Here is a 70,718-nt window from a genome sequence, read left to right on the forward strand (position 1 = left end):
CAGTAGGCTCGCCTGGGGTTCACTGGCCAGAAAATTTGGTCTATTCATCAAGCTCCAGGCCAACGAGAGACCCTGTCTCAAAACACCCAAGATGGGGAATGACATATACAGTTGACCTCTAGCCTCTATATGTACAGACGAACGCAAGTGTGAGCACACACAGACCATGAGCCAGATAAAACGGAGCACGTAGTAAGTCAACCATATTCGAGGAGAGAAGGGGGTCAGTGGCCTCCCCAGCACTTCTCCTATTCTGGGAGCTGGCTTTCTGGCGCAGCACAGAGCTAGCTGAACGACCATGCCGCAGGTGAAGGCGTAATTGCTCCTTACTTTCCCTGGCTCCTCCAGTGTTAAATTAGCTTTATGTCAATACCACATCAGCAGCTGGGATGAATTATTGAAGCTCATTCACTGCAATGGGCCCAGGCTCCATTCGCTTTATGGGATGGAGGGGGATGTGAGCATATTATTTTTGTCTGTCTAGCTGCGGTCAGTACATGTTCAGTCTGTCGCTAATACGAAGGGACTCAGGCCTGATGTGCAGATCACGCCAGACTTTATTTTCCATCAGAGCATTAGAGATGGGGATAGTGGGAGGGCTGAGGCCCTGGGTGGGACAGAGGAGGAGAGGAACCCCAGTGCTGACCACTTGCCCAGGGACTCTTCACGATGTCGTCCCAAAGACCTGTTCCTCCACACAGAAACACATACCAGCAGCACATGCATGTGCATGTGTACATTCAGAGCTTTAGTAAACCACACTCACTAGAGGCCCCGGGGGGAAATATAGAGGGGGGGGTCACACACTTTAAAATAATGATTTTCCAAAAGATTACAAATTTTAAAGGCTTCTTCCCTCCCCCACCTCAACAGCGATGCTTGTGTAGAAGTGCCAGCTAGTTAGTTAGTGCTCTGAGCTTGGCAGAGGTGGACGACCTGGAATGTACAGTAAAACCTGACTGTTGGAGGCTTCTGTATTGTGGGGGTGGGGGTCTGTTGCCCTCTTCTGTTCTTCATTCAGGCTCTGGTGTGTTCCTGAATTTCAACGTATGTTTCAATTGCTTGGTCCAGATGCCAATATAGCTCTGTGTAAACCCATGCACACCTGCACTGATGTTTACTGTTGAAAAGAGACACCCACGGTCCTGCTCTCTTACACACACACACACACACACACACACACACACACACACACACACACACACACCATTTCCAGAGATAGACCTTCTAACCACATGATTTGGCTGGAAATCTGACAAGAAGGTCTCCTGATCCTATCGGCGAGTCACATGCCTTTGTACATCCCACCATTAAATATTCATTCTTTTGGGAGTCCCAGGCTGAGAATCAAATACCCCCAGACAAGACAACACACCATAAAATGATCATCTAACATTTTGGCAAGAACTCCCCTCTGCCCAGGGAACTTCCTTCTCCTTGTCTGGCCGATTCTTAGTCATTCTTCAGGTCTGGTCCTGTTTGTGCCTCCCTGGTGGGGGAGGGCAAGTTGTCCCATTGTCCACTCTCAATATTCTCTGTCCTCCTCCCTGGATGAAGCCATTATAATTGTGATTAAATACATGGTTGTGTGGCTCTAATTTGTTGTAGCTCTTATTCATGTGCCTTGACTAGGTCAGGGGCTGTCTAGCATAATGCTTGCTACAGAGTAGACATTCAATAAACCTAGATGAAGTTGGAGGAGTTGGGAAAAGGAGAATAGAGAAAGAGAGAGGACACGAAAGGTCTGAGGTGGTGACTCTAAACCGTGCTGATCTTACACATCTTACTATCACATACACACACCTCTCCTCACTACCAGGGTGTTGCCATGCCATCCTCCACAGGACAGGCTAAAAGCACAGGGAACTGAACTAGGGATGAAAAAGGAAGACTATTCAGAGAGAGGAAACAGGCTCTAAGAGGCGTCTTCACCTGACCTGGGTCCCGACTTTTCCAGAAAGTGAGTAAGCATGCACAGAATAAACCTCAGATAAAGAATGTCCTTCTGCAGGTGTTTCCCAGTGATTAATAGAAGAGTTGTTTGTTAGCCATTGCACACAATACTAGCAGACACTCTATCAAAAGTTCAGTATGTGTCAGGGACTGGCCAAGTGTTTTGTATCTGTCACATATCGTTATCCAGCCAATCCCTTTAACCACCTTATGAGATAAGGACACAATTATGCCCATTTTATAGGTGGAAGAATAAGCCCAGAGAGAAAAAAATAATTGGCCTAAGGTCATACAATGAAGAAATGACAGAGCCGTTACAGCAGAACCGTGAAGCCAGGCATTTTGTTTTGTTTTATTTTTTGAGACAGGATTTCTCTGTGTAGCCCTGGCTGTCCTGGAACTCACTCTGTAGACCAGGCTGGCCTCAAGTTCAGAGATCTGCCTGCCTCTGCCTCCTGAGTGCTGGGATTAAAGGCGTGTGTCATCACCACCCAGCTAGACCAAGCTTTTAGTCCCAGCATATGCTGTCTGCCTTAAGCTCCTTAGGAGCCGGACAGCCAGGCCACCCCTTGTCCTTACTTTCTCATATTCATTCAACAGACACACTCATACGGATGCCATTTAATGGACTCGTGACACATTTGGAATGTCTGCAGATGCCATTGTTTCCTTACAACCCCAAGGTCCTGAATCCTGATTCCTGGACTTGAGATGATGCCCAAACATCTGTTACATCAGAAGGAACCAGATGCCAACAGCAGGGAGGCATTAGCTCCATGGTGTTTTCCAGCAAAACATCCCTAGACCCCCCAGCCTTCCTGCTTGAAAGATGAGACTTTGAAAGCACTTTGGGTTTTTTCCTTTACACCTCTCTGGGCAATCCTGGGCCTTGTTTCAAAAGAATGGTCATGAAGTAGGTGGCAGGTAGACTGCAGAGAGCCACACAGACTCACAGCAGTGTGAGAGAGAAGTTGTCTCTTCCCTGGGGTCTGTGCTCAGGCCTGAGATTGTTGTATACAACTAGCTCCTTGTGGGGGGTGAGATGGTCATACCTTTGACTTTTAAGGCCACAGTCTTGTCTGCTCCTTTCTCTCCCCAGGACACCGACTTTTGCTTCAATTTCCCAGACATTCTCAGAGCCTGATCTCTTTAGCTTCAAGTTAGAACCGGGGCCAATTTGAGATGATTACAGTTCTAGATTTGTGCGGTTGAAACTTGGTCTAAGAGAGATACTTTCTTTCACCTTGCCCCTGTCCTCATCCTAAGACTTCCTTCTCTGGAGTGTGTGTGTGTGTGTGTGTGTGTGTGTGTGTGTGTGTGTGTGTGTGTGTGTAGATTAAGCTTGGTATCTTAAGCAAAAAATAACAACACCGAAATAGGTCCCCAGATTTCTTTCTACTAAAACGTAGAAGACAAATTTGGGACTGGTCTTGAACTCACTTAGGCAAACCTGGATCTCAGAGTCCTTCAACTTAAGCATCCGAGTCACTGAAATCACACACAGGCTCCTGCCTCTGTGCTATGCTCCTGATGTTTTTTCCAATTCGAAGCTTAGAGATCTGGTCTACCTTCCTCTGACCTCTTTAACAGTGGTACACTTCTGTCATCAGATGGCAGGGAGACAGAAGTCTCTGTCTTCTCCGGCTCTCTGTTTTCACTACACATCAGTTATTTATGGTATGGGCACACATGCAGGCCACCATGTGAGTTCTGAAAATCAAACTCACACCATCCACATGCTCTTACCCACTGAGCCGTCTCCCTGGCCCTTCACTGATAAGTAGAACCCTAGAGATGCAGCATTCTCTTGTAAGAGCTATTCTAGCTTGTGAATCTCTACTTCCTAATTCCTGGAAAGCAAGTTTCTGATAAAGTGTTTTTTAAATCAATAGTTCCACGGCCGTGGCCTTTTGATTTCTTACCTTGCCAGTCATGGCAAACATACTAGCTCTCCCAGTGCAGCTTCTGGGAGTCCATTCTACAAGTGCTTTCGATTATTTTGGAATCATTAGTTCCCTAAATTAACTCCCTCCAGTTTAAAATACCTAGACTGGTTTCCATTTCCTTGCTGAACTCAACCCTCACATCGTTATAAAGTGAGACAAACGGAAATAAAACAAACAACATTCAGTGTTGGAGAAGAAATGTCTTTTAAATCCATTGCTTAGGCCTATGGCTCAGATTGCTATAACTAAAGAGGGAGGGACTGACAGAGGAAAACCATACACAGTTACTTAGTGATTCATTGAACACAGGAGCCTTTATGTGGAGATAAAGACCCAAAGGAACAGGGAAACCAGGCTGGAGAGATGGCTCAGCTGTTAAGAGCAGTCACTGCTGATCCAGAGGTCCTGATTTCAATTCCCAGCTACCACATGGTGGCTTACAACCATCTGTAATGGGATCTGATGCCCTCTTCTGGTGTGTCTGAAGACAGCGACAGTGTACTCCTATAAACAAAATAAATAAATCTTAAAAAAAAAAGAAAGAAACAGGGAAACCTGTTTAATAAAATTAAATTTAAATAATTTAAATGTACACTTTATTAGGGCTGGCCATGTAGCTCAGTGAAACTAACTTTAACTCAAACAAACTGTGGCCTACAAAACCAAAAACAGCTCCCATAAACAGCTTCTCCTACTAACATAGTGTAAGCTTTCATGGTCAGAGAAAACTAAGACAACTGAACTCAAATTATATGAACTAAATGTATGCAGTTTGGGCCAGAAAAATGGCTCAGTGGGTAAACGTGCCTGCTGCCAAATTTGATGATTTGAGTTTATTCTCTCAGAACCCACATAGCGGAAGGAAAGAACTGATTCTCCCAAGTTGTCCTCTGACTTCCATATGTACCCTGCGTGTGCGCGCGCGTGCGCACGCACGCACACACACACACACACCATATACACACAGAGACACAGAGACACAGAGAGACAGACAGAGACACAGAGACACAGAGACACAGACAGAGACAAAGAGACAGAGACAGAGAAAGAAAGACAGAGAGAGAAAGGATAGAACAGAATACATTTTTTAAAGGAGTTTTAAGCTGGCCACAATGGCACACGCTTTTAATCCCAGCACTCAGAAGGCAGAGGTACTCAGCCTGGGCTACAGAGGGAGTTTCAGGACAAAGAAACCCTATCTAGACAAAAAACTAACTAACTAAATATGAGCATTTTAATCTCCGTTATATCTCAATAAAGGTGATTAATATGAGAACAATACGTTCCTAGAAGACAGAGGCAGGGAAAGAGAAGATAGGCAGGTAGCCAAAGAAACATACACATTTCAGAGATTTATGACTCCTATAGGAGATACGCAGACAAATAAGCTTATAGTTCAGATGTTAGCAGCTAAAAGTCTACTATACATTTGCTGTTGAATATATAATACAATACAGACACACACATATACAGACGAACCATGACTTAGAGTTCTCAATTCCTTTGAAAATTCAACCTCTACCCCTCTACCCCCTTTTACTTTGATGGCCTCAGTGACAGGAGGAATGGCAGAGAAGACAAAAGAGACATGCATGTTAAGAATCCAGGTGACAGCTGAATGTAAACCCAGCAGACAGGCATGCAGATTTCTAAGTTCAAGGCTAGCCTGGTTTACGTAGTGAATTCTAGGACAGCTAGAGCTACACGGAGAAAGCCTGTCTTGAAAAGAAAGAAAGAAAGAAAGAAAGAAAGAAAGAAAGAAAGAAAGGAAGGAAGAAAGAAAGAGAAAAAAAGAAAAAAGAATCCACATAACATTAAGAGAAATCGAGAAGGAAGGATGGAATGGGATGGGAATCATGATGTCATGGCAGGAAGTAGACAGGATGCAATGGGAGTCAGGACACCACAGGAGTGACATTAAGCCAAAATGAGGCAAGGAGGAGGATAAAGAGGTATTTAAGGGACAGATAGATTGCTTCATGTCTGTTGCATAGTGTCTGGAAAATAGAAGGCATTTTGTAAACACTTACTGAACCAAAGCACAAGCTCAGGGAGTCTCCAAGAGCAGGTGACACAATGTGAGGTATACCATCAACATTTATGGGGTTTTGCCATAAGTCAAACATTCTGCCAAACATTTTAAATCTTCACCAACATTCCATGAGTCCATTTAATAGATGAAGAAACTGAGGCTCAGACAGGTTAAGTAACTTAATTACATGGGCAGTAAGTGACAGAGACTAGTTAAGTTCTTACTGGTTCACTGTATGACCCTTTAGAGTCAAAGGTCAGCCTTGCTTCTCACTTCACTTAGTGCCTTAAACACCCCAAAGTCTAGAGGTGTCCTCAAAAGTCATGGTCCTGAAAAAGGGATTAAGAGAAGAGATGGGGTGCCTTCCCCTACTGAGGACCATATTAAAGCTTCTTCTTCAACAACAGAAAGAAAAACAATTTGAAACTTAATCATCTCCCAGAATTATGATCCCTCCCCTCAGCGGGGAGCACATTAACAGAACTGAGAAATGATAATTCAGCAGCCCCCCAACCCAGCAGGGATGGAAAGAGGAGGGGAAGGAGGAGAGAGGGAGGAAAACAGGCACAGACAGAAAGATGGGGGAGGGGAGGCAAGGCCTGAGCTCGGAGGGTCTTTTTCCTGCTCCGGTCTGAAACAGGGTTTGGGGGAGCAGTCTAGTAACACTCAATTCTTCCATTGTGCTCAGACTGAGTAGAGGGTATGTTGCTTCCCATATCAGTTCTAAGTACCGAGGGATCCCCACACCCAAAGCATCCAAGCCAACCTAGGAGAGATGTAGTCTGCGGTCTTAGCTTAGTCTAGGAAGGGCTTGCTCTGGGCGCCCTTGTCTAATGGCACCTAAGCGAATTAGCAGCCTTTCAAACCTGAAGTGCTGGACAGCTCCCGACTTGTGCACTGATCTCCCCGAGTACAGAGAGGTGGGGCCAGACTCCTCCCGCCCCTTCTCTGACACTGCAGTAGTCCCCACCCTCAAGGGATGCGCGAAGGCTTCTGGGAACTACTGGGGACCCAACTTGGGGTCACGAAAGGGTCCCGACTGAGATCTGGTGGGGACCTTGAGACTGGAGCTACCCTGCCCCCCCGCGGGGGGTGGGTGGGGGTGGTACGGGCAACTTCTCCAGACGCATTCCTTCCTTCTGAGTCCAGACCCCCTCAGTCCCCATACAACATCCCCCTCCCGCGGGGGTGGGGGTGGGGGACAATGGTGCCTTCAGCCCCCAGACATGAATGGGGCCTTTGAGAGCTGCACGACATGGGGTCAGCAGAGGCCACCGGGTCCCCCCGGGCGGCCCAGCCTTCTGATTCCGGGAGTCACTGGGGTAGAGAGGGTGAGGAGCTGTTGGGGGAGCGAAGGTGTCCCATGGTTCCTGTCTTAGACAGGTCCTGGGAAGAAAGTCATTCTTAATCAGGGAGTTTCTGGTAAACAAGGACTTTAAAGAGGTAAAGGGGGAATCCCCTTTCTCTGTGCCAGGAGAAGACAGTTTCTGTGGTCCCATTTCAGGAGGCAGCAAGGCAAACTACATACAAGTAGAATCTAGCAGGCATTTCCCACCTCTTCTCTCCCCTCCCAAATCAAGGTACCACTCTAGATGGAGCAGAACCCCATCTTCTCTCAGTACCCATCCTTCATCTGGGGCTGCCCTTGAGGCTTGGTCCCTCTTTCCTTCTGTCTCCCCTCCCACTCCTGCGCTGCACAACCTACCAGGTTTCTATGGAAACGGGCTAGGAAGGCTCTGCCAGGAGGCCAAGGCCACCACTGCTCTTGAAGGGAGGGGAGAAAAGAAATTGAAAGTGCAGATCAGGAGACAAGTTCTAACCGTTCCCAGAGGGAATGCAGATGTGTGAGGAGTGAGGCTTTCTGGGGAGGAGGTGGGGGGACGGGAACAGACAGAGATGTAACTGAATGATTGAGGGGTTCCTTCTTATTCCCCCAGTTCCCAGTGCTCCAGACATTTAGACAAGCTTCCTCAGAGGGAACATTAGTGGGCAATAAAGGAAGGGAGGCCCATAATACCAGGAGTTCTGACCCTTCCTCTCTTGCATGAGGCTCTCTTCCTTTTAGAACATGCCCATCTGAGGGGACGTCTCCAGGGAGCTACGAAATGGGAGAGGAAATAAGAGTAGACTGAGAATATCTGGAATGTTCACGAGCCTCCTCCCTCAGGCAGGCCATGGTAGAGACCCAGGACTGCCAGGTTCTTTTATGGCCTCCTAACTGACTCAGGCAACTCGCTGAGGAGGTGGGGGGTGGGAGGGCTAGTTTGGCGGAAGCAGTTTTCTCTCCTCAGTCCATCCCATCAGGATGAGAGTGGAAAGGAAAGGGGAGATGGCTAAGGGGAGCTAGGAGCAGAAGGGGAGGAATAATTCTAAGACTGGTGAGGGGAGGGGTAGGCAAGGGGAGGGGTGGGATAGGGGAGGGGTAGGTCGAGGTTCTTAGAACTTTCTCCTCATACTCTAGCCTCATGAAAAATTTGTCTCTTGACCATGGACTACTAAAAAAAAAATCTCAGAGTCCTAGGAAAGTATGCTGTAAGATCTCTTGGGAAGCAGGCTCCCAGATTACCAGAAGATTCATAAAGCTTCTCTAGAGAAGAAGAGGAGTGGAAGGGCTCCCCTGGGAACCCAGGATTTCCAGGATCTTACCTATCAACTCTTCCTTGGCCGTAGCCCCGTGTATAGCCATCCTGGTGTTTGCTTATTTTGGTTATTTTTTGATCAGATATTTTGGCACTATGCACACTGCCTCCTGTTGCCATGGCAGCCATGACAGGGGCTGAGGCACCGTGAGAAAAATACCAAAATTAATGAGTGAGCGAAAGTGCAGTGGAGAGAAAAACAAGGTTAAAAAAAGAGTTAAAACAGTAATGAGAACAGGCTCCTGGGCTCCACGGCAGAGCAGCTGCTGAGGCCTCCCCAGAACAGCTGGAACAGCCCGACCCTAGGGTCCTGGCATCTCCCAGACCTCTGGACAGGACTCCCCTGCCCTCCCCTGCCCAGCCCATCACAGACCCAGCAATAGCCACGGGAGAACCATTCTGAGCAGATCAGTTCCCATCTCCAGTAGCGAGCTGTATCCCAGAACAGCAACTCAGGGAACACCTTCCCATCTCCTAGGCAACAGAGTCAGCTACAGCCCCCACACAACAGTGGTCCAGCTATATTACCAAGAAATGGCGTCCTAGCTACACCGGAGCTTTAGCTGCAGTTGTAACTGCATCCCTGTGAAAGCCTTGCACACAAGAACAGTCCAGCCTCAATCCCAGGCAATAGCATCCTAGCCAATCCTCAATATGCTGTCATCAACGGCTATAGCTTCAGGACCAATAGCATGCTAGCTACAATCCTATATACAACAGTAGCTCTGCTCTCATCCTAGGTAACAGCCTGCTTCTCAGGTACAGGCTCCTAGCAACAGCTCTTTATCTCCTTTAAGACCTACACAGTAGATTCAGCAACAGCCCTAACTACATCAAATTAATACAGAACTGCTCAGCTATATCCAGTCTCAAGTGTACCAGCCACGCATCTTCAGCTTCCAATGGTTTTCAGTTATAGCACTCTTTCAATGCACACACACACACACACACACACACACACACACACACACTACTTCACAATAGTTTCTTGGGTCATCTGATCAACTGGTGACAGTCTAGGCACACTAGCATCACAGCAACCTGAGTCAACAGCCTTTCTATTACTTTTAGGTTCTACTGCATCCCAGTCCTCTAAGCTACAGCCCATCCCAGGTAAACACACGCCAGCCAGCATTGCAGCCATTTTCATACCCAGCATCACCCAGGCTCCATTCTCTGGACACAGTCCCAGATGGACTCTCAGTCACTGTCAGTTTGAGGAGCCTCCCCCAATGCTTCACTTGCCAACCGGTCCTCCTCCCAGTTTGGTACAGAGCCAAGAGCCTGGCTTCTCTTCTTCAGATGCTACCCCCTCTACTCCCCGACTATCCTCCTCGAAGTCTCAGCTCTCTTGCCTGCCTTCCTGGGGCGGGGTGTGGGGGTGTGGAGCAAGCCCCAATACTCATACCTACATTGTCCCAACCCAGGTCCCCACAGAGACAGCCTGGCAGCTGGAGTAGGAAGGGATACAGCAAGGAAGAATAATAAGCATACCCTACTATTGCTGCCTTGGCCCAGTTCTATTCCAACCAGTTGGTGCAGGATTTTGGGTTGATGGTGGTGGAGCAGGGAGGATGGAGGGGAACATCTGGGAGATTAGCATTTCCTGCCCAGCTCTGCGGCTGCTGGTCCTGCTCAGCCCTGAGCAAAGGAGGAGAACAGAGGAGCCTTTGAATGGCTCCCAGCAAGCAGCCTGGGAGGGTTTGCTGCAGTGGGCAGCAGGCACATGCTGGGGGCAGGGAGGCTGGGGCAGCTCCTCTGTGGAAGATTTCTTCTCTCCGGCCCACTGATTTGCTTTTTGGTACTGTGTTCAGTGGTGAGGCAGTGTGAGCTTTGCAAGAAGCAGGGAGAAGCCACTTAAAGGACAGGCCCTTTCTGCATCTCCTGTTGAGCGCCCCAATTGGGTTCCTGGGGCTGAGGGGGAGCAGAAGGTCCAGATCAGAAAGTGGGTGAGTGGGGGTGGGGGTGCACTGGAAGATCTCTGACAGTTCTCCGTTTCTCCTTCAGCAAGTTACAGATCTCACTCGTACCTTGAAGAATGTCCCATATAAAAAGGCCCAGAGGCTAGGAAGAGGAGAAAGCAAAAGAAAGAAACAGAGATAGAAGAAAGGTGGAGATGGGAAAATGAGGGAGGGACAGGGGTGTGGGTGTCCAGAAGTAATGGCAGAGACCTAGAGAACAATCGTCTCACACGCAGACACTTTCCATACACAGAACCTGGCCTTGCTACAGCTAACCTTCCTCATTCGTCTGACCTGAAACATGGAGCCTTGGCTTATAAAGCGGAACTAGGCAGGAGGTCCTACTGAATTGGGGCACTTGGCAGCCTGGGTACCAAAACCTGAGCGAGAGGGAGTGCCCACGCTGCTCAAGCACCTCAAGATGGCGCCAGAGAGCCAGAGCTGAGCGCAAGAAACCAAGTATTGGAGTGTGAGACACTGCCTGTGACACGGTGTGTGACTCGCCGAGTGTGTGGCAGGGAGCTTGTGGCACGGTGAGGGCGTGTGACACAAGTCGTGACACTGAGCGGCTTCACGGGGTAGATATCCATTTGACTATATGAAGTGTGTTAAGTCACTGCCTGAAGCGCGTGGCAGAAGCTCTACACTGCCCAGAGGGCAGGTGATCAGGGGACTTCAACAGACTGACATTAGGAGCGTCATTTCATCCTCGCACTTGATTTTCTTCCTAGTCCTCACTGTAGAGCTCCAAGATCCCATCCCCTAGCCCTTTCCACAGTTCCTTTTACAATCTCACCCATATTACAGCTCCGGCCGGAGGGGGATGGGCGGACTTCCCCGGGGCGCAAAGAGAAGGGAGGGCCACTCCGGAGTCTGCTCCGGAGTCTGAGTGGGAAGAGGGTGGGCCTGGAGGGGCAGCTCCCCTGAGAAGATGCTGGAAAGGAAAGAACCAGAAGAGACATTTCCCGTGCCTTGACTTCCCGGGCGGCAGAGTAGGGGACAGGTGTTTGAGGCAGGAGAGAGCAATTCCGAAGGGTGCTAGATGGAGGCTTGGGTGGGATGAGTATAAGGTGAAGAGCGGCAAAGGAAGCCAGTGCAGTCGGCCTTAGGCAAGTGGCCGGGTTGGGGGGAGGGCGTAAGAGGGGGGGTGCTGTTTTGGGGGCGCGGTGGTCAGGGTCCCCTCCCAGCGGGACCAGAGCGATCCGGGCTCCACCTCCCGGCCGAAAGGGGGGTGGCGGGAGGAGGGCGGGCAGGCCGGGAGGGAGGGGGAGGGAGGGGGCGGGCCGGCTGTGCGCTCCGCTCTCTGCTGGCTCCGCCGCCGTCGCCGCCGCCGCTGCCGCCTCACACACTAGCGGAGCGGGAGCGCGGTGAGGACGCGAAGCCGCCGGGCTGCTACGCCCACAGCCAGCCGGAGCCGGAGCCTGAACCGCAGCGCCAGCCCCAGCCGTGCAGAGCCGCAGCCCGCGCCGGGGCCGGCGGCGGCTCACGGACAGCGGGGCGGGCGACCGGTGCTGCCCCGAGGCGGGTAAGGAGCTGGCGGCGGCGGCTCGGGGCCCAGAGCGGCCATGGCCGGCGGGAGCTGAGGGAGGGGCGCTCGGTGGAGCGAGGAGACCGGGGCCCAGTCGATGCCCAGCGCACCGGGACTGAGGCGGAGGCCGCTGGGACACCGAGTGGGGGGTTGCGGCCGGGGCTCCCTAGCCTCCAAGGTCCACTGCAAGAAGCGGAGAGAAGGGAGGGGGTGCCGAGTTGGACCCCAGCCCCGGCGTCCGCACCCGGGCGCGCTCCAAGCCTCGGGGATGAGAGACTCCTGGAGCGCGCGGAATGGAGAAGGTTTCGGGGAAGCGCAAGGCCCTCAGCTCAGCCGGGGGCTGCCGGAGGACTAGGGAAGCTAGGAACATTATCCACGACACACACACTTGTTGGGCGATTTGCTCAGCTCACTCAGGCGCTTCCAGCTCGTCGCGGACACCTGGAAGAGCCACATCACAGACACATACACACATACATTGATCCGTACATATGTGAGCACAGACATACCTCCCGCACACCAGCGCCCACTGGGGCACAGTCACCAGCTCAGAATCTGCTTCAGCGCCTGCACGATCAGCAGCGGGGACACACAACCCGTGGCCATAGATAGCTACAGCACAATCGGGTATGATATTGAGCAATGCCGGACACACAAACACAACCTCGTGCCTTCCTGTACGAATATAACTGCCTCGGTTCGCCAGATGAACGCTGAACCTAGTTCCCTACACATACCGCTGAAGGAACACACCCTAACATAAATGGGTGCCCACTCCTTGGCCAGGACATAGGTATACAGCACAGGTCTTGCTTGCCCCTCTACTGCACCCACACATACACAACCCAGTGTCTCATAACACGCTTAGATAGCACACTCCCTAGCAGAGAGGTACCTACAGCAGCGCCTCACAAGCAGAATTCACTGCTTCAAGCATCTTAACACTGGTTGTCACACACACCTTACACCAACAGTGTCACATTACACTCTGCAGCGCGCGCGCACACGCACACACACACACACACACACATACACACGCGCGCGCACACACACACACACACCACACTCCACTCTCCCTGGCCAGATTCCCTCGGGAGAAGCCTCCAGGCTCTCCTAGAGAGCACCCAGAGCCCTGTCACCTCAATCGGGACTTTGTTATTGTAAATATCGGCACAACCGGAGGCCCCGGGCCGGCCAGACCGGCTTCTCGGCGACACCTCCCCCCACTTCCACTCCGGGGCCTGACCAGCTGGGTATTCCGGGAACAAGCTGGACCTGACAGGCCGCGCCGTGCCGCCACCCTGGAGCTGTGTGGCCCTAGATCCCTTTGCACAATACTAGAGGTGTTTGAGACCTTTTTCGGGCCGTTTAGCTGCTTTCTCCGAGCTACCTGGGTCCCTAGCACACCTAGGTCCCGCACACCTGCGTGCCCCTCTACTGGGGCCCGGTCGCAGGCCAGTTCGGTGTACCGACAAAGCCTCGGGGCCAGAATGGAGACCGCAGCATGCGCAGAAGAAAAACTGGTAGGCGAATAGGACTCTCGTTCCTTCCTCCGGCCACTCTCCGGTAGTTGAGGCTTCTAGCCTCAGTTTCCCCAACAGTGAGGGTAACTATTCCTTCAGCAGGAAAAACGAGTGACGCTGAGGCCATCGAGGACTGAGTGCAGGGCAAGTACCCCGTTTCTGCCGCCTTGAGAGGATCGGTTTTATGAGAATGTCCCCGCCCGGCCAGGCTCGCGGCTTTGTGATTCCGGCGCCGGCTTCCTCCCTGCCCCCCTCCCGGCGCCCGCTGCGCTGCTCCCGCCGGCGCCGGCTTGTGGGGGACCTAGGCGGAGGCCGGAGATGCGGGAGAGGAGGGATTCCCCGCGGCGGTCCTGAAGGCGAGGGACGCAAGTGACCGCCTGGCCTAAGAGAGTTCTTACTATACTGCGCCTCACCTAGTCTCACCTTGGGCTCCAGGAGGCCAGGCGTCACCCTGGTGGGGGCGGGGATGGCGACCAAAACCTTAGGAGCGGCCGCCGTCCCCCACTACACACAAACACACACGCACACACTAGGCGTCCTCTGGGAGGAGGCGCTCGGGCGTGCTTGGGTGTGTACGGAGAGCGGTCACTGACCGAGAAGGTGAGGACTAGGGCTGCTCCTGCTGGTTAAACCCAGGACTTAGAGCTGGAAGGTGCCGTGCTTCTTCCAGCACCTGCTCTCGGTCTCTTGGACTTGTACAACCCAGAAGGTATTTGTGGCAGCCTTAGAGGTCTAATGTGTGAGAGCGCCTGGGTGCTACTTTCTTGAGTAGGGGGCTCCGCGGCGGTGTTGGAACCTGTAATAACCAGACGAGGGTAGAGGATGCGTTCCAGGAGAGAATCTGTGAAACCTCAGAAAGGACGAAAAACAGGGATGGGGGAACAGGCCGGGGCTCTGGAGCAGCCTCATCTAGTCGTCTCCTTTTCTTCTCCAGTCTCTAGTTCCATATTAGAAAGCACTGGCTGGAAAGGAGTATTTCGCAGCTCTGGGTACTTCTGCAGAGAGCTGGGCAAGAGACCCTGTGTGCAGTGAGGCCTGCATGGGTGGGGAGGAGCTAAGAGGGATTGGGGTTCCGGTTCTGATGTGGGGTGAGAGGTGGCCCTGCCAGGAACAAAGGTAGCTGGTGTTGCAGAGATGGATTTTGTGAAACAATGTATTGAGCAGATACTGTTTCCCAGTGCCCACTGTGGGTGCAGTAGTAGAACACACACTATCTATTCTTTCATAGGCTAGCATATTCGTTCATTGATTCATTGAGCCAGAGAGCACCTACTATGTGCCCGGTGGTGGAGTGAAATGCTCTGTCACAGGGTTGGAAGACTTAAATACCTAATCCGTCTTGCAGTGTATCTGATCTCATTTAGTTCTCCCAAATAACTTCAAGAGGCAGATTTTTTTTTAATGTATTACATTTATTTATCTAGTTTGTCTGTGTGCACACATACATTTGGAGGTCAGAAAATGACTTTCAGTGGTCAGTTTTCTCCTTCTACTCTGTAGGTCCCGTGAATTAAACTGCCGTCATTAAAAGGGCTTGGGGACAAGCCCTTTTATCCACTGAGCCATCCTGCTTGCCCAAGAGGCAGGATCTCCCTCCCTCCCCCACAACACCCCATTTTATGTTCTTTTTTTTTCCCCCCGGAGCTGGGGACTGAACTCAGGGCCTTGCGCTTCCTAGGCAAGCGCTCTACCACTGAGCTAAATCCCCAACCCCACACCCCATTTTATAATATGGAAATAAGGACACACAACTGGGAAGTGTTGGGGTGAGGGTTTGAACTCAGCAATCTGGTTCAAGAATGCAGGTGCCTGGAAGCCTGCAGAGGCTAATAGCCGGTTCTGGAAGATAGGGAAGAAGAACAGTACTGCTCGCTGTGGGAAGCCCCTGAGCAGCTCCACCCCATGCGGCTCGCCTTGCTTACCCTCCCACCCAGGCTCTCAGATGGTCCCTTTGTACTTTGGTGTTTTGAGCTTGCAGTACCAGAGACTGTTGTGTAATGGTGCTGGAGCAGGTGTGGGGGTCAGGGGCTTCAGAGCTGACCTACTCACTGAACAGTGAAAGCTCTTCACATCCAACAAGAAGTGAACCTTGGTCCCAAAGTGGTGTGGAAATGAAGGTTCCAAGTGAACCCTCACCTGTCCTCATACCTCATGTGTCTCAGATGGGGTTTCCTTCTACCTTTCAGGACTCTTGTCCCCTTGTCCCTCACTCCCACACTTCTGATGGTTTTTTTGTCTCCTCAATCCTTTCTCTACTTAGGGCCTGTCTTGTCAGGGTCTTGGGCACCTCTGTCACTAGGTGGAGAGGCACCCTCGCCTAGGAAGGCAGCTCAGGCAGATAAGGTACTAATCGCTTCAAAGGCCACCGCCTGAGACTAATGACTCCCTACACTAACCGCCTGGGACAAAGTTCAGTAGTGTTGGGGGTAGGGATGTGGAAAGGCCTCTTTACTGCTTCTCCCAGCCCTTCCTGGCAGGCCACATGACTCTACAACTGCTAGTGGCTGGGAGCTTGGGTTCCCTCCTGGTCAGGCCAGGTTGGCAAGCCAGGGTTGAGTGAGCGGTAATCAATGTAGGGAATGCCATACTTCAGCTTCAGCTTTCTGTTGAGTCTTTCCAGATGCAGTCTTTAAGATGGGAAGAGATGTTCTTTCATAGATCTCGTCCTTTCATACCGTTTTCGACCTAGAGTGTTTAACATAGTTTTGTGTCTGGATGGGGCATGGTGGGCACTCCATTTGAATAGAGGAAGGGTTCACCATAGTTGAGGGGTTTTTGAGGGGCTGGGGGGTGTATGAGAGACCAATGACCGGGACTGTACTGACAGGTCTGATAACATGGGCAGATGGACAGCCTCAGAACAGGGTGATGAAAGAGGAGCTCAGGAGACAGGCAGAGGCAGATGAATCTCTGAGTTAAGGATAGCCTGATCTACAGATTGAGTTCCAGGACAACCAGGGCTACACAGAGAAACCTTATCTTGAAAAACAGAAAAAAAGATTTGGAGACGTACTATAATAATAAATAATATCAATTTCAAATGACTGAGAGAATTCACTAAAATGTTTAGCAGTGCACCAGTAGAACCTTAATTTGTTGGTGGTGACGGATGTGATGATCTATAGTTTGCATAGCTAAGGCTCTTTTTCAACTAGTGTCTCTCACGGTTGTTTTCCCAGACCTTTGTATTACAATTGCCTAGGGGTTCTCCAGATCCCACCTTCCAATCAAAATTCCTAAGGGTAGGGCCAGATAATCCTTATTTTGGAAGAATTCCCCAAGTACTTCAAGGACCTAAACCCTCCTTAACCCCTGTCCCCATTCTGGGCAACCCTCTCTTTCCACTCCATCCCCAGAACTTCCTTAGATTGTGCCTTACCCAGTGAAAAGCCTCACTGGAGGCAAAGTAAAGTCTTAAAAGGGAAGTGGGCCTGGGAGGACTGAGGGTTTTGTGAGGGTTGGGATTCCAAGATAGGAAGAGAGATTCAAGTGAGAGGCATGGTGCTTAGCTATCAAGTTGGCCAAAAATCAAATCACCTGGCTTTGTCAGACCACTGACCCTTCAATTTGCCCCCAGATTTTGTGAACAGACACGTTTCTAGAAAAATCTTGCTTGATGATGTTGCTCCAAGGCAATGTGGCCTCCGAAACACAAACTCTTCTTGATCAGGGGGTAGGGAACATAAAAGAGGAAGGTTTTAGACAGTCTTCTGGAGATACATGAAAGATCGTGATATTCCTCCGTCTTTAAAGAGAGTGAACCGTGGCTGAGAAGAGGCATGAACACTTCTTGTCTGGTGAAGGTCTCACAGGTTCAGGAAGGGGTCTACATTTGTGGAAAGCTCCCCAAGGAAGGCAACGTGCTTGAGTTGTGTAGGGAATCTGTACATTTGGTGAAGGTTTGCTGAACATTTACTACAGAGTTGACTCTGAATGGAGATTTGCATTTTAATCCCAATAGATTCCTAGGGAATTGGCAAGTAGGCAAGTGAGAGAGCTGTTGACCAAGGCCATCGAGATCTAAATCCAGGCAACTAAAATAATCCCCACTACACAAGAATGGTTTACTTCAGGCCTACTGTGTGTCAGGTCTAATGATAGATGACACAATAAACAATTAGATGGTTATAATTGTAATCTCAGCTCTCAAGAGGCATCAATTTAAGGCCAGCCTAGACTACATGTCCTGAATTCCAGGACAGCCTGGGTTACAGTGTATGAGACCCTGCCTCAGGAAATGCTCTCCCCTCATAGTCCTGTAGGAAAGATTAACATTCGCCAATTTTCCAAATAATCCAGTAACTACAAATGTGCTAAGTGCTTTGAAAGGAAAGACCATTTGTTGAGTGTTTACGTTGTTACAAACATTTAGCCCACATGAATTCAAACCCACTGGGAAATATATGGTATCGTCTCCATTTGACAGAAGGAAAAAACTGAGGCTTTGAATTATTTGCTCCAGGAAGTAGGCATCTGGGGCTGAAGTCACACACCCAGCTGGGGTTGAAGTCACACCCCAGGTTCTCTGTCTTACATGTGCCAAATGGGTACACAGAGGTAACCCAGCAAACTGACAGTAACTGAGCTAGAACCGGTGTTACAGCAGATGGCCCAACTTCAGTGCTGTGCTCCAGTGTTCAGGACACAGCCTGGCACATTTTAAGTGACCACTATGGTTTGCTGAGTAGGCGCGTGAGAACCTAGCATATACCTAGTTTTACCAAGCACCGAGGCAGTGAGAGCGCGGGATGAGTGAGTATGTGAACTATTGCAACTTTGGAAGGAATGTCTGGTGTATTACTGGGGAGACAGAGAACACAAGAATAGGTGCCCAATACTGTAGCTGAACAAACAGGGCCGGGCGGTGTCCGGGGCAGCCCAGTGATTCATTGCCTTAGGATCGGAATAGACAATAAGTGGCTATGAGTTGGAGGAGGAGAGGTCACTGTGGGGTGGAGAGGCTTAGGAAGGCATTGTAGGGTTGCAGGAGGAGGCAGAACCTGTCTTCAGTGGGGTGGGCATGATCAGTGTCAGGCCTGGGATAGAAATTAGAGGGGAGGGGACAAATGGAACATGAGGCCTCCTCCCTCCCTGCAGAAATGCTAGGCAGAGACTTGGGATTTGAATAGAGGAAGGGTTCACCATGGTTGAGGGCTTTTTTGGGGGGTGTGGGGGTGTGTGACAGACCAATGACCGGGACTGTACTGACAGGTCTGATAACATGGGCAGATGGACAGCCTCAGAACAGGGTGATGAAAGAGAAGCTATTGTAATGGTGGTGCAACTTGTAGGCTAGAGCGTTCACAGCACAGCCCTTCCTGGAAGGCTCTGAGGGTGGCAGAGGAGGGTGTGACATACACTGGACTAGTTAGCGGCGGGGAAGGGGAAGGTTCTGGATGTCTGCAGGGGTAAGGGTCAAGCTGGAGCCAAAGCGAGGTGTGACACTGCACATCTGTAATCCCAGCATTCCGAAAGCCGAGTCAGGAGTTCAAGGATAGCCTAGGATACCTAGTGAGACTGTCTAAAAAAAGACAAGGTCTGAGCATGTGGCTCAGTGGTAGACCATTTGTTGAGCATGCGCAGTACCCTGTGCTCAATTCTCAGTGCTGGGGGAAAAAATAAAATAAACCAGGAGGCAGATGATCATCTGGAGAGCAGAGGGGGTGGACCAGGGAGGCTCTGATTGTGTCATTGAAGCTCTGGCCCAGTTAGACCTGCTGAGCTCTCTGTTGCTGAGGACGGACTAGGGCAGCTCCCAATGCCAATTTGAGGGTCAGTCACTCCTAACCCCAATCTTGACCTCCATACCTTCCACACACCTGCCCATTGGCAGCAGGCAGCACGAGTGCTGGGAACCTGTGTGTGTGTGTGTGTGTGTGTGTGTGTGTGTGTGTGTGTGTGTGTGTGTGTGTGTGTGACATTTGTGGGGAAGTCAGGGAGGACTAACACCTATTCAACTGTAGTAATTTCTTTTTTAACAATTCTTTTTATTATATTTATTTGAGGTGGGGGAGTGCATGTCACAGAATACATTTGGGGGAGGGGTCAGAGGATAATTTACAGGAACCAGTTCTCTCCTGATGTGGGTCCTAGGGACTGAACACAGGTCTTCAGACTTGGTGGCAGGTACCATTACCCACTGAACTATCTCCCTGGCCCTGCTGCTAGCCATTTTCAAAAGATATTGGCATTCCATTGTGGACTGGGGGGACACTGGGTATTGTGGATACTTTTTGTCAAAAACGGAGAATTTGGGATATAATACCTCATACACAAGAAAGAGAGATGAAATACTCTTCCTCAGCCAGCATGGGTGGGAAGTACGAACAAGTAGTCAGGGGCAAGGCTTCCAGTGAGGGTGCTGGGGGGCTGTCTCTCAGGGTCCAGGGTGTCTGAGAGGTGAATGTTGCTGCTTTTGTACTACAGATGTGGGGTGGAGTGCTCCAACCGGAGATGGCCCAGGCCTAACCCTTCCACTTGCTTTTGCTCCTTGTCTCAGTATCAGGGTAATTACCATGGGTGACTAAGGCAAGATGCTGGTGAGAAGGAGGCGTTGTGCAAAGCTGAGAGCTGAAAGCGGATGGGGGGCGGTACCCAGGGAACGTCAGCTGGGTAAGGGCGTGCCATGGGCAGGAGCTGCTGAGGACCTGCCTGTCGCATTATCAGCTTCTCCAGCTGGTTCATACACAGCTGCTGCACCCCACTGTGGGTGAGGCGCTGGGCTCTGGAATTACAGTTCTCCTTATGGGAGAATGGTGTATCGGTCCGAGAGGGAGAGTGGGGGGTGGCTCTGGCAGCCTGCGGAGTCGGTCTCTTCCTCGTAGCTGATAGTCTCTCTACTTTGTGTCCTCTTGTAGTTCTCCTGATTCTGGAGCCTGCCAGGATGGGGCCTCTGAGGCCCAGCCCAGGGCCTGGGGGGCAGCGGTTGCTGCTGCCCCCCTTACTGCTGGCACTGCTGCTCCTATTGGCTCCATCTGCCAGCCATACCACCCAGGTAGTATACAAGGTGCCAGAGGAACAGCCGCCCAACACACTCATTGGGAGCCTTGCCGCTGACTACGGTTTGCCAGATGTGGGTCATCTGTACAAACTAGAGGTAGGTGCTCCATATCTTCGAGTGGATGGCAAGACTGGAGACATTTTCACCACAGAGACCTCCATTGATCGAGAGGGGCTTCGTGAATGCCAGAACCAGATCTCCGGGAGTCCCTGTATCCTGGAGTTTGAGGTGTCAATCACGGACCTTGTGCAGAACGGCAGCCCCCGGCTGCTAGAGGGCCAGATAGAGGTGCAAGACATCAATGACAACACGCCGAACTTTGCCTCACCAGTCATCACCCTGGCTATCCCTGAGAACACCAACATCGGCTCACTCTTCCCCATCCCACTGGCCACAGACCGTGACGCTGGCCCCAATGGCGTAGCATCCTATGAGCTGCAGGCTGGGCCTGAGGCCCAGGAGCTATTTGGACTGCAGGTAGCTGAGGACCAGGAGGAGAAGCAGCCACAGCTCATTGTCATGGGCAACCTGGACCGCGAACGGTGGGACTCCTATGACCTCACCATCAAGGTACAGGATGGTGGCAGTCCTCCACGTGCCAGCAGCGCCCTGCTTCGTGTCACTGTGCTTGATACAAATGACAACGCTCCCAAGTTTGAACGGCCAACCTACGAAGCCGAGCTGTCTGAGAACAGTCCCATTGGCCACTCGGTCATCCAGGTGAGAGGCCCACTCCATTTACCTGTCGGGGTGAGCCACCTTTAGAGATGGGATTCCCCAAAGGCAGGTAGAAGGTTCCTTTGCTTTGGGAAAAAACAAAACAGAACGCTGTGGGGCTTGCCTTTCCTTCTCCCCAGCCCCAGCCAAAGCTGAATTTCTCACCAGCTTCCTCTCCTCCACTTCAACAAGTGGTATTTTGTTCCACTGTCAAGCTAGGTAGATGACAGTGACAGAGCATTTCAAGAGCCTCATACCTCCCGTCAGTCACAACTTAGGGGAACTTCTGGGAAGTGAAATTTGCTCCAAGCTCAGGGAGTGCTTTCTCCTTAACTCAGACTGGATCAAGGAGCGCATCTTTGACCCAGTAGATCCTCTCCTGAGAGTAGCCATCCTCCTATCCAGTGGCAGGTCCCCTTTTGCTTCAGCTGAAGGTACCTCATGGTGCCCCTGCCCAACAAAGTCCTGAGATTGTGTCAGCCAGGAGGCTCCTTACTTTTGACAAATCTCATAGATTGTTTGTACACTTGCCTCCTTCCCCAGCAATGGGGTGTCATTGGTATGTGGTGTTTAAGATGGTTAGAAGGGCCAGTAACACTTTGAAAGTTCTCAGCACCCTTCTTCATGGGAACTGCCCCAGGGGTTGGGCAGCAGCTCGGTGGGGCTGCGGCCTGGGAGGAAGCAGAGAAGCAGCGTCCCTGCAGACAGGTGGGTGTATCTCCCGCTGTCATCTCAGCCCTTGGCCTCCTGCCAGCCCCATCTTCTTTCTCCTTCCCCATGGGCTGAAGCTATCTCTCTCTGTCCATGAAGTGAGCAAACCAAAGAGAGTTCAGCCGGACTGGACACCGTTACCCAACCTGAGAGACCCTTCATTCTGGGTGCAGGAGCCAAAGTGAGTGGGTGGCAGTTTTTATCTTTTCTAGAGGATGGTGGACGAGAATATAGAAACGAGGCTGAGAAAGGATAGATAGACAGCCATTCAGAATGGTGATTAATAATAGCTTAGGTGCCAGGCGCTGTTCTAAATGCACTATGTGTATTATGTAATCTAATCCCTATAGTACAAGGTAAGTGAACATTATCCCCATTCTATAGACAGGAAGCTGAGCCCATGGAGCTTTCTAAACATGTCTGAGGTCAGAGCCCACCTTAACCCATGCCCAATAGTCTGTCCTATATCCTCTCTGTGAGATGACACAGGAAGTACAGAGTCTTAGAGGTTGGCAGTACTGAGGAGTGGATAGGCAGTGGAAAGAGGCAGAGTTAGGCAGCCAGAGCGGAGTTAGGGGTCACAGACAAGCAAAGGAGGGGAAGGAGGGAGCTAAGAACTGAGGTGACCAGTCTAGAGACAGGAGGCCAAGGGAGAGCTGTCCGTTACTGCCAGGAACTGCCTACCCAGTGGGCTTGGGTAGGGAAGAAGCTGGAGGTTTGCCTTCAAAGGTGGCTCGCACCTTCAATCCCAGCACGTGGGAGGCAGAGGCAGGAGGATCTCTGAGTTTGAGGCCAGCCTGCTCTACACAGTGAGTTCCAGGACAGCCAGAGCCACACAGAGAAACCCTGTTTGGGGTTTGGGAAGGTTCAGAGGGACACCAGGGTGGCTGGGAGCCCTTGACCAGGAGCCTCCTCTGAAGAAAAGCCTTGACAGGAATGGAGGAGTTCCCTTCCTAAGGAGAAGGACAGAAGTCCAACACTGGCACGAGGGCCTCTGGGTATAGTGCTCAGTACTGTAATTGGATCTCTTAGAAACAGATGCCTGGGTAAATGAATGAATGGAGGATTGACAGACAGATCAAAAGAAAAGAGGAATTACTTAAGACCACACCATGGTCTAGGCAGTACTAGGTATTTCTTTATTATCCCATTTAACCTTCATCATAATCTTATGAAACATGTTCTATTATTCTTCCCCATTTTATATATTTGTAGAGTGAGGCTTGGGAAGATTAAATAATTGGCTCAAAGCCATGTAATTAATTGGAAAGTAGTAGAGCTGGGATTTGAACTCAAGGCTTTCATTTTGCTCCTTAGAGGCTCTGCCAAGTTATGCTTACTCTTCCTTCACACCCTCCCCCCCCACACACACACACTCATTGCATTCTGCATTCTGTTTGGATGTAAATACTTCCAACTCCTCACTGGTGGTACCTCATGGCCATTCCCACCTGGCTGCTGTTGCCCCATCACCACCCATGTTTGTATAGACTTGGTCCCAGTGCAGGGCGGCATTGGTGTGGGAGGGTGTGCCCACTGCAAAGGGACAAGCAGTTCATTGTTTGGTGCTGGAAGCCCAGCCCGCTGCCAGCAGGCTCTGTGGCCTGCACCAACCCCTCCCTTCTGGCCTCAGGCTCAGGCCGGATTCCTCCACTGGTGCCTTGCCAGCAGCAGACAACAGTTAAGGAGCTGCAGAAACAGGTTTCCCCAGTTTGACAGCAGTGGCTGGGTTGGGCCTGCTGGGCTCTTTCTGACCCGTATCTCTACCTGGCTGCTTTCAATAGAAATCCCCTCACCTGGGGCCTCTAGCTGGGCATGGGGGTCTTCATCGATGCACTCACACACATGAACAAACACACCTTCTGGAACTCAAATAAACTCTCACAGCTTACGGTCACATGCCTGTGTGTATGTATGTATGTCACGTGCCTGCATACAAGGTATGCACATAAGTGTATGCGTGCTCTCCATCTCCACTGCTCAAACCCTTATCCTTTCTGTGGGGGAGGGACAGTTCATTTATCTGAAGTGCTTGTCAGCTGCTCACCTCTGTGCTTCTTAGGTGGACTGTTCAAATGAAGAGTAGAATATAATTCTGCCCAGCCCTGGTGATACAGCGTCACTAAGAAGGATTTGCAAGCCACATCTGGGCTCTTAAGGAAAATAGGTTACCAGTGTCTACCGTAGTGCAAGCCTAGGGGAAGGACTGTACTGAGTGCCGCTTATGGAAAGGGTGCTAAGTTCGCATCACTGATGTGCTTGTGGGGAGGACATTAGCAGCATGTGCATCTTAGCTTACTGACCCGGCCCTGTTTCCCGTAGGTGAAAGCTAATGACTCGGACCAAGGTGCCAATGCGGAGATTGACTACACGTTCCACCAGGCACCCGAAGTTGTCAGGCGTCTTTTGCGACTAGACAGAAACACTGGACTTATCACCGTCCAGGGCCCTGTGGATCGTGAGGATCTAAGCACTCTGCGTTTCTCGGTGCTCGCCAAGGACCGAGGTGCCAACCCCAAGAGTGCCCGTGCCCAGGTAGTTGTGACTGTGAAAGACATGAACGACAATGCCCCGACCATTGAGATCCGAGGCATAGGGCTGGTGACTCATCAAGATGGAATGGCTAACATATCAGAGGATGTGGCAGAGGAGACCGCCGTGGCCTTGGTACAGGTGTCTGATCGAGATGAGGGAGAGAATGCAGCTGTCACCTGTGTAGTAGCAGGTGATGTGCCCTTCCAGCTACGCCAGGCCAGCGAGACAGGCAGCGACAGCAAGAAAAAGTATTTCCTGCAGACCACCACCCCTCTCGACTATGAGAAAGTCAAAGACTACACCATTGAGATCGTGGCGGTGGACTCCGGCAACCCTCCACTCTCTAGCACCAACTCCCTCAAGGTGCAGGTGGTAGACGTCAATGACAATGCCCCCGTCTTCACCCAGAGCATCACTGAAGTTGCCTTCCCAGAAAACAACAAGCCTGGTGAAGTGGTAGCCGAGGTCACGGCCAGCGACGCCGACTCTGGCTCTAACGCAGAGCTGGTGTATTCTCTGGAACCTGAACCAGCTGCCCAGGGGCTCTTCACTATCTCACCCGAGAACGGAGAGATCAGGGTAAAGACATCGCTGGATCGGGAACAGAGAGACAGCTATGAGCTGAAGGTGGTGGCAGCCGACAGGGGCAGTCCCAGCCTTCAGGGCACAGCCACGGTCCTTGTCAACGTGCTTGACTGTAATGACAATGACCCCAAATTTATGCTGAGTGGCTACAACTTCTCAGTGATGGAGAACATGCCAGCACTGAGTCCAGTGGGTATGGTGACTGTCATCGACGGAGACAAGGGGGAGAATGCCCGGGTGCAGCTCTCAGTCGAGCAGGACAATGGTGACTTTGTTATCCAGAATGGCACAGGCACCATCTTATCCAGTTTGAGCTTCGATCGGGAACAACAGAGTACCTATACCTTCCAACTGAAGGCCGTGGATGGTGGTGTCCCACCTCGTTCGGCCTATGTCGGTGTCACCATCAATGTGTTGGATGAGAATGACAATGCACCCTTTATCACCGCCCCCTCCAACACTTCTCACCGGCTGCTGACCCCACAGACACGTCTCGGCGAGACAGTCAGCCAGGTGACAGCGGAGGATATTGACTCTGGTATCAATGCTGAGCTGACCTATAGCATCGCTGGCGGCAACCCTTACGGACTCTTCCAGATTGGATCACATTCAGGTGCCATCACGCTGGAGAAGGAGATTGAACGGCGCCACCATGGGTTACACCGCCTTGTGGTGAAGGTCAGCGACCGTGGCAAGCCCCCTCGCTATGGTACAGCCTTGGTCCACCTTTACGTCAACGAGACCTTAGCCAACCGCACGCTGCTAGAGACCCTCCTTGTCCATAGCCTGGACACGCCCCTGGATATTGACATCGCCGGGGATCCAGAATATGAGCGTTCCAAGCAACGTGGCAACATTCTCTTTGGTGTTGTAGCCGGCGTGGTGGCCGTCGCCTTACTCATCGCCCTGGCAGTACTCGTGCGCTACTGCCGGCAGCGGGAGGCCAAGAGTGGCTACCAGGCTGGTAAGAAGGAGACTAAGGACCTATACGCCCCCAAGCCTAGCGGCAAAGCTGCTAAGGGAAGCAAGAGCAAGGGGAAGAAAAGCAAGTCGCCGAAACCTGTGAAGCCCGTGGAGGATGAGGATGACACTGGGCTACAAAAGTCTCTCAAGTTCAACCTTATGAGTGATGCCCCCGGGGACAGTCCCCGAATCCACCTACCCCTCAACTACCCACCGGGCAGCCCCGACTTAGGCCGCCATTACCGCTCCAATTCCCCACTGCCTTCCATCCAGCTGCAACCCCAGTCACCCTCGGCCTCCAAGAAGCACCAGGTGGTGCAGGACCTGCCGCCCGCAAACACATTTGTGGGCACTGGGGACACCACGTCCACGGGCTCCGAGCAGTACTCCGACTACAGCTATCGCACCAACCCCCCCAAATACCCCAGCAAGCAGGTAGGCCAGCCCTTTCGGCTTAGCACGCCGCAGCCCCCACCCCACCCCTACCATGGGGCCATCTGGACCGAGGTGTGGGAGTGATAGAACAGGTGTGCCTTGCCTGCTATGATCAACTCGATCATGTGGGAGCATCCTGAGCTAACTGTGGGAGGTGGGAACACTGATCTCGGGGTACTGAGGCCTCAACTAAGGACCCTTCTGCCTTGCCCAGATATGGAAGATTAGGCTGAGTGGAAACTGATAGGGGGCTTCGATGTGTCTTCCCTGCACCTCCCCACAAGGGGGAAGTCTGTGACTTGTCAGATCCCAGTATGCCGAACCAGCTACTGGATCTTTCAGGTGGAGCTGATGGGCGGGTTTATAGGTTTGGAGACAGAAGGGCACAGGCAGATGTGGGAGAAGACGACTCCAAACCTGGGTCTCTATTGGAGATCAGCTGTATAGGTGCTTCTTTGGAGGGGACACGGAAGACCTAGGATCTGGGTGGGGACTTTGCTGGGGAGGGGGGAACCTCCCCACTTGTGCCTTCTATATGTACTGTGTATTAACTTTTTCCTCATCCCCAGGCCTCGGGGGCTGGCCCTACATCCCCTACCCTAGCCCTTTTCATGTGGCCCCACAATAAAGTTCTCTATTTTTGGAGTTTTGGTTTCTTATTTTCTTGGAACTGAGAGAAGCAGCGAGAGAGACTGAAAGTAGCTTTGTTCTCAAACCCTGCCTTGATTTCACCGTGTCTACCCTTTATCCCTCCCTGCTCCCTAGGCCTACCCATTTTATTCGAGCCCTATCTCAGCATATCATCTCCTGCCTACCCCAACACCCATTTCCATGTCTGGAGAAAGTTTCAGCCCATGTTTATGAGAGGCTGTTTCCCTCGTCCGAAAACAGTTTTTTTTTTCCCATCTGCCTACATAGAGTAACTTCTGAGAGGTACCAGAGCACCTGTGTGGGGTGGCAGTCAGCCTTCCTGCCCCAGGTGAAGCCAAAGAACCTTTTCATTACATCTACCTTCCCTCAGGGCAAGATCTTCCCCCAAGTCCCTTTCCCAGCCTTTATCACACAGACAACTCAGCAATTAGCTGGCCCTGCCCCTATCTCATGATCACCAGCCTGGGCTCCAGAGAGGGCGGGCCCTGGGACAGGCAGGTGCTTCTCCAACACTGCAGAGACCCACTTTGTACCCTCATGCTTGGTGAGCCACTGTCATAGGACGAGGTGTCCTAGCCCTGTCTCCTGTTCAAGGCAACCTTCTTTTACCTCCTTACTGTAGCCAGGACTGCCAGCTAGCTCTCTCTCTCTCTCCCTCCGTCTCTCACTTCTTGCTCTCCTGGGTCTTCCCTGTCTCTGGTTGTGCCTGAGGGAAGTTAAGTTGTGGGTGAGGGGCCTCCTACCCTGGGGGAGTCTCTGAGGCCAGAGGCAACTTATCTCCATGGTGACAGAGGAGGCTTGAGACACTCCCAGGAGGACCAAGGTGCCAGCTTCCTTTTTGGTTCCATCTATAAACTCCCAAAAGCCCTGGGGTACCCTCAAAGTGAAAAGACAATGGAAGAGTTTGGAGGAGCAAAGTGTGAAGAGGTCTTTTTTTTTTTTCTTTTCTTTTTTTTCCGGAGCTGGGGACCAAACCCAGGGCCTTGCGCTTGCTAGGCAAGCGCTCTACCGCTGAGCTAAATCCCCAACCCTGTGTGGAGAGGTCTTATCTAGTTATGACTTCTTTCTCCTGAGAAGTCAGACTCTGTCAGGTGACCTCCAGGAACTCCCAACCTTGTACTCTTTCTTCCATTTCTTTTTTTTTTTTTTTTTTTTAATATTTTTTTATTTACTATATATGAGTACACTGTAGCTGTCTTCAGACACACCAGAAGAGGGCATCAGATCTCATTACAGATGGTTGTGAGCCACCATGTGGTTGCTGGGATTTGAACTCAGGACCTCTGGAAGAGCAGTCGGTGCTCTTAACCACTGAGCCATCTCTCCAGTCCCCTCTTTCTTCCATTTCTGCCTGGCAACTGTTGCTTCTTCCTTTCCTTCTAGTTCGCTGATCCCTTTACTCCTTCAAAGTCTAAAGGCTTGTCCCACACTGGGCTCCAGCTCAACCCTTCCATGGGACCATACTGAATGCCTCCTCCCGACATTTGAATATTACCAAACCACACTACCTGTTGTCACTGTCAGAGCATAGAAAACAAGTTTCTACTGCATGCTCTGCATGGTAACCCAGCTTTGATAGAAAATGGCTGCAAGTGAAATGTATCTTAAGTGCCAAGTAAGAAGGGCTATAAGAAAAAAAATTTTTTTGAGACTGGGTGTCATTATGTATCCTTGAATAGCCTGGAGCTTGCTGTGTAGACCAGGCTGGCCTCGAACTCAGAGGTCCACTGCCTTTGCCTTCTTAGTGCTGGGATTACTCATGTGCCACCACAGTCCATCATTCGATTCTGTGGAACTTGTGTTACTGCTACTCTTTCCCATTTCAGGAAGCCTGGATAGGTGCAGGGTACCACGTGAATTCACTCAGCGCTCATAACTTTGTGACACGGGCCAGTTTATTATAGTTATTTCACATAAGTGAAAACCAGCCATTGATGGAGTCAGAATTTAAGCACATAGCATCAGGGAGTCTGATTTCCAGTCTGCCATCATCTACTGTACAATTAAAAGATGATTTCATGATTAAGTTAGCAAGAGACTAGCTATCACATTAGCCTATAAAAGGTTCTGCAAAGCCCTGTAACAAAGGGTGAACTTGTTAAACGTGTATAACTGAGTTTCCCACGTTTGTTTGACTTTCATGCTTCCTCCCACTTTTAGGATATAATATGGGGAAATAGGAATGAGCTTCTGGGAGAATAGGGACCCAGAGCCAGCTTGTCACTGATGGGTAGGATTTGGGCAGAAGGACTCCCATGCCTAGGGTCACTGTGTGCGCAGCTCTTGAAGCAGGGAGGAGTATGACCAGGTTGGAAGCAAGAAGAGGGTGGAAGGGGACTATTATGGTTGGAGTGGACGGTGCAGGGGAAAGTGAACTTGGACACCTTGCTAAATGTCACTCAAGAGGGAAAGTTCCTTACATCTGTTTCCCAGAGGAACTGAAGTTTAGAAAGAGCACTTGCCCTGCTTAGCCTGTGTTAAGCCCTAGCTTAGGTCCCATTTGTATTGGGGGAGGGATGGGGTGAAGGGGAAGCAGTGGACCACTACTGATGGCAGGGAGGATGACGAGTGGATGGATTTGACTGAATTTAGGGAGAAAGGGCCAGTAATAGCCAAGATTAAGGTTGACAGGGAGTGGGGTTGGGAATGAGGGAGACACTCCTAGGATTCCCAGGTGGGTATCAGCTTTCTGCGTGTGGGTGACGGGGTAGTAATGAGCTCACTGCCTGTGTGAAAGACAATCGATGGGAAATAATTTCATTTCAGATGCGTTGGATCGGGAGGGTTGGTAGAGGTAGGTAGCCCATGACATGCTTAGCAAGGTCTCAGGATCCTCAGGACTGGAGACTGAGTGATTTGGAACCTGGTCTTTTAAGATTTGATAGAATTGCCCAAGCAGTTAAAGGTGAGAATAACCACCCAGCTTTTCAGTGGAAAAAAAAAAAAAAGCAAAAAAGAAACAAACAAAACCCTGGGGAAAAGCTCAAGGGACTTGCCCACACGCACGCAGGACTGAAGGATTTGATTACCAGGTTCTTCAGAGAAGGTTGCCCTGTGCCTTTGAGGACCATCCTTGAGCCCACTTATCCCAATATCAGGTGGACTTTCCTCCTGTAGAAGCTGCTAGCCTCAAAGGTACAGGTCAGCTTTAGAGACCTTGTTCCTCGTTTGGGATTGAATAAGTTCTTAAAAATGTTAGGAGGTACAGTGGGCTACCTTCCTACGACTGTGCAGCTCCTTGTCCTGATTGATACCACAACCCCGACCCCAAACCCCAGATATTAATAGGGGGTTTGGGGAGTGAGAGTGTGGGCTTACAAACTTGAGATCCTCTCTTTTGGGTATTTCCTTGACCTCTTGTGAAAGGGCCACAAAGCTGAGACAAGGCGCTCCTATCCTGGATGATTAGTCTGTTGCCTCATCAACAGGACCTGGGCCTCGTTACTCTTCTGGCCTCCAGGGGCCCAGAATCTGTACCCTCCCCAACTCCTAATTTCTGGTTGGCAGGAAAACCAGTGGAGGTCCCAGGTGGGTGGCTTGATGGCTATGCCAAGTGCCAGGCTGAGGTTGCCAGGTTCCTGGTCTGATCATTAACCCGTGGCAGGCAAACAGGGCTGACTGGCAGGAAACAGCCTGTCACTATTCTGTTCTCCCAATGCCAGCACCCAGTCCACACTTCTCTGATTCCACCAAGCAGGAGGTCCTCCCTAGGTCTTTTCATTTCCTAGAGGGGTCTCCACGGAGAAGAGCCTTCCCAATCCTTGATGGGTGCCGCATGTTCTACCAGGCAGGGTCTTGCCCTCCAAAGCCCCTTTCCTGACACGGAGCATTGAGAGGTTCCAATTATGTCCTCCGACACCACAGATCTGACTTCTTACCAGGCTCCCTGTCCTCTCCCCATCTGCTCCCAAACCCAGACCTCTGTGAAGGGATTTGTAGGGGGGCTGAGGTCTCAGTAGGATGGGGCTCTTTGAAGCCTCAGCACTACAGCCTTGGTCTGAGGAACAGGATGCAAGAGGTTGGTACCTTCTGGATGGAAGCAGTGGCAAGTTTCAGAGAGGTGACACAGGTGAGGCACTCACGCCCAGAAGCTTTCACGTAGACCCTTCTGCCAGAGGAGCTGTGGGGGAATTAGGAGTCCTCTGCTTTCAGGAAGCTGTTTGAGAAGCTTGAGGCCTGTGCTGTGTTTAGAGGCCAGGCTGGCATTTGGAGTTGGCTGAGACTATGCTGTTCTCCTCTTGGGCTCTACTCTTTTACTGGTGCTTCTTCTGTTCGGAACGGCAAGGGAGGCCATGCCTGTATTGGGAAGCTGGGATAGGGCTGGAAGGGCCGTGCTGGAATGACGTAGTGCTGGGTTAGAGTTGGGATGGCGGTCTGGGGACTGTGATAACAGTGGGACCTATGCTACGTTGAGCCTTTCAGGGTCTGGACTTGGCTGTACTGGGAGCTAGCCTCAAATCATGAGGCATCTCTGCTAGAGGTTGTGCTTTCTGGGGCCTGCGCTATACTAAGGGGCTGGGCCTCTTCTCGGCTGCCGCTGAGGCTGGGGAGGGTCTTGTTGGGCTTGGGGACTAGTGTGGTGCTGGGCCCCATGGAGGAGGCTAGCCAGCCAAGAGTAACACTCTCTCTCCCCCCACAGTTACCTCACCGCCGTGTCACCTTCTCGGCCACCAGTCAGGCCCAGGAGCTGCAGGATCCATCCCAGCACAGTTATTATGACAGTGGCCTGGAAGAGTCTGAAACGCCATCTAGCAAGTCATCTTCAGGCCCCCGACTCGGTCCCCTGGCCCTCCCTGAGGACCACTATGAGCGCACCACCCCTGACGGCAGCATAGGTGAAATGGAACACCCTGAGAACGGTGAGGAGCGTCAGCAGGCTGAGGCAGCCCAGGAATGAGCAAAGTCCAAGAGGGTGTTGATGCTTTCAAACGACCCTCCATGTTTTGAGCTCTGTCTCTGTGTACTGCAGTAGGCGCCATACTTTAAGATATATCTACTCATTTACTCCTCACCTGAGAACTCTGTGATACTCATCACAGGTTGGTTGGGGAGACAGTCTTGGGGAAGGGTGGGGTTTTTTGCAACTTGCCCAAAGTTACACATCTGGAAAGTGATAAACCTGAAATGGATTTATATCTAAGTCTGACTTCAGGGCCTTTGGGTTCAGCAACGCCTTACACTGCCTTCCTGGCCACAGGGATCCTGGGAATGGTGACCAGGAGGTTCAGATAATGGCGAGGAAGCTGGAAGGGGGATGGTGGTCCCCAAATAAGCGAGAGGATTTGAGATGAGAGCATGATGTTCTCACAATAGCACCCAGATGCTCTGAGGAACTAGGGAAGGATAAACTCTCCCCTTCCCCCAGAAGGAGAGCGGGAGAAGGTTTGGTTAAGGAAGAGCCGGGGGAGGAAGTCTGGGAGGGTGGGCCTGTCTAGGGGGGTTGAAGGGAGGAGCTGGAGGAGAGCTGAGTGTGGGATCGGATGGTGAGGCATATTGTGAGTGTGCCGGTGCTGCACATGTGCGTGTGTGAAGGCAGCTGTGGCAGCCTGTGGAGGGGAATCTACATAACCCAGCCCTTGGGATAGAAAGACTGACTTAGAGCTGTCCTTGGGTCTCAGACCTCTCTCAGTCCAAAGTCTCCTTCCTCTCACAAGATAAGGAGTCCCAGGCTTCACCCTGAGTCATAGGGCACTGTCTAACCTCCCAGGCCCTGGGCCCAGAGCACCCTCTGCCCCTCTCCTGCCACTCCATGCGTGACCTCATACCAGTCTCGTCCTTTTTGTGCCCGCGCAGAGCCGGCTGGCCGGAGCAGGCCCTGAGGCAGAGTGCCAGGTAGGTGGGAGCTGCTCTGGGGTCTGGGGTCTAGGGGACTCGCCCCAGCACCCAGCCCCGCCCACCCAGTGCTCTGTGCCACACTGGGAGCCCCAACCCTGAGCTACAGAGCTTTGGCACTTTGAGGGTTAACAACAAGAGGATCCCCTCCTCACCTTACACTGGCAGGAGGCCAAGCTAGGGTGGGTGTTGCTGGGGGAGCCCCTGCCCCAGGCAGAGCTTCTCAGTCATGTCCCTGAGGGGGGTCACCGCCTGGTGCTGTCCCTGAGTGAGGGTGGCACAGGGGCAGCTGTGACAGGAAGTGCTCACGGCCCAGCCGTTCCCATGGAGACTCTCGCTGCCCAGCAACCACACTGGCTACTGCTGATGTCAGGCGGCCAACTCCTGTTCCCGTGGGTGTTCTGGGCAGGGAGCTGGGGGCAAGGCCAGGGTGGTGGCTGGTGAGGGGCTGGTGTGAGGTGGGCAGGGGCTGCATGTGTATGCTTGTTGTGTGTGTGTGCGTGTGCGTGTGCGTTTGAGTGTGCTTAAGTGTGAACAACCCACATAGAAGCTCGTCTCCTCCCCTTCTCCCCTTGGCTTTAAAGTAAAACATTGCTCTGCTAGGGTGGGGCGGGGTTCTAAGGAAGCTGGGGGCATGTAAGACTTGAGGGGACTTGGAAGGTATGTGCAGTCTTTGTCTGGGGATAGAGGTGTCTGATGGAGTAGATTTGTATAACCATGACTCTGTATGTGTGTGTGGGGTGAGGCTCTAAATTACAATGGGGTTTCCTTAATCCTATCTGAAGGTGGAATTCCATGACTGAACCTGTCTGGAGACAGGTGAGGCTTTGCAGATGAGCTGTTTGTGCACCTGTCTGAAGGCAGATTTGGTGTGTGTGGTGTGAGAGAAGAGTGCTGGAGAGTAGGCGAGGCTGAAAGAATAGCACCTGCTTAAGCGGGGTGGGGGGACTGACCTAGAGCAGAATAGTGACAGCGGGCCACAGGTGGCTAAGGAGCGCTGTGCTTGCCTGAGGGGTGTGTGCTTCTGAGCTCGGTGGGCAGGAGCAACCGCACTTCAGTTCAGAAGTAGAATGTGTATGATAATGAGAGGCCACGGAGCAGAGCATTTTGAGGTTGCTATCCCTAATGGCTGCTCTTGCTCTCCTGCAGACCTCCGCCCTTTGCCCGACGTCGCCATGACGGGCACATGTACCCGGGAGTGCAGCGAGTTTGGTCACTCTGACACATGCTGGATGCCTGGCCAGTCGTCTCCCAGCCGCCGGACCAAGAGCAGCGCCCTCAAACTCTCCACCTTCGTGCCTTACCAGGACCGAGGAGGGCAGGAGCCTGCGGGCGCCGGAAGCCCCAGCCCCCCGGAAGACCGGAACACCAAAACGGCCCCCGTGCGCCTCCTGCCCTCCTACAGTGCCTTCTCCCACAGTAGCCATGACTCCTGCAAGGACTCGGCCACCTTGGAGGAAATTCCCTTGACCCAGACCTCGGACTTCCCACCCACAGCCACACCGGCATCTGCCCAGACCGCCGCCAAGCGTGAGATCTACCTGTGAGCCCCCTTCTGGCCGGCGGCCACCCCTCCCCCAGTCGCCGGCCAGCTCCCAACTGGGTCTATTCCAGGGCCCCACTCCTTCCCTCCAGCGTGGACTCTGTGGCCAGGGCCCGATCTATGGGAGTACTGGCTTCAAGACCACGTTGGCCCTTGCCCCCATGCAGGGTCCAAGTCCTTTCCCCCATTCCTACCCCTTAGCCCCGAGGAGCCCCTTCCTCCCCCGACTATGGGGCTCCACCCAGTGGATGCCCTTGAGGGCTCCTCTGCAATGACTGGGCTCCCTTCCATCTACTTCTAGGGAGCACCCCCTTGCTTTGGGCAGACGGTGGAGTCAAGAGTGGGCAGCACACTTTAAATCATTGTTTCCTGTATGGCTGACCAGGGCAGTGTAGCCTTGCAGCTGGGTAAACCTGGGGACTTACTCCCCAGGAATGCTCAAAGGAAACTTTCCACCACCGGGGCTCTCTGAAGGGCTGTTGTTACCAAAGGTGGGGTGGGGATTGGGGTGAGAGTGCTGTGAAGGCCTCTTCCAGTACTGCTCCTGGGCTGGCCCACCTGCCTGTCACAGGCTCATGCCTGATCCCACCTGGGCACCCCCTTCCCTGCTGGTCTTGCGGTGTCTGTATATAAGGACCTTGGAATGATGTCCCCCACTTCTGCCTGATTTGCAACTTTTCTTGTTGATGTTGTGTTGTCTTGGGGGGGCCCCTCTGGGGGGACCTGCCCTGTGCCCCTCCTCCCTGCCGCAGTGCCCCCCAGGCCTCTATTGTTCCATGTTGTAAATACCCCTGGGGCTGTGGAAGGATGGGGGTGCAGGCCAAGGAAACAAAGGGTGGGTGGGGGTGGGGACGGGGGTAACATTCGCCTATCAGCAGAGCTGGGCTTTTATTTAATTTTTTTTTTAAAAAATACAAATCTCTATTTTTTTGGAACTGTTGCGCTGTGCCCTGGGGGGGGGGAATCCCCGCTCAGACTGGCCTCCCACACCCAGATGAGCATCACAAGAGGGGCCCTGAGGCTGTGGGGGGTGCAGCTGGACAGGGATGGGATGACTGTGCCTCTGGCCTGGTTGGGTGAGTTGGGAGCAGGAAAGTTTGCTCAGGAGGTGGCTGGCTGCTGCCTCCTATATGGGGGACCTTGCCTCCCCCTGCCCTCCAACCCCAGCCCCTGCCATGACTGGACCGTCAGCCTGTAAAACCACCATTGCCTTGATCTCAGGGGGTGGGAAGGGCTGCCTCAGGGCACCCTGGGCTCCAGGCCCCTTCTTCCAGTTGGGCTTCCCTTTACCAGGGTCAGGGGTCCCAGGGGGAGGGGGTGGGGAGGTTAGGGGGCAGAGAAGCCCAGTCAGCCATGATGAGGTGGGGGTGTTTCTTCACCTCGGGGGGGCCAAGGTGTGAGGGGTATCCTGCAGAGCCCCCCATCTCCCACTGTGGCCATCTCATAGCCTCTCTTCCTTCCAGAAGCCCCCGCTGCCTTGGCCCCTACCTCTCCAGCTCTCCAAGGGCCTAGGCTGGGAGGCTGGAGACTCAGGGTATGGTTCCCACTTGACTTTGTCTAAGCTTGGGGACGGTGGCCCATTGTGGAAGGGGTGGACAGGCTGCTGGGTTGTCTGGTGCCTTTGGGAGCTGTGCTGCTGGAGTCTTGACTCCTGTAACCCCAGAGACCCCACTCCCATCCCCAGAAAAGCCAGGGGCTGTAGAGTCACCCTATTCTCTGCCGCCTCCTTTCCCCCCACTTGTGTTTGGGGTAACAGTGCTGGGAAGGAATGCACTGTTAGGGTGGCGGTCCTGGCATCTACAGCCCTTCTATGGAGGGCAGTGGGGTAGGGTGGCTAAGGTGACAACAGCCAGGTCTAGGGGTTGGCCAAAGGCTCCCATCCCTAGGGGAGGCCCAGAAAGTGGGCCAGGGGCTTGTTAAAGACACGGTCCCTTTCCCCTGCACAAATGGGGCAGGTGCAATAGTGGCAGAGCTGGTAGCATTAAGGTGCCCGGCTAGTGGGGCAGTGGCCTGGGGGGGCTGTCCTGGGTCCTAAAGGTTAGGATCAGGACAAAAAGATTGTATGAGGCCTGTCTGCTCAGTGGGGAGGGGAATCCAGCCAAGAGGCATCCCTGGGGTCAGTAGGACTCCCACTGGAAGCCCCTGGTAGCTTGGGTACCCTGACCTGGCCTTGGAGACTCCTGAGCACTGAGCGGGAGGGCAGAGGAACATTTTGCACAATGGAGAAGCCAGAAGGAAGGGGGTAGCCTAGATGGCTGGGAGGGCTCAGAAGCACAGAGCAGAAGTCCTTCCACAGGCAAGGCAGGGCCCTGACCCCCTGGTTGGGGTAAGGGCACTGAGTCTGTCACCACCTGGGCACTCAAGAGGTGAAACCAAAGGTGGGCAGGGGGTGGGTGACAGCACTAGAGACTAGCTTTGTTGGTCCTAGGTCTGTGAGATCCCTCCCCAATGCCTTGTGTCGCGTACAGTTTTATGTACCAATAGGCGACATTTGGCCAGAGGAGACCCCCCTCAAACCCAGCCTGACCCAGTCAGTGTCTTCCTAGAGGGGACCAAGTTGGTCCCCATCTCTCTACTTCAGAGCATGTCTGTTAGTAGGGGAAGGGTATGTGGGGACATATTTCCTAGGGTCCCCGAAGAAGCATCTCTCACATCAGGAGGGGAGCTGTTTCTAGGCATCCTGAACCTGGGGGCTCCCTACTCCTTATGTCTCCCCTTGGGAGTCTCTGGGGACATGGTTTCCCACTGGGGCCATGGGAACATGTCTCCCTTCCCTACCCAGGCTCTCTGGGGAGCCTGTTTGCCTCCCAGGGTTCCTGGGAGTACCTAAGACAAGTCAGTCTTGGGCCGGCTCTCTTTCCAGGCAAGAGCTGTCTCTGAAGCTCCCTGGAAGAGAAGTCTCTGACCTCCATCTCTCAGATGGGAGTGTCTGCCCTGCAGCACTAGGAATGAGGCCGAGCATCTCTGAATTGTCTTTTCTCCTAGGGGCTCTAGGATACCACTCTCTCCAGCGCGCGGCCCCCTGGAGCCATTTCTTCCCTGGGTGGGGGCTGTCTCCGGTGTTGGGAGGGCTTGTGTTGACCAAGAGAAAGTCTCTTAGGGGAGTATCTCCTTGTAAGACTTCTCTGGGAGGGGGGGGCGTCTCGCCGAAGGGGATTCCAGGGCGGGTATGTCTGCCCATGGGGAGGGGAGACTGTGTCTCCTCGGGTTATCTGAGTGGGGAGGGGGGCCGTGTCTCTCTCGTGTGTCGGGTGGGAGGGTTGGGGAGGGGGGGTTTGGGCGCGTCAGTTGCCCACTTCGGGGTCGTGTTTCTCTCGGTTCGTGCCACTTCCCACCGCCTCGCTCCTCCCGGGAAGGGCCCCGCCCCCACACCGTCCCCACCCCCGGCGCTGCGAGCACAATCCCGTTGATTTGTAATGATTTCTGTCTTTTCTGTCTTTCTCTTTCTCTGACCTCCCTCCCCTCGCCGCGAGCATGCGCAGGCACCGCCCCTACCCCCTCCGGTTCGGTTCGTTTCCGGTTTGTTTGCTGAGCTGTCAATGAAAGACCCGTGTAATTATTCCCGAGCTTTACAATAAAAGTGTGAAAACCGGACCCCACTCCGCTTCTTCCAGTCCCTCGGGTGAATAGCCATGGGAGAATAGAGCTATTCTTGGGTAGATGCCTTGAGCTAGGGGGACGAGTGAGAGAGACCCACACTGGGATCAATGATGCCCTCCGGGGTTGTAGGCAGGGGGCGGGGGGAAGAATTCAAGCGGGTAAAACACCTGGTTCGTGCACCTCAAAGTGACACCTATCTGCTCTCCATGCACCCCGTCCGCCCTGAGCTCAGGTGTAGGTCAGGGACGGAGGGCCTCTCTGGGAGGACGGTGCTCTATTACCTTCTTCAGTCGGGAAACCCTACAGGGATTTGAGGGTGGGAGCTGGGGCCCTTGTGTCGTTCCCTGGTGTATCACTTCCCGCTCCTTTGGCAATGAGTAGGGTTTGCGGAACTGGGTGGGGGGGGTGAGGGGCGGGAAGCATCTGTGTGTCTGGCGCTTCCTCCCACGCTCAAGAACGAGGGTTGGAAGTTGATTTTGGGGAAGGGGACAGACAAGGTCTCTGTCCTGGGCTCCGACTGCGTTCTCCTCCCCTTTCCGTAATACTGGAGCGGTCTGGCCTCCTCTGTCCAGCTCCCAGCTAAACTGGCTGGAGAGAGGTCGAGGAACTGATACAGGATCGGCCTGTTCCCAGCCCCGCCTTCGCGGACGCGCCTCCTCTCCTAGCCCGGCTCGTTTCCGCTCCGCCTACGCGCTCCCTGCGGGGGCCTGCGCTTTCAGGACCTCGGACTCTGGGTCCATCCAGCCACCGGGATTAGCTGAGCACAGGGACTAATCCTGGATGAGCCACGGTGTAAACCCGGATTGACTAGGGGACGGGGACGCTGGCGGGGGCCGGGGGGTGGGGGAGGGCCTTGGTCTCTGGTTCCCCTTCATCCATTCCTACATGCACAGCATGATGGGGTCTGGAGTCTCACTCCAAGTCTCTGGTACTTTTGAAATGACCTGTAGCTAGCTGTGTGTTGAAAGGTGAGAATGGATGGGGGAAGTAAGAGAGGATGTCATGAAGACACAGCTGGATCATGCACTCCGAAATGTGGCACATCGGTAGGAGTGGGAATGGAGATGAGGGAGGCAAAGTTCTTGGCAGCCTTGAGTCCACAGGATTAGGTCAGCTCCCTGGCCGAGTCTGCAAGCCAGTCAACCCCCCTGTACCCCAGCTACAGACTCATAAGCCCTCCCGTCTACCAGTGGCCGTGGTTATGGTTCCTCCACAATGAGGAGGCAGTGTGGAAGGTCTATATCCTCCCCACTCTGATTTGGTGAGACAGTGGAGAATGGGGAGGCCCTCCAGTTAAGACCAAGGGGGGAGCATGCCAAGGAAAGGTCAAGGAAGTTGAAGAAGATGGGGTGTGGCCAGCTGGGTACCTGAATCCTGACCCTGGTTCACTTACTAATTCTACAAACATTTCCTGAGCCTCTCCCTCTTACCAGTCAAGAACTAGATACTGGGACACCCCAAGAATGACACATGATCTCTGTGAAAAGTAAAGACAGGTAAACAATGAACACATCTTGTGTTCAGCCGAAACTTGAGCCTGAAATTCTGGCTCAAGAACCAAAGGGGTTGCCTCCTCCAGAGGCAAGAAGGCTTTCCTGAACCCTGAACGGTTGGTAAAATAATGACTGAAAGCTCACAGGGACAGGGGTGGGGATGGGAGGGTTGGGCCTGTGCAGTGCAGGCACAGCAAGTCCTGTATGTGAGTGCCTGGGGTGGAGTAGATAGGGTGGTCTGGAAAATCAAGAGCGGTGGAGCAGAAATACAAGCCAGGACTAGAAGGACCTGCTCCTCCATCTCAGAGCTGGGGGGAGGAGAGGGCCATAGAAGGAGTCCTTGCCTTTGAGAGAAAAGGTCAGATTTACATTTTCATGGGTTCTGGATTCCTTCCTTCCATACCCCAACTTTCTCTGGGGATGTCTGGGCTGGGAGTAAAGTCACACAGGCAGAAAGACAGGAAGAGGAACCGGGTTTATTTCAGGTTGGTTAAGATAGTCCTTCTGTCACTTGTGAACATCATAGTAGCAGAAAGTTGCCTGTACAACTCCAGGTGACCTGGCTTGGGGCAGGTGACAGCCTCAGTTTCTTCATCTATAAAATGGTGCTGGTAACAGAGTGATCATAAGGGTCAGTGAAGTCTTTGTCTGCTTTTATTTTATAGCCTGTGGAAGGCTGGGTGCCAGGTGCTGACATCTGGGCACTGAGTTAGGCAACATCCTTACTCTCTCCTCTGGAGCTTCCATTCCAACTGAGAAGACAGACGACAAACAAACAAACAAACAAACAAACAAATGAGATAATTATAGATTGTGCTTAAGTGCTGGGAAGGAAGCAGCGGGGACAGGAAGAAAGACCGATGGAGGTGGCATAGGGGTAGGGCCTGCTTTATTCAGTGTAGCCTGGAAGCTTTGTTGTGGTGGTGGTGGTTGAGAAATTCCAAACTCCGCCCCTTAGGGAGAACATTCAGGTGCTAGGAGCTGCTGCTCGCAAAGGGTTTGAGGTGGGAGGTCACCTTCCTCATGAATTCCAGGAAGATGCTAAGCTTCATGAAGACCTCTCTAAATACAGGGGAAATGAATAGAAGAGAACAGTGTCCCCAGTGTCCAGCTTGCTGACACCCTCCTCTGCCATTCACCGGAATGGTATTGGGGAACTTGTTTTTTTTTTTTTTTCAGTCAGCCCATCTGCTCAGCTGTTATACAACTGCCTCCCCCAATTCTAGGGGGAGTTAACGCTAGATCAGTTGAGCTTGGTCCACTGCTAATCTTTTCCAGGACTTCTCCTTAGGCTACAGGGGCAGCTTTGGTCCCTCCAGAGTCAGCCTGTCCAATGCCTAGACTAGATAGATAGACTTGAGTATCTGACCTGGGGGACAGGGTTCCAGAGGAGAATATCTATTGTTTAAAGGTTTAGGCCCTCCAGAGTGTCCCCCTAGTACAGTCACACTTCAGGGAGATGACCTGGATCCCTGTCTAATTTCCCCTTGAAGAATGTTTCCTACACACTGATGCATTTCCCACAGAGCCACCCTCCCCTACTGCAAAGTGCATACAGCTCCTCGCACACACTCACCATCCAGCTGCACACTGCGTCTCCATGGCAACTGGGAGGCCTGGTCCATGGATGTTAGAAATAAGTGCCAGAGGAAGAAGAGAGAAGGTGTGGGAAGAGAATGAGAAGAGAAACGTCAGGAGGAAAAAAAGATTTTGGAAGATGGCCTTTCGGAGAGACCCCTACCCTTGCTTTATGTCCATTTGCCAGGAAGACTGAGAGGATTCGGGTCCTGAGAAAGAGGGGTTGGGTTAGAAGACTGAGCGTGGGCTGGGAGCAGGGGTGGGGGGCAGGTAGTGTGGCTCCTGGGCACTGAAAGAAGGAGCATAAATGAGGGAACTTGAATGACAGCGTGGAGTCTTGGGATGAGACCATTCCTTCTGGGTAAACAGCAGATAAGGCGGGTAGGTTGGGGTGAAAGACTTGGGGGAGCTATTTCTCCTTATTCCTGACCTAATTGGCTGTTCAGGCTGAAACCACCTCTTAGTCACTTAGTCTAATTAGAATTGTTCTCCAGATGTTGGGGGAGGGGAAGGAAATAATGGGGAGAGGGTGGGTGGAGTCAGAAGGGGTGGGGATGGAACTTCTGGATGAGGTCCTCTATCAGTCCAGGTTGGGAGTCACCCACCTCTATCCTTCTGGCTGTCATAGCGCACCCTCTTCCTGCTTCCTTCTCCACCCTGTGCGTCCCTCCCATCTCCATCTCCTTGTGTCTCTATTCTCTTCATTCTTTCTGGGTCTGTCTTAGGTCCCTGAGCCTATCCCTTTCCCTCTTTTCCTTCCTCAAGGTCTCTTGCCTTTGTCTCCCCATTATAAGTTTTATTTAGTGAACAGATAAAGTACTGGGGAATCATAAGTGGGAGGTGGTCTACTGGGACATGGAGAAGGAGAGGAATCTTGAGGGGACAGAGCAGAAGCTGGCTTGACAGAATGCTCCAAGCTGGCAGGAACAACAGATAGAAGGACCAAGACTTTCCCCTTTCTAAGCCTTCTCACCTCTAGGGAGGTTATCAAGGAGAATAGACCTGTGAGTATTCAGCCTGGTGCTGGACTGTCTGTCTGATTGCCTTGGGGGAGTTACTTAACCTCTGTGAGTATCGGTTTCACTAGCCAAAATGGGGATCATAAAGCAGAGATTTGTCTTGTGGATTTAAGGTGCTGGTGCATACAATCTGCTAAGTAAAGGCTCAGTGAGAGCTTGAGAAGTGGTAGCTTTAAGCTGGGCCTGGTGAAACCCTTGGGAGGCTGAGGCAGGAGGATTGACATTAAGTTCAGAACAACCACAGGGCTGCATAGTGATTTCAAGACTAGTCTGGGTAAGAGAGTGAGATGGTGTCTCAAAAAAATTAAATAGGGGTTGGGGATTTAGCTCAGTGGTAGAGCGCTTGCCTAGCAAGCGCAAGGCCCTGGGTTCGGTCCCCAGCTCCGAAAAAAAAATTAAATAGATAGCCAGGCATAATGGTTCACACCTTTAGTTCTGTCACTTGGAAAGCAGAGGGAGGCAGATCTCTTGTGAGTTTGAGGCCAGTCTGGTCTGCATAGTAAATTTTAAGACAGCCAGAGTCACGTAGGAACACCCAGTCTCAAATACATTCACACATACATACATATACACTATGCATACATATACACTATACATACATATATACATACACATATGTACATACATACATAGATAACATACAATACACACATACATATATAGATAACATACATACACATACTACATACATAGATAGATAACATATATACATACACATGCATACACAGAAAGCATACACACATACACACACACATATGTGAATAAGTGGCAGGTTTTATGGTCAGTCCAGGCTCTTTTTCTCTAAAGTCCTTCAGGAACATCATTCTTCTCTGGAAGCTTCTTCATCCATGGGAAGCGAACTGACCCCATCCTAACCCCAGATGCGTCTCCTCTGGCTCCTGAGGTCATTCAGACTCTATCCTCTTTCAGAGGCCATAGCTGTGTGTGAGATGGGGTTTGGACTGTGCCTCCTACCCGCAGGACCAGAAAGACTTCTCTAGCTTCAGGTCCACTTTCCCCTGCCCTGCCTGCCTCTGAGGGGAGGGAAGGGGACAACTATAAATGATGAAAAGGAAGACGTATTCTTGCTGAGGGGGACAATAAGGATGAGCAGCATCCAGAAGCCTGAATATTTCATGGTGCTGCAGCACCGGGAAGGGCAAAGTCCCCGGGCTGTGTTTGCCAGTGTGCATGTGATTCTTCCACTTGGCTTGGACCTACTCCACTTGCCCAGTGCCCTCTGTACTCCCAACCCTCAAAAACATGTACCCACAGAAAGCTGCCCCCATGAGCCCTTTCCTGCCCAGGATCCTCCCCAAGCATGCATATTTTATTTGCAGCAGTAGGAATTTGTGTAGCAGGGAGGCTGTGTTAAAACACTTTACCCAGGGCTGCAGGGCTGGCTCAGCAGTTCAGAGCACTTGCTGCTCTTGCAGAGGACTTTAGTTCTGTTCCCAGCACCTGTGACTCCAGCCTTTGGGGAGTCCAGCACCCTCCCCTGGTCTCTGAGAGTACTGCACCCATGTGTACAGACATACACAAAAAAGTTAAAGCTGGGTGTAGTGGCGCTCCCCTTTAGCCCCAGCACTCAGGAAGCAGAGGCAGGTGAATCTTTGTGAGTTTGAGTCCAGCCTGGCTCACACAGCGAGTTCTAGGACAGCCAGAACTACATAGTGAGACCCCTGTCTCAATAAAACCAAAAATACAGAAAAATAAATAAGTTCCCCAGGAGTTGGCACCTTTACCCTTCATTCCCTGAGCATTGTGAATTACAAGCTGGAAACGTGGTGGGTAGAGGTGCAGACCGTTGGGAGGAGACCACCCTGATTTGACACCTTTGCCATAGTTCACTGAGCAGCTGGTAGCGGAGGATAGCAACAGGGTAAGTGATGGGACAGACTGTGCCAAGTGTCCACTTCCTCTCCGGTGCCCTAGGGAACTGCTTATCGCCCTCCCCCTACTTTGTATCCAAGTGTCTAAGTTGAAGGTGCCTCTTTTTACTTGGGTCCCAGGCCTCCTTTTGTCCTGTGTCTTTATCTGCCATTACTTTGTCACGTGTTTAAGTTCTGTCTCTGCCTACTCTAATAAAAGCTTACCGATGGCAAGAACCTTGTTTATGTTATTTTCCACTCCCACCACCAAAGTTATTTAAGGAAGGAAGAAAGGAAGGAAAAGGAAGGCAATCTACTTTGGGATTGTATAGCTAAAGCAAGAAAGTGGGGTCCAGATTTGGGGGTGAATGTGATTTGGAGGAACACTGAGGGAGTGACTGGAGGTCTGTAGAAAGAGAACTGTGGAGGGAGAAGGAAGAAGATGGGTGTGGTGGGGGCTTGAGCAAGACACTCACTCAGGGAGAAGATGGAAATGAGGAAGGACTTGGGTTGAAAGCATTTGGAAGCAGAAGCTGGACTTTGGTGGTCCAAGTTTCCAGAGGTTTAGAAGCCAGAGTTTCGGTGAGGAGGATGGCAGATAGGATCTGTCCTCACCAAGGCTAAGCCTGAGGTTGGGATCTGGAGCCACAGCAGGGAGAATGAGGGGGTTCATCAGGAGTAGCCAAGCCTTAGGGATTTCCCAGAGCCTGCTGGCTCCCTCAGTGCCCCTCCAAATCACATTCACCCCCAAATCTGGACTGGATGTTCAACCCAAATCTCCTTTTACCCTTCTAAGAAGCGGCCTAGGCTTAACTGGCCAATACTTCCCTGAGAGAAAAGGCCAGGGGTTTTCCTACAGCCAGGAAGGTACTGGAAACCAGCAGGAAGACAGAAGGGATAGTGCAGACTAGGTGTTGGGCAATTGTTATCATAAAGGTGTTCTTTCCCCCCAGAATTGGCTGTTGGGATGGGGATCCTCTGGGGAGGGAGCAGAAGATATTGAAGGTGAACACCTGCAATAGTTGTCATGGTAACTTGACTGGATCCCAAGAGGGTGGCTTCTTCCCCAAAGCTCTATGAAGTCTGGTACAGGAGAACTTTTTGTGTGTGTGTGTGTGTGTGTGTGTGTGTGTGTGTGTGTGTGTGTGTGTGTGTGCTGCAGACAGACTGAGGTTGGACACCTCTTCAAGTGAAATAGACCAAGTAAGGGGTTATAGAGAAGGATGGAGGAGTAGAGAAGGATAGCCCTTCACAAAGGGAGGTGAGAGTGGCACCCATGTGCATTGTGCCTGGGGTGGTGGCCCAGTGTGTGAAGGATAACTGTCCTGCGTGTGTGTGTGTGTGTGTGTGTGTGTGTGTGTGTGTGTGTGTGTGTGTGTGTAACATATATATCAGGGCACCCACTTATGTCCTGCAACCAGACCACACAGCAGAGGGTTTTAGAAGGCAGATGATTATTAACAGACAAAAACAATCACAGTTAACCTTAATTGAGTGCTTATTAAATCCAACCATGTATGTGGTTATGCTAAACATTTTACAGGCGTTGTCCCATTTGACTCTCAGAACAACAATGCGAGGTAGGAATTATGAACCCCACATACACATGAGAAAACAGATGCTAAGAGGTTAAATACCTTGCTCCAGGTCAATGAGCTGGAAAGAGATAGGCAAGACCCCTGCAGGAAAAGAGGAGACTGAGAACATGGTGACAGCCCCAGGTCCTCTGCCCTGTCTCTAGGTCACATGGTCACTCATGCTCAAGTGGCTTTGTGTTACTTGACAGGGCTAGGTGAGAGGCAGGGCCTGGGAGCCTCAGGTCCTGGTGTCTGCCTGGGCTGAGCTGGGGCAGCTGAGGGCACCTGTGGGGGTGTGGGGTACTCTGAGCAGCGGGCATCGTGATTGGCACGAGCCAGGGGAGCGGCTGGCAGCCTTGTTCCTGGTAAACACGAGGAGAGGTTACTTCACAAGGAAACAGTAATTAACTTTAATTAGCACCTTGCATCTCAGAATATTATTAACATCTCAATTTCTCTAATCAAGGCAGCAGGAGAGGGGCGGCATCTGCTTTGCCGACTCTTTCCTGGCCGTGCTTCCCAGCTTGGCATGGCTCCTGAGCGGCCCCCACCCCTGGATGGTACCCAGGAGTACGTCCTCAGGGACTGGTTGCCAAGGGGAGGCAGCCAGTGAGGAGAGAGGGGTTTGGGCTGGCAGGCCAGAGAGCAGGTATAAGCCAAGGTTTCAAAGCCAAGGGACAGAAGTTCAGGGCTCTGTGTTTGGCCACCTCATCTTTTCCGATAACCTGTAAGCTTCCAGGCAGAACGTGCTTATGCTCTGTGATTCCAAAGACAGAAATGGTCATCTTCCGTTCTCCCCTCTCTCCTTCCTTCCTTCCTCCCTCCCTCCCTCCTTCCTTCCTTCCCTCCTTCCTTCCTCCCTTCCTCCCTTCCTCCCTTCCTCCTTCTCTTAGAAGATACCCTCTTCTCTGTTACTCTCTCCTTTCAATTTTTCTATTTTCTCTTTTTCTCATTCTCTGTCAACCTCTCCATACCGGAATTCTCTACTCCAGCACAGACACTTGAAGTCTCCTTTCTAGCAGGAAGCTTCTGCTTCTGCCTCTGTGGGTACAAAATGGGCAGAAGATAAATCTGCCTTGGGGTGTAGAAGCTCTGGGTTTAAGGGGAAAATAAGTCGTTGATAAACAGAGCTGTCATTTGGGTTTCCTACTGATAGGCGTCATAAGGTAACTGGGCATAGGAGTTATGGGGCCCCAGGAGAAAGACAGGCACAGGAGAGGTCACAATCCTACCTGGGACACCAGGCCAGAGACCATTTGAGGCACTAGTAAGGCCACAGTTCCCAGGGACCCTAACTTAGCCATGGCACATGGGTGCTGATCTGCCCTGTTCAGAAGGCCATCTTAGAAGGAAGTCCCCAAGGGTACAGGAAGTGATTCTCTCTTTATTATCCCTACCCTCAGTGACTGTTAACCCTGCCACGAGTCCCAATATTAACAAGTGACTGCCCTCCTTGGTCTAATTACAGCAGCTAGCTGCTTGCACAAGTGGGCATTTCTTAGACAGCCTTCAGGTATGCTCTCTGGTTCCTCCAGTCTGGGTCTTTTGTTTTGTTTTGTTTTTTACTTACTGAGCAGCTACTAAGTGTCAAAGGCTTGGTCTGCCCTGGAGTAAGTATTGAATCTCTATATAAAGGGACTGGAGGAGCCAAAAGGAAGTGGCTTACAGGCCTGGGTGTTTTAGCAAGAGCCTGGTAGTGTAGGCACAGAGTTCCCAGGAATGAGGTCGTGTCCACATCTTTCTGATTAGCAGTCCTCACCTGCTGCTGAATTTGTGCCTGCAGCATCACCCTGCACCTTCAGGTTTTTTTTGTAATCCGAAGGACAGAATCAGAGGATGGAGTTAGAAGTCAGGACAGGCATCCAGAGGGCAGAGAGGTTAATGGAGACCCAACTTGAGCCCACCCAGTTGGAGGCACATACCATTTGATTGCCTCATTTTCCTTGCCACGGGGAAGGGACTTATCAAACTGCAGGTGCAAAGTGGGAGCAGCTACGTGGCTGAGCTTACAGGGCCACGGAAAAGCCAGCACCTGCCTTTACTTTGCTATCAGTATGGCCATCACTTAGGGCTAACTGACATTGAGGCCTTAAGTCTCACTGTACCCTGGAGAGGCAGGAATTATCAGGCCTCAGTTGAGGACTGACATAAGACCACAGTGAAGTCACCTTGCTGGGAAGAAAGTGAAAACAAGAAAGGACAAGCACTTCTGCCATCGTGCCCTTCACTATGTCTGCCCACTTTACTGGGAGCCCTCCTGACCTGAGCTTGGCCTTTGGCTCAAGGAGAACTCGGAGAAGGCCACTAGCTTGTTAGGAAACAGCCTGTCAGCTCACTCTCCTTCCTCTCTCTCTCTCTCTCTCTCTCTCTCTCTCTCTCTCTCTCTCTCTCTCTGTCTCTCTGTCTCTCTCTTTTCTGTCTCTCTTCTCTCTTTTCTGTCTCTCCTCTCTCTTTCTGTCTCTCTCTCTCTCTCTCTGTCTCTGCCTCTCTCTGTCTCCGTCTGTCTGTGTCTCTGTGTCTCTGTCTCTCTCTGTTTCCCTCCTTCCCTCCCTCCTTCCTCCCCTCTCCCCCTTCCCACCCCTTCCCCAGTTCCAGCACCCTGAGGGCCGGGGGCTGGGCCTCCGTAATTGAAGAGTAGTCTGCACAGGGCGGGGAAGAATCTGACGTTTCCAAAGGCCGTTTTGATGTTGATGATGCTCGCCTAGATAAGGCTGTCTTTCTACCCAGGCCCAGGCCTTTCTTTGTTTTTCCCTCTAACAGCTCAGTGCTCTGAGGACTGCCTCTTAGGTGGATCAACATTGGCTTCTCTTTGGAAAGGGAAGGGACATAGTTGGTCAGAGTGAAACCTGGGGAAATAGCCCACCCTCTTCTTGCTGGGCACTGGGGTACATTGACAAGATCATTAGCATAACATTTGCATAAGAAACAATTGAGGAGATTGGAGTCCTGCCTCAGAGGAAGCACCTGCAAGCAGCAGTGAATGAAAGCATTTCCACCTCCACCCCAGACCCCTCTGCCCAGCCCCCAGGATCCCAGGAACCTGGCTGGAACCCAGCTTGATTAATGGTGGTGGTGGTGATCAGTTACCACGCACAGAGCGCCTACTAAGCACCAAGCACAGCTGTGCGCGCTGTTCCTTTTGATCTTCACAAATGACTCCCCTGAGGTGGTAAGTTTTATAATCCCATTTTACAGAGGAGGAGGCTGAGAATCATCTACACTTTCCATCTTTATGCCTTCAGGCTAGATGGGCTGTTAGCCGGTCCCGTCGGCTTTGAGCGAAGGGTCATGTGATCCGTGACCTGCACTCTTTCAGTGAAGCTGGGTGCTCTGGGTTCCTCTGAAGCATGCAGATTAAGGCCCACGGGTTATAGGATCCCTAGAGGCTTAGATAAGAGCTCAGAGACAGGCTCCTAGACACAGATACACATGCTCACACACTCACATGCACGGCTCTGCCCCCTCCCCCACTCCGGCTTCTTGAGGCTGAGGAGCCCGCTGACTCGGTCCATAACCAGGTTAGCCAAGATCCAATTAACTAGTTAGCACAGGCAGGGCTGGGGGCAGGGAGGGCGTGCAGGAGAGCGGATGGATGGGTCGGATAATATGTAGAGACAGCCAGAGACATCGGCTCCAAGCTAACTTGATAAGGAGCTCTCAGTTTCCACCCTCCCTGCCTAGCGGGATGAGAGACCCGACCCCAGCAGCTGAAAGGAAGAGGGAGCATTGGCCTCTGACCTTCTTCTGCCCTCCCCTGGTGAATTCCCAGCACCCTCAGCCTATGGCTTTCTCTCACAGCAACCCACTCTCCCGTCTCCTTTCAGATGCCGTGAAGCCCCAGCTTCAGGAAGATATATTTTCATCCCAGTGAGGCCAGAGTAAGGACCTGGGCATATCTGTTATCCTCAGGGAAGGTAGCAGGAGGGAGAGCAGGGTAGGGAGCTGCCGGAGGTGGTGGGGGGAGGTGAAGGCAACAATAGCCTCTATTAATGGAGCTCACCAAACACTAGGCACTGTATAACCATCCATGGGTACTATCTCATTTGCACTCCCGACAGCCCTTGCAGTAGGTGTTAGCAGAGCCCTCATTTTGCAGGTGAGGAAATGGAGACCCACAGAACTTACCCAAGGTCACGCTGCCAAGCTGTCTCTGTCTCAGAAGGACCATGCTGCATCCAACCTCTGGACCAGGTCCAACTGACAGAAATGCCATGGCTCTCTACCCCTGTGGGTTGACAAAGGTGGTCTGGGTCTGTCATAGGCAGGTGCTTTTACTTCTGATCTCCAATATGCAGTTAAGTGAAAGTGAGGCCCGGAGGAGCCGAGGAATTTGTTCAAAGCCTTCACCACTATATCAGTCAGAACTCGAATGCAGGCCAGTTCTGACTTCTAATCTAATACTCCTTGGGAGGCTCCATGGAAGGGAAGAGACAGTCTATGCTAAAGTTAAGGTAGGCCTCCCAGGTATTTTAGTGTACGTCTTTATCTCTGGCTTATTGGCAACCCAGGGTGTGCGAGGTGTCGCACGCACTGAGCTTACCTATTGAGGGGTGGAAGAAGCAAGCTGCTTCTTGCCTTTTGTAGAGGCAGCTGGAGAGGGGAGCACTGAAGTTCAGTATCTGAGGTCTTGGGGCACGGAGAAGCAACAGGTATTCTCCCTCTGCTCCTCTCAGCGCCAACATCTCTGCCTTGTGTCCCTCCTGCTTTCCCAAGGCTGCATCCAAAGGGCCAAGTTGAGGAACTCTGCAAGGTCACAACCCCAGTTGCAGACAGAAACACAAACCATGTTTCCTTTCTGACTTTAAAGCTAATTTCCTCTCAGCCTGGGCTCCTCGTTCCTTTGGGGTGGGGGCTCTCTAACCCTAAAAAGCTCTGGGTTTGAATGATGTCCTCTTACCCCACCTCAGAGTGAAAGAGCAGTGAGTACAGTGGGCTCTCTGACACCAGCACCGGAAGAGTTAAGACATCCTCAGCACAAGGGACAGAAAAGTTGTCCATACAGGAAGCTATTCTCCAGTCCCAAAAGCCTCTGGGGAAGGGGGGAGGGAGCCACTTTTTTTTCCCCAGCCTGTTTCTCAGGCTCCTCAGCCTCCCTAGGGATCTAGCTACATGCCAGAGACTGACCCTTGACCTGGGCCCTTCCATTCAACCTCCCCAGCTGGATAGACTGATTCCACTCAGGGCCCCCAGGGTACGGGGAGAATGGGACTCTCCCGCTTCCTCACCTCTCTTTCTCCCTACCATCCCGACTGTTCCCCATCCCGACTGTTCCCCCAATCTGGTTTATTCGTTCCCCACGGTGCCTCATCTCTACTCCTGTACCACAGTCAACATATTCAGATCCTCCTCCACTCTTAACTCTGGGTCCCTAGTCCTCTCCTCCCAGCCCCCGCCTTCATAATCTTCTAAAAATAAAAGCTGTGATTCAAATTGGCAACTCCGGAAACACACAATCCAGCCCAGGCATCCGCCGGGTGGGGGACAAGGAAGGACCCACAAACAGAGAAATACCCAGACGAAACAACCCAGGTAAACACAGGAACACAGGCTGTTCCTGAGGAGAAAGAAGGCTGTAGTAGCGTCTGGAAGGGGCCAGGAAGGAAGAGAGCATTGCTGGGGGAGGGAGGAGGCCTGAGGTAAGGTCTCTGAGAAAGAGTGTGTGGGGTCTCCCAAGGCTTCTGTTCTGTTGTCATGAGTGTGTTCAACTTTCTAAACTAACTCCATCCCCAAAGGCAGGCTTTGACTGAACTAAAACCCAGGGAAATTCCCTTCCTACAGTCAGGTTTGAGTCCATTCCCTCAGGGAGGGGAGGAAGGTCACCTATTCTTGGCCTGCTGCGGCCTCTTCCTGGGCCCTAGCCAGGACAAAGGTCAAAAGGACTCTAGGCGTTGGTCCTTCTGAGATTGCCTTTGCTCCCAGAAGTACCACCAGGTGGTCATGGGAAAACGCCTGAAAGGACTCTCCTCCATGGCAGTCTAGACCAGTAGCAGAAGGACCAGACCACATCACAGTTTACTTGAGCGGGATTCTCTCCTGTACTGAACTCTTCAGCATTCTGGACTGGAATTTATTTAAGTTCTTTGTTTCTTTTTTCTTTCTTTCTTTCTTTTTCTTTTTCCTTTTTTGAAAGCTGTTGCTTAGGCCCTGGCTAACACCCATCTTTTTTTTTTTAATATGATTTATTTAATGTATATGAGTATACTGTAGCTGTCTTCAGACACCAGAATAGGGTATCAGACTCCATTACAGATGGTTGTGAGCCACCATGTGGTTGCTGGGATTTGAACTCAGGACCTCTGAAAGAGTAGTCAGTGCTCTTAACCGCTGAGCCATCTCTCCAGCCCTTATTTAAATCCTGATCATAGTACATTTGAGGACCTTGTGAGCTGTAGCAATTAATTAGAGGGAAAAATGGCTAATATTTTTCAAGTACTTCCTATGCTCCACACCTGGGATAAAATACTACAAGCTTTTTATTACATGTGGATAATCTTGTTGTGGATTCATTTTTATTGTTCCTAGTTTATGGGTGAAGCAGATGCTGATTGCTTCCAGAGCTGATTCAAGGGTCCCAAGAGTAAATGGCCAAGTTGGAATTTGAACTCAGATACTCCATAGCCCTTTCCTTCAGTCTCTGTGCCTTAGCCTGACGGTGGTGTGGTATATCTCTCAACTAAAATCTGGAAAGCAAGTGTGTCTATGTGCTTTGGGACCAGATGTCCGGGTAGAGAGACAGTAGCTTTCTGGGAAGCTGGGTCTCCCCCTGTACTAGCCGGGCCCCACACTCTCCCCAGTGGCAGATCCCATGGGCACAAGTGACCCCAGGACCTTTTACTCTTTAGTCATCATTAGTCAGAGCTTCTGAGCACCACAGAGACAGACGCTGGGTGCAGGGATTTAGGAAAGTGCCCAGCGGCCTCATCCCTTATTTCCGGGGTGGTCAGCCAGGCCTGCAAAACAACAGCAGTCTGGACCCAAGCAGGCCACCTCTAGTCGGTGGTGGCCTCCTAGGAGCACCAGACATTGTGTTTGCTTTTCTGTTTCCTTGATTGGGTGGAGGATGGGCCAGGCAACTTGGACAGGCTGGGCAGCCCACACCTCAATATAAGACTGGTCTAAAGACCTGACCATCTATCTGTCTTGTCAGTGTGTGTGAGCCATTCTCAGCCCTCTGTCCGTCCAGTCATCCCTGTGCTCTTCTACCAAATATGGCCTCTGCGTGCTCAACAACAACTGGCCCCTTTGTTACGGCTTTGCCGATGCTGCCCAGCTCCTCCTATACCATGAACAGGCAGTTTGGGATCGAAGCCTTTTGTTTACACAAAACTACAAGTCACATGGGAGTCGGATGGTGGGTGCCAGCGGGGCCTACCCTTAGATACGTGTATCTGTCTAAGCCACAAGGCTTGGGTATGCTAGGCAAACCCCAGCCCTGAGTTGTCTCCCCAGCCCCTCTGCCCATTCTTGGTAGTTTTTGAAACAGCATTTCCGTGTAGCTTAGGGTGACCCTCAGATTTCAAATTTCATATGAAGTTGGGGGTGACCTTGAACCCTCTACTTCAAAGAGCTAGGAGCCGTTAGACCTGGGAACATATTTTTGGTAGTTAGGGAGTTTGAACTCAGAGCCTTACATATTGCACTACTGAGCTATAGCCTCAGCTCCCTTAAGTTTTTACTTTGAGACAAGATCTTGCCAGGTTGTCCACAGGCTGTCTTTGATCTAGCTGTGCAAGCTGGCAACTTGGGATCCTTCTGCCTCAGTCTTCCAAGTAGCTCGGGTTCCAGGTTTATACCACCTTTCATGACTCCAACATACACTCTTAGTTTTTCTTGATGGATTCATGTAGGATGGTGCACATTGAGGTGGGGGAAGTGCGTGTACACATTCACATTGTAGAGGTCAGAGGACAGCTGTAGGTGTCAGCCTCAGAACCACTGTCCCCTCTTTGAGATGTATCTACCTTTGGCTCACCAGTTAGATTAACTGATTGGCCAGTGTGCTCTAGGAATTCACCTGTCTGCTTCCTTGGAGCTGGGATTATAACACACACCATACCCAGCATTTTTACTTGACTTCTGTCTTAGTTAGGATTTTACTGCTGTGAACAGACACCATGACCAAGGCAACTCTTTTTTTTTGTTATTGTTGTTTAAGATTTATTTATTTTTATTTATATAAGTACACTGTAGCTGTCTTTAGACACGCACTAGAAGAGTGCATTGGATCCCCATTACAGATGGTTGTGAGCCACCCTGTGGTTGCTGGGAATTGAACTCAGGACCTTGGAAGAGCAGTCTCTCCTGCCCAAGGCAACTCTTTTTTCTTTTCTTTTCTTTTCTTTTTTTTCGGAGCTGGGGACCGAACCCAGGGCCTTGCGCTTGCTAGGCAAGCACTCTACCACTGAGCTAAATCCCCAACCCCCCCAAGGCAACTCTTATAAGGGCAACATTTCATTGGAGCTGGCTTACAGGTTCAGAGAGGTTCAGTCCATTATCATCAAGGGAGGAACATGGCAGCATCCAGACAGGCATGGTGCAGGAGGAACTGAGAGTTCTACATCTTCATCTGAAGGCTGCTAGGGTGAGGATCTTAAAGCCTACTCCCACTGTGACTCATCTAGTCCAACCAGGCCACACCTACTTCAACAGGGCCACTCCTTCTAATAGTGCCACTCCCGGGGCAGAGCATATACAAACCATCCCAGGTTCTATGGATTAAATTCAGATGAGTACTTTATTAACAACTATGGTCACCCTCATACATATTTTTTATTTATTTCTTACTTAAAAGACAACTCTTAGGGGTAGGTGATATTCATCTTCGTTTTGCAAGTAAGGACATAGAAGCCAGAGTCTTACAGTTAGAAAATAGATGAGCTGGGATTTGAACCCTCAGATCATGGTCACTCCTCTTCAGACCCATTGGCCTTTGTGCACGCCCCACAGCACACATACCCCTCAGAAAAAAATTGGTATTACTTCCTGGATGTCTAAAACTGCTGTAGGTAGTTCTTATGGATGAGCCGTGACCAGTAACCTAGGTAAGGCTCTTTGATAAGCCTCTAATTGGCTGCTGGCCAGCACCTCCCGTCCTGGTACAAGCTCTTCTGATCAGTTACTTTTGGATGCCGTCACACCTATAAAGCCCTGTTGAATTCATCTCATTATGGCAACTCTTCATAGCTCCCCGCTACCAAACCCCCCCCCCCCAGTCCTTTCATGTTTGTCATGAAATCCTAATTTATATATTCCTTTTGTCCTTTGTGGTTTTAGGTCCTGCCTGATCCTCCCTCCCACTGTGACCTTGGGGGTTCCAGGACAAATTTCATATAGATCCCCCTCCCCATTCCTATCCAGACAACCTTGATACATAAATTTAACACTGGCCTCTGCTTTGCCCATTCTGTTTTCTGGAAACATTTCTGTGGACTCATCCCTTCTGCCCTCCTGTGACCGTCTCCGGGGTCTCTGCCAATGTCTGCGCCACTCGGAGTTGGTGCCACAGAGCAGCTCAGTACATGTAACTTACAAGAAGCCTGAGGTTGTGCGACAGTAGACAGTAGACAGAACCTTGGAGACTCAGACAGTGAGAATGGTTTGTGTGAACTCAGAAGCAGAACTCAGTAACACAGCAAGGTGAAAGAGAGTGAGGGATGGGAAGGATCACACAAACGACAGGACCTGTGCAGTGGTGGTGGATGCCATTAATCCCAGCACTTGGGAGGCAGACAGGCGGATCTTTGTGAATTCAAGGCCAGGCTGGTCTACAGAGCAAGGTCCAAGACAGCTGAGAAGGAAATCCTGTCACAACAACAATAACCAACCAACCAACAAACAGAACTGAATAGAATGGAGAGGGGGAGGGGAAAGGGGAAGTGGAGATGAGGGAGTAGGAATCATTCCTTTAGATCAAAACAATCCTTAGCTCTCAGCTTGGGAACAGCCTTCAGAGATCAGCCAGTCCAGGAGTGGCCAAGCACTCACAAGCTCTTATGCACCCTGAGAAGAGGATGCTAGTGTTGATTGGTAATGTCTGGTCTGGGCACTGAATTGGAAACGGTGGTGCATGTGCTAGAATTTCATGTATTTGCTTCAGCTGCTACCTTTCCAAAGTAGAACAAGGGTAGGGTATCTGTCTAAGGTTTCAACCCCACTCTGTCCTTTTTCAAGAGGGACTTGTGTAGCTGAGGCTGCCCTTGAACTCCTGATTCTCCTACCTCCATTTCCCAGGTGGTTAGGATTACAGACTTTTGACACTGCACCCAGCTAGAATATCCAAATTTAACACAGACAAGGGATATGGGAAATGTGGCGGATTTGAGTACCGAGTTTGTGATAATGGTGAGAGAGCAGGCAGTCCACAGCTGTGGGGAAGGTTGTGGCATGTCACAGACTGGACATGGGGTAAATGTTTCCACTGAGTGCTAACTCGCGGGACCTGCCTAGCATCTGCCTCTACCTCTGCCTCTTTTATTTCACTTCTGGTCTTCCCATCTTGGTCTCCCCATAGAAGAATGGGAGGCTCTTTGGAGCAAAGGTTTTTCTGTAGACTGAGTCAAAAATACAGTTGGGAGGCAAGAAGCGGGTGGGGCTAGGCTTGCACAGGGATGGCACCCATGTGCAGAGGCCCTGGCAGTGTGGCAGTGAAAAGACCCCTGAATGCAGGCAGCCATGGAGGAGCAGAAAGCTGGGAGGAGAGCAGGAACCACTAAGCCAGAGTGTACCAACCACCCTGGCTGGAGGATGGAAGTATGGCTGGAAGGGCCAGGCGCTCAGGATTGGCTCACCTTTAAAGTTCGCTCATGAGCCTCTGCCTTCTTCCACTCCTGCATCTGCTATCTTCCTCTCCAGTCCATCTTTGTCTTCTGCATGTCCCTGTCCCCACCCATACCAGAGTGTCTCCTGGGTATATGGTGAGAGTGGCCCTATCAGAGTTAAGCCAAGTTGCTGCTTGAATCTAGGGTCTAAGGCTAGACAAAGAAAGTAGGCTTCGAGAATGCTTCAGAGCATCTCAGCACTCCACCAGCTTTCCCTAAGAGAAACTACCCAGAGAGCAGACGGCTGCCCCAGTGTCAGTGTCGAGGTTTAACAGTCACTGTGATTTGCCCTCTGACTCTCATCTTCCTGTTGGGGAGCACTCCCAGGTCCTGCCCACAGAACTGCCCTGCTTTATGTCTTGTTAGAAAGGCCTCTTTGACCTTACCCCTGGATAGATACAGGACTGATCTGGCCAGTCTGTGTCATCCAACCATGAACCACAAGCCACTCAATAGAAACAGACCCAGTGCCATCAGCTGAGGGCCTGTCACCGCTCTCTTGGGGGGGGGGGGTCTGCAGAGTTTGCTACTGTGGGAAATTTAAGTATGGGCTGCTTAGAGCATTGTGGGGTTTGACTACCCAGAGAGTAAAGCTAACACAAATGAGAACAGACCTGAATCAAAGAGACAGATGCCCAGTGACACTGAGTGGCCTGATCCAGATATGCCTGAAGCCTGAAGTCTCTGAGGTTTTTTCAGTTATGTGAGGAAAAGCTTAAGCTGTCCTGATTTGGATTTCTGTCTCTATGTCTGTCTCCGTCTGTCTCTCTTTCTCTACCTCCCTTCTCTGCACCACCGCCCCAGGCTGACATGTAACCAAAGCTGGTCTTAGACCCTCTACATAGCTGAGGGTGATCTGAGGCCCTGCTCCTCCTGCCTCTACCTCCCAAATCACGAATGGCACGGTTTCACTCGATGCTGTGGCAGGCAAGCGCTGCACCGACTAAGCTACTACGTCCTCACCCTCTTCACTCAGATTCCTGATCGTTTACTTGCAAGAGGCCGTAGATCAGTCTAGAGAAACAGGTATAGAGAACCCAAAGAGAGAAACAACAGCAAGCCAAGAACCAAGTCTGAAGAGACCGCAGAGGTATGTGTTTGGGTGGGCAGGGGTGTGTGTGTTTCTGGTGGGGGGTGGGATCTATTTGGACCACTGAGCTGACATTCCTGAAGCAGAGGGATGAGAGCTTATTAAAAAGAACACAGCACCAAAGACGGTTTTTCAGAGAGGCCTATCCAAGATGGGTGTCCATCCATGTGGTGACGGCTGTCCATTTGAGTCCCAAACCTATACAGATGGTAGGACAATATAGAACAAGAGGAAGAGAAGGTCAGCTGGAGGGTTATCTGGTCAGTCAGCACTCGGTTGCAAAGGATGTCCTTCCTACTAACCAGTTTCTAAAGATGAAAGAAAGAAAACATTCAACAAATTCCTGCACGCCTCATCCTCAGAATGCCCTGTTCCTTATCAGACGCATCTGGATTTCTTCCGATGTACAGTATACAAAACTCAGTGATAAACAACGGAGGCCTTGGAAGAACTAAGTGGCCCGGGTTGCCTTGCTCATGAGGTATCCCAGGGAGGTGACCTCAGCACTCCTCCCTGTAATGGCAAAACCTCCGTTGATTATGAACCTAATGAAGTGAACCCTGGGGCCCCCCGACCAGGGGCATAGTCTGCTGAGACTACTTCTGGAGATGCCAGGCCAGGATGGGATGGGGGGGAGGAAACAGTGCCCAGCACTGATAAGCCACTCCCTTCCTTTGTCCCAGGCAATGTCTGCTATGTCTTTGCACTGGGAATCCTCAAGGGAGAGACAGACAGGGTGGAGGGGCTGCTTCCTGGTGCCAGGGAGCCTCTTTACCCTTCCCCACCTTTCCTCACTTCCTCTCACTGGGGAGCCATCAACACCGTATAAAGAAACCTCAGCTATAACAATAAAATGCATATATGTAGTAGATGTGCACATAGATAATGTATGTAGATGTAGCCAGTAGCTGATGTATTGTTTCCTCCTTTGGTTTTCAGTCTGGCCTGTGTCTTCTCGAAGCCACATAGTATTATACCTATCCTTCCCTTGTTGATGGCACTGAGGTTGTTCCTGAGTTTTTGCTATTGCGAACAAGAACGTCTAGACACTGTGCGCATGTGTGAATGTTTCTTGAGGATTCATTCCTAGAGAAGAGATTGCTGGCTCAAAATGCCTATGAATTTTTCATTTTGAAAGATTGTGCCAAGTTAGAGTGGAGACCTTTTCCCTGTGAAGGAGCTCTCTGGGGCTCAACCAGAGATGAAAGATACCTGGGCCAGAAAGAGCACAGGGTTTCCATTAGACGAGGGCATGTTCAAGTCCTGCTTCCGCCACCTTCCTGTGTGACTTTGACTAAACCACTTAATCTCTGTCTATCTGTGTCCTCTTCTCTCCCTCTGTCCCTCCCTCCCTGTGTGTGTGTGTGTGTGTGTGTCTGTGATATGTGTGTAAAGCATGCACGTATGTTGCACATATGTGGAGTTCAGAGGAAAACCTAGATTGGTTCTTTGAAGCAGGGCTTCTTCATTGTTCACCATTGCATATACGAGGCTTAGCTATCCCAGCACACAACAGACTTCTGAGCAGTGAATGCTATATTTCCCTGTCTGAATCTCCATGGAATGTTCAGCTCAGCCACTGCTTCGAAGTCTCTGCAGAGGAGGAAGGGGTCAAGAGTAGGACAGTGGCCGGGTTTGGTGACAGGGAATGACCAGATGTTGTCTACATAGAGTATGGACTCAGAACCAGTGAAAGAACCACAGCAAAGGCCCAACTTTAGCAATAGAGGGCATCAGTGTTAGAACCATGCATGTGATTGGCCCCAGCCCAGTTCAGAAGGAGGGGTTCTGAGAAGGGGTCTGGAGTCCTTGGCGAGTGGCAGCAAAGTGGCAGCAGCAGATCACCTCCAAAGTCTCCATGGGGACCCTCAGCTGCAGGTCACTGTACTCTAGTCTCCAGGGCTTCCTGTGGTATCAGATCCATTGTCTTCTGTCCCTGCAGTGTAACGGGCCATGGGACAAGCAGACCAGACTCCTCACCCTGGAAGAGGTGCAAAAGCTGCTGGCATGGGAATTGGAGGGGTGATCCAAAATGGTGGAGCAGAGCAGCTTTGTGAGAGCAGTGCTGGCGAAGTCTCCAGAAGGTGGAGTTGTGATGGGTGGTGATCCGCGTGGTTGGCAGCGGGAGCACGCTCTAAAGCCTGAGTTTGGACAGGTGGTTTTCATTCTCAGATCCATCCAGTAGATGCTCTGTGGTCTGGGGGAGCAACATATCTCTTTAAATATCATTTTCTTCCTTGGTAAAATGAAGATAGCAACCTCCACGTGTTTACCTCCAGAGGCTGGGTGTGGTGGCTTATCTTATGTCTGTAGTCAGCACTCGGGAGGCTGTGGCAGGAGGGCTTGGAATTAAGGCCAGTTACAGAGGGAGATTCTATCTCAATTTAAGCCACAAAAACGGAGCTGAGTGGAGTGCGGTGGCTTACATCCATAAATCCCAGAATCAGAGAGGCTGACATGTGAGGGCTGTGGAGAATTCAGAGCCAACCTGAGCTACACAGTTAATTCCAGGTTAGCAAGAAAAACAGAGTGAGACTTTGCCTCAAACAAACAAACAAAAAACAAAAACAAAAACAAAACAAACACCCTAAAAGAACCCAGAAAACCAGGAAAGTAAAAAGGGACCTGGGGGAGGTATTGGGAGGAGCAATAGTGAGCGTGAATCAGACTGGAGAAGTGGGGAAAATGGGGGAACTCTTAATTAGGGAGGGGACTGTGGAAGGGGAAAGGAAGAGGGTAAAATAACAGTAAGGATGTCTGAAAAATAAAGGATCATACTATTACTCATCTCCCTAAACATCCTTTAATGCTTGGAGGATAATGAGAAACATACACATGTAGTTTGAGTGAACAGTTTCCACTGGGGCTGGCAATGCTTTCTCCAAGAGCCAGATACCATTTAACAGAAACCCCAACACTAGACAGGAAAAGGCCTGTTCCTAATTGTTAGTCAGGGTTGTCCAGGAGACTCAAACCATTACGTGCTACCGCTATTGCCCTCGGTTGCCCCCAGAGGAGGAAGGTAAGCCTCTATTGCTGAAGAGACCATGCCCTTCAGACACAGGGCTCGGACACCTCTGAGCTGGAAATGGCCTGAGTGCTTCCTCTTTGAGGATTAGCTCTCGTGGTACCAGACGGTACCATTCAAGCTGTCGAAGGAGAAAAATATCCAGCTCTGACACCCGTGATCAGGACAATAAACAGCCTGGCACTAGGGGTGCAGTAGTGGTACACACACCTTAGCAGTAACCAACAGCTCTGTGATTAGACTTAAGACCTGTTCAGCAAGAGAGAAACCATGCCTCATACCAGAAGCCTAGCCAACTATTCAGAGCTAGTGGAGAACCTAAAATTGCCATTTTATTTAATTAGCATAATCCCCAGCTATATTATAAATAAATGTATCCTCATACCGACAGACAAGTATGGTCCTCACCCCTCATTAACTGCTAGCTCAGGTGTGATAGTATGTCTAAGACAAGGGGTTAATGGAAAATATTTTTGCTAAATCCTGACCCAACCACATGCTAAGACTGGAGTCAGCCTGACCCTTGGGTATACATAGTACATAGGAACCATAACTCACCTGCCGTTGTTCTGCTTCTGTACCTGCAAGGTTTTCTGCTCTGCTCCCCGATCAAATAGTGATATCATCGTAACACAACTATGTCTTATTTTGTTATAAAGTTCATATCCTGTCACGATTGTCAACAGCTACCACATCTGTGTCAATAGAAAGTGCCCAACATATGGGGGTTGTCTTTATAAACTTCCTGCTTTACTGACTTAGAGCCACCCCTTTAGACTTGCAGTCACAGGAGAGTGTCTCTGCCTGGGTCTGTGTTGCTCAATAAAAACTCCAAATTCATAAAGAGCTAATCCTGATCTCTCGAGTGAGAACAGCCTGGCTATAACATCGGCAAGGAAATTTCTCTTTGCAACAGATACAGACCATTAGAAAAAACCACAACCAATCAAAATGCAGTGTCCTGGAGCTCAGTCCCAAGGATACATCTAGGAAAGAACCCTTGCACCTCAAGTTTAGGGATGATTGCACAGTGGGGGCAGAAAGATTATAAGAGCCAGAGAAACAGTGTTTGCTGTGAGATTGTGTCTCTTTGGAATGTCAGAAGCTATCCCTGTGAAGTTGCATCAACAACAGCCTAAACAGGAACTAGATAAAGACAATAGAGATGCTAACAGGGCTAGGAGAAAGCCCTGGGAACCTCAACCCTAGACAAAGACCTGCTGGAGCAAAGGAGTGAAGTGGATTGGGGTGGGTGTGCGTAGACTTCCCCAGGGAAGAGCTCACCAATTGTTTATCCAATACCAAATGGTCAGCCCTGAGACATTCATACAAGGAACCTTATACAGACAGGCTGAGCAGGTTGTATGTGTATATTCAAGAATGTGTGTGTGTGTGTGTGTGTGTGTGTGTAGCTTGCATGCACATGTGTGTGTGGTAACAATTAATTTTTAAAAAGGAGGCCATGTTGAATGCCTTTAATTCCAGCATTCATTTGGAAAGCAGAGGCCGGGGGATCTCTGAGTTTAAAGTTAGCCTGGTTTACAGAGAGGGAGTTCCAGGACAACCAGCCTGTATCAAAAACAAACAAAATGGGCTGGAGAGGTGGATCAGTGGTTAAGAGCACTGACTGCTCTTCTAGAGGTCCTGAGTTCAAATCCCACAACCATCTGTAATGAGATCTGATGCCCTCTTCAGGTGTCTGAAGACAGCTACAGTGTATTTATAATAAATAAATAAATAAATCTTTAAAAAAAAACAAACAAAATAACAACCAAACCAAACAAACAAACGAAAAAAACAGAAAAAGAAGAGAAAGAAAACCATAAAGATCAAGGAACGGTATATGGGAGGGTTTGGAGAGACAGAAGAGAATGATGTAATCACACTATCATCTGAAGAAATAAAATAAATAAAAAATTAAAACCTAGAGGAGTCAGCATCAGTCGTGCACTCCTATAAACCCAATACATGGGAGATAGGGACATGAGGATCAGGAGTGTAAGTCTACACTCTGTTACATATAGAATTCGAGGCCAGCCTAGTCTTATGTAAGATTCTTTAAAAAAAATAAGGAAGGAAGGAAGAAATGGAGAAAGAAAGCTTTTTTTCTCACTGTCTCTGTTAATTGATGGTTTTTCCTGGTGCTGGAAATGGGACTCAGGACCTTGAGTGTTCTGAGCCAGTGTTTTACCACTGAGCCGCACTGCACGCCAATAGCAGGTGCTGTTAATGAGGTGACACTGAGAGTGACGTCAAGCCTGGTACGATTGCTCATTGCTGTCATTCCAGGACTTAGGAAGCTTATGCAGTAGGATCAGGAGTTCAAGACTGCTCTCAGCTCTGTAAGCTTGAGACCAGCCTGAGTCACATGGAGGACTAAATAAATAAATACATACATAAGTACATAAATAAATGGGTATTTAAGTAGATGAACTTTGAGGAGGCGACAAAGCAGAACTTGTCTTCTTTTTCCCTCCAGAGTTATCTGTGTCTCCTGTAGGCTCCCGTACTCTTCACTGTATTGCTTGGTTCCTGATTCCTGGACACTGGAGTAGCTGAGATTTTCTAGTTCTTGCTTCCATTAGCATCTCACAGTGATGTCCTGGCTTCCTGCCCAGTCCCCACTCATAGGTTCTGGAACTGAACTTGCAGCCCCCAGCACCCTCCCACCCAGCTCAAGACGGGGCCAGCTTGCTCAAAGCAAACCATCAAGACTTGCATGGAAGCCAAATGTTCTGTCCACCTCCCTGACTGCAGTAGCTGGCAGGCCTGACTCAACCCCAGAAGTGCCTACCTCTCTGAGGTTAGAAGCATGTCAACCCGGTGCCTGTGGTGATCAGGAGAAGGGCAGGGTAGATTGGGGAACCTGCCTGGGATATGTTTTCCCTAGATGGTCCTTGATCCTGGAAAGGAAATGCACCCTGGGGCCACTTAGCTTGGGCTCCTCCCAGCCTCTGCCTCCTCCCTCCCAAGCCTTCGGGTTCTCCAGCTTGCCACACTCTGAAAGATGGGCAATGGTCATCCTAAGAAAGCTAGCATCGGGGTTGGGGGGATTTAGCTCAGTGGTAGAGCACTTGCCCTAGCAAGTGCAAGGCCCTAGGTTCAGTCCCCAGCTCCGGAAAAAAAAAAAAAAAAAGCCAGCATCAAGAGCCGTGGTCTTCAACCTTCCTAATGCTGAGACCCTTTAATACAGTTTCTCATGTTACGGTGACCCTCCTCCTAACCATCAAATTATTTTTGTTGTTATTTCATAACTGTAATCTTGCTAGAGTTATGAAATTGTAAGGTAAATATGTGTGTTTTCCAATGGTCTTAGACCCCTGTGAAAGGGGGCATTCATCTCCCAAAAGGTCGCGCCCCACAGTTTGAAAACCGAAGCTCTACAGTAAAGTTAGAGCCTGAGGGAGCTCAGTCTGCTCCTTGGAAAAGGGATGAGGCTAGGCTAGTATTTACAAAAAGCAAGAGGGCAGTGCTCGCCAGTGACCTCTAGTGGGGGAGTATCAGAAGAGAGCTGCCATTCCTGGGGTCTTAGGAACTACAGTGCTGTCCCATTCTGCGTGCAGAGGCTGCTAGCTCCACAGTTCAGTTTAGCAGCTGAGGAAACCGGGGGCCTGAGAGAATCTCACTCATGCTGCTAGGGAGAGGCTGATCTGAAATGGAAACTCAGGACTGCCTGCCTGCCTGCTAAGTGGATGTGTTGTGGTCCTTCCCACGGGTCCGTATCCTCCACACACAGGCATGACTGTATCTATGGGATTGAGGCCTTGACTCCATGCCCTAGTCCCTCCCATACACCCCATCACTCTATCTCTCCCAGCTCCTCCAGTCTCCTCACGCTCTTTGCTTCCTTCCCTTCCACTTTGGAAAGCAGCCATGGGTTTTTTCCCCTCCCATCTGAGGGAAAGAAAATGGTTTTAATCCCCTACACCCCCGGTCCTTCCATCTTCTCATCCATCCAAACCCAAGCATCTCTCTCTCTTTCTCTCCCTTCCTCCCTACCCCCCCCCCCGCTTCTGTTTATCCATCACTAGAAGCCACCCCCTTCTCTCTTGCCTGTAGGTTCTGTGGCTATAATCAAATCATAACTTTTATTAAATTTAAGATTACTTTTTAATGGAATCAATTTCTTGTGTGGTGCTTCTCTGCCTGCCCGCGGGCCCCGCCGGCTCTGTGCTCAGCATCCCCACCCTCACAATTGTCTCTGCCGCTGGCGTTTCTAGCTAAGCTGCTACCAAGGAGGGGTAGGTCTGCCATCCCTACACACACCACACAGAAACACACACACACACACACACACACACACACACACACTCACTCTCTCTCTCTCTCTCTCTCTCTCTCTCTCTCTCTCTCTTGCTCACATACATCAAGCTGCGCCTTCCACAAAGCCCCAAACATACAACCTCCAAGCCTCAGGCGCCCACACTGGAGGGTGGGGGTGGGGAGCCAGCATGGAGGTTGCAGGGCAGGAGGAGGATTGCGCTGCAGAGAGAAAGACTGAGGGTGCCATACAAACACAGATAGAGGAGGCATTTCTCAGCCTGTTAATTTCCTACAGTTCTGTTTCCTAGCCTCAGAAGCAAGCTGGTTTCTGCCAGTGCACGCCTTCCCCTGACTGCATTGTGTATCTGATGGGGAAGGGAAATGGGAGTCCAAAGGATCAGCAAGCCAGGAGACTCTGGGCTTCCTTTGATTTATAAACGCACGTAGATGATACAAGTCACATTATGCTGGTACTGTGACATCTTTCCCCACCCCCAAACACAAGCTCATCAGACCCATTTGTAACTGGAGGGCCCCTAAGCCTACATACAGTGTGGGGCCGTGTACTTAGGGAGGGAAAGAGCTTAAGGGTTCTAAAGGGAGGAGAGGAGACATTTTGATAGATTGGCATAAGCAAGAGGGGTTGCAGGAGAGGGAAAGCCATAGTTGTCTGGAGATTGGGGTGGTGGCTGTCTGTTGACTCAGCAAAGATAGGGGAACTACTCGGATAGATCTGGGCTCATCTCTAGCTTAGGCAGAACCAGGTGGGCAAGAACACATAGTTGGACAGGTGCATTTGAGACTGGGGGATTGCTATCTTGGCTCTCTGTACTGTCTCGGCACATCTGCTTTACTATTAGGAATAGAAGCTCAGTTCATCCACCAGGTAGGTGGTGCTTAGCTTAGTGAATGGGTGCCCAGTCTTTGCTTCCGGTGCTCTCTGAGTAGCCACTCTGATGTTTTTATCGTAACGACCTTGAACAGGTGACCTGGCTTCCCTGAGACTGATTCTTCTGAATAGGGGAATTTATTTGGAGTGATGCAGGCAGATGAGCTAGCCTAGCACAAGCTGGGAGAGGAAATACTGAGGAGGCTGAGGCAGGAGGATGACTAGAATTCAAGTCTAGTCTGGGTTAATCTGCCAGATTAGCCAGAGCTATGTAGTAAGACTATTCTGTCCGACAGGAAGTAGGGCAGGGGCCGGAGAGGTGGCTCAGTGGTTAAGAACACATACTAGAGGGGTTGGGGATTTAGCTCAGTGGTAGAGCGCTTGCCTAGGAAGGGCAAAGCCCTGGGTTGTCCCGGCCCGGAAAAAAAGAACCAAAAAAAAAAAAAAAAAAAAAAAAGAACACATACTATTTTTGTAGTGGACCTGAGTTTAGATTTCAGCATCTATCTCAGGATCTCATAACTGCTATGACTCCAGCACCAGAAAGATCTGATGCTTCTGGCCTCCGTAGGCTCTACACTCATGCACATACTCACACAGAGACTCACGTATACATAAAATCTGTGAGTTCAAGATCATCCTTGTCTCCTTAGTAAGCTCTAGGCAATGCTGGGCTACATGAGACCCTGTCTTAAATATAAAAGCTAAAAGCTTCAGGCAGGCCTGGGATCCTGAATGAACTTCAGGCTGGGACCAGATAGCGTGTGAATGAGTGGCCCTAGAATTGGACCCTAGGGCATTCCTAGCTCTAATCTGACTTAAGTAAATGGGTGGCTGATGTCTGTGAGGAGCAGAGGGACCCATGAAGTCTCCTGGTGTTGAGTCCCCACTCTGGGCTTTCAGGGAACAAGGAGTTAGCCCTGGTCTGGGGCAGGGTCAAGGAAAACATCAGTCCCTTTTCTGCAGCCTCAGCTAGCCCCTGTTGTTTTTGAGATTTTAGATGGCTCTGACATCCTTAGACAAGGTCCAGACGAGGAAAGTCTATAAAGATTTAATCAAACACTGTGCATGGGTGACCCTGGTTGCCCATTCCTGTCTGCCAACTCCAGGGACAAGGAAAAGCTTTATGAAGTCTGGAATAAGGAACAGACATGGCAAAAGCTAACTTCTTAGTGAAGCCCATATTTAGCTAGGCTGGGGAGCAAATGCTAGCTTGGCCCCAGTCACAGCCTCACCAGGCTCTGTAGCAGGACCCAAGGAGAGGGGCTACTTAGAGCTTGGCTGTTGTTTTAGAGAGAAGGGGCACAGGAGCCTCCTCCTTAAGCCTCTCCACAGCTCCTGGAAGGAGGCCGGTCCAACCTGCTCAGCACCTCCCTCTGCTTGACCCTTGGCACAGGCATGCTGTTCAGTCGGTACCTGAGCCCGCACACCTGCACGGGCCTGTCTGGAGAGAGACATGTCATGGACGTTCCCACGGGCCATGCAGTCACTCCTACAGCTACAGCCCAAGGGGTCTGATGAGCTTCAGACGTCACCTCTCACAATTTTACTCAGGACAGCCCGAAAGGGGGTGGGCAAGAGCCACTCAAACTAAGTGAGGAAGATCTCCTGAGCTTTCTCAAGCTGGTTGCTGTATTCTGTGACCCTTGACCTGGAAGTCATTGTAACCTTGGCCGCACACCCTTACCAAACTCTCCTCTTCTTTTCTCCATTTTTCTTTATAGAGTTTGTTTGTTTTGAGTTTGGTTTTAATTATTAATTAATTAATTAATTTATTTTGGTGGGGGTGAGTTTGCACTTGCCAGGGCATGCGTGCGTAGGTCAGAGGACAGCCTACAAGAGCCTGTTCTTTCATTCCACCACGTGAGTCCCGGAAGTTACTTAATCTGCTAAGCAATCTCTCCGGCCGGCTCTCTTTTTAAGAGGCGGTGTTGCTATGTAGACCAGATAGGCCTGAAATTCACCTTCCCCTCGAGTCTGTCTCGTGAGTGAAGAGAGTCTCAGGTGTGCACCGTCACACCCAGCTAGACCAGCCAGACTTTATCTGAATACCCAGTGATCAAGTCCTGTGGTACAGACAGGAAAGTCGGGCTCAGAGAAGTTAGGTCAGTGAGTGGTGCTGCTGTTTTCGAAATGGTGCAGAGGCTTGAACCCAGGCGTCTTAGACAAGTGCTGAGCCTCCCGGGCACACCATGGGGTGGAACTTGAAACCAAAACACCTGTTCCCAGAGTCCCCGCTGTTCCTCCTTTCTAGAAGCTTCCCTTTATTTCCTGTCTCTTGTCCTTCACTTTCACACTCTCAGGTTCACCGTTGTCATCATCACCGTCACAATCCATCATCTCCTGGTTTCTCCTTTAAGTTGAAAAGAAATGTCTGCCTGAGACTCAGGCTCAGCAGCTGCTCTCTCCTTCCTCTTCCGTCTTCCTCTTCCTCTTCAGCATCACCACACCCACTGCCATCTCACAGTCGCCTTCTGTCAAATATCTAACTGCAATGGTGGCCGTACTTACAGAGCGGGGCACGCCCTCCTCCTTCTGTGGGATCAGAGGAGGTTCAGTTTACAGTGCACGCACAACCTAAGAGTGTGGAAAGCCCTCAGAAAGTGAGGACTGGGGTTGGGTGGGGGTGGAAGAGAATTTAAAACAGAGTGTCTGTTGAGGGAAATTAATCAACGGCCAAGCAGATCGCTTGTCATCTTTCAATATCTGTAAAATAACAGGCCTCTAGAGAGAGAGACAGCCAGAGCGCCAAGGGAGCAGAAGACCAGAAGATGCTCTGCCCAGCCCAAGCCTGAGAAGATCCAGGAGACGGAGAACCACCCACTTTGGGTATTGGCCAACACTCCGTCTTCCCTAGCCACAGTCGCTCTTGCCACCCCTTGGAAGCTGGCGGCCTCCAGTTACACTGCCCAGGAGTTTGGAAATTGCCTGTCTCTGCTGGTCTGAATCCCACCTGCCTTCCAGCTCACTGAGCTGGTTGCTCCCTGTGAATGTCGGCTGCCAGCCGGGCAGTCAGGATGCATAGGAACTTGAAGAGAGGGCATCGGCTTCCCGGATCAGAGCCTCCGCCCAGACTTCCAGCCAAGGCCCCAGAACTCCCAGGACCTGGAGGGTTTTTTCTCCTGGTTGTGTTTGGAATTGGCTGGTTTTTCTGGGCATCAGGCCCAGCTCAGTTTAATTTTTGTTTATTTTTATGTACAGATTCTCTTCTGTTTGGGGAAGAGCTTTGTGTAAATTATTATTATTTATATGATAAAGAATAAATCACACCAAATAAAAAAACCCACAATCTCTTTTCTCAATAGAATTACTAAATTAGGGACTGAAAAGAACAGCCGATATGCTGGGGTTTGGTTTCAGAAAGCTTTGGACATGGATTCTCACAAAGTGTCTCAGTCACTGAGCTCTGTCATCTGTATTTGATGCCTTTTGGACAGTCAGCAATGGCACACGGGCTAGGCTAGGAAGACTACAGAGTGGCAGGACCTAAGGGTGTGGGTTTCCTGATCTGCTGTACTCCCATCCCCTGGGAGCTGGCTTGAGCATTTTCATGTGATTTGCTAACAGAATGGGGAAAGAACGGGGTTGGGGGTGGGGGTGGGGCAGGGAGCTGGGGGATTACTGCCAGAAATAAAATCAAAGGGTCTAAATTGGCATGGGGAGGAGTTACTTGAATAGTGGCATTTATTACACAAGGGAAATGAGCCAATCATTTTTTGGGCCTGGTCATTAAATTTGCATATTTCAAATCTATTGGTTAGAATGAAATGAGTCAGGAGGCAGGGATGCTGATGGGCAAGGGACCAACTTGGCCTTGAGAGTGTCCCCAAGTGGCCCCCATCCTCAGCCAGAGTAGGGAGACAATTTACCACAAGTACACTGCCCCACTCGTTCCTATCCTGTACCCCCGGCCCCTCCACCCTCAGCCCCATCCACTGGTTCATGAAGTTCTGTTTGAGGCTAGAGACACACCCAGGGACTCCACCCTGGAACTCCATCCCAGGGTCAGTATTCTAAAGGCCACGGAGAAGGAAAAGTCAGCAGTTACTGTTGGTGTGTAGATGTTGATTTAGAACCCCAAACTACCCCAAAATTTATAAGAGAAATTAGGGTTAGGAGCGTAGCCAAGAGGTAATGCTTGGCAGCAATTCACGAGGCCTCACATTTGCTCCACAGTACTGAGAGAATTGCTCAAACTGGGCTCTTCCTGGAACGGTATTCTCCAATCCGCCCAGTCAGGCTCGACTTTTGATTCATGACATGGCTATAGCGAATGAAGAGTGGGACCTCTGCACCTTGAATTTGAAAAATCCCTTCTTCCGCTAACTACTTAATAATGGAAAATTTAAGCAAATCGCTTAACCCTTCCCGAGCCTTTGTGTGCTCATCTGTAAGTGAGAGAATGCTAGCAACCACAGAGACCTGTATATGCACGCCATCTCAGAGTGAGGCTGTAGGAAATCCATGTAGAGTCCTGTGCATTCAGTGCTCTGAACCTACTTAAGTCTACTCTCAAGCCAGCTACTGTACATGAGCCTGGCCATCCTTTGTCAGGATTAGCACTTAGTGGAGCCAATCAATAGATTAGTAAATAAAATAATAAAATGTTAGGGCCAGGATGTAACTTAGGGGTAGAATGCTTGCCTTGAATTCTACTCCCTCCCGAATAAATTCTGTCTGTCTGTCTGCCTCTCTCTCTCCCTCTCTCTCTCTCTCTCTCTCTCTCTCTCTCTCTCTCTCTCTCTCGTGTGTGTGTGTGTGTGTGTGTGTGTGTGTGTGTGTGTGTGCATATATGTACATATGGAGCTCAACAGAAAAACAGAAAACTTTCAGGAGTTGCTTTTTTCCCATTATGTGGGATCTAGGGATCCAATTCAGGTCCTTAGCCTGTCAGTACACATCTTTACCTGATGAACCCCCACACCAACCTTGCCTAGCA

General features: G+C 50.9%; 2 protein-coding genes across 2 annotated transcripts; both read left to right on the plus strand.

Annotated features, from left to right (window-relative positions):
• Positions 1-13,313: 13,313 nt before the first annotated feature.
• Pcdh1 (protocadherin 1) lies at positions 13,314-27,173 on the plus strand. The gene is made up of 3 exons (XM_032885359.1): positions 13,314-13,582; positions 20,440-21,302; positions 24,333-27,173. The coding sequence occupies exons 1-3, from the start codon at positions 13,564-13,566 to the stop codon at positions 26,610-26,612; spliced, it is 3,162 nt and encodes a 1,053-aa protein (XP_032741250.1). The 5' UTR covers positions 13,314-13,563; the 3' UTR covers positions 26,613-27,173.
• A 5,900-nt stretch (positions 27,174-33,073) lies between these two features.
• LOC116884277 (protocadherin 18-like) lies at positions 33,074-35,489 on the plus strand. Its single transcript, XM_032885360.1, has 2 exons — positions 33,074-33,830; positions 34,161-35,489. The coding sequence occupies exon 2, from the start codon at positions 34,187-34,189 to the stop codon at positions 34,556-34,558; it is 372 nt and encodes a 123-aa protein (XP_032741251.1). The 5' UTR covers positions 33,074-33,830; positions 34,161-34,186; the 3' UTR covers positions 34,559-35,489.
• The last annotated feature ends 35,229 nt before the right edge of the window (positions 35,490-70,718 follow it).

This window comes from Rattus rattus, chromosome 15 (genome assembly GCF_011064425.1).
Source record: "Rattus rattus isolate New Zealand chromosome 15, Rrattus_CSIRO_v1, whole genome shotgun sequence".
NCBI classification, from domain to species: Eukaryota; Metazoa; Chordata; class Mammalia; order Rodentia; family Muridae; genus Rattus; species Rattus rattus.

What these genes read in the sequence shown, in the direction of transcription:
- LOC116884277 (XM_032885360.1), top strand. Translation starts at nt 34,187, where the DNA reads ATGACGGGCACATGTACCCGGGAGTGCAGCGAGTTTGGTCACTCTGAC.
- Pcdh1 (XM_032885359.1), top strand. An exon ending in TTGGCCACTCGGTCATCCAG is followed by an intron (nt 21,303 to 24,332) that starts GTGAGAGGCCCA and finishes TGTTTCCCGTAG; the next exon opens with GTGAAAGCTAATGACTCGGA.